Source organism: Leucopleurus acutus (assembly GCF_964270905.1).
Source record: "Leucopleurus acutus genome assembly, chromosome: 5".
NCBI classification, from domain to species: Eukaryota; Metazoa; Chordata; class Mammalia; order Artiodactyla; family Delphinidae; genus Leucopleurus; species Leucopleurus acutus.
In genome coordinates, this window is record NC_139147.1 from 43,553,261 (window position 1) to 43,625,349 (window position 72,089).

A 72,089-nucleotide genomic window follows, 5' to 3' on the forward strand; every position below is an offset into this window, starting at 1 on the left:
ATGAAGGTTGTGTTTATTTGGACAATCAGGATAACACTACAGATTTCCAATTTGTCGAATCAGATATCTTAAGTAATATTTTTTAAAGTAAATTCTCCATAATTGTTTTAGTTCCAGATTTCACCATGGGGAAACTCTCTACTCTGAGAGAGATATGACTAGTTCATATGATGTTTGGAACAGAATTGCAAATTATGTGGATTATGTTCTATTTCTTGCATTCCTTACATCCCTTTATGTAAGGAAGTGTGGTCAGCCTCTAAGAGCCACAGCTGATGGCCAGGACAAAAATGTGGACCTCAGTCCTATAATCACAAAGAGATGAATTCTGCCAATATCCTAAGGGATGTTGGAAGCAGATCATTCCTCAGTTGAGCCTATGATGAGACTGTAGCACAGGTAAATATCTGAATTACAGTTTAGTAAAACCTTGAGCAGGAGATAAAGGTAATCCATGCCTAGATGTCTGACTTTCAGAAACTGAGATAAAAAATTGGGTGTGGTTTCAAGCCACAATGTTGTGGGAATTTGTTATGCACTAATAAATATTAATACATGTCCTTATTTCTCTATTCTCCTCCTTTCAATTTCTTTGAATTTTAAATGCAGTAAGAGTATCTTAAGCAAATTTTATTACATCTGGAATTGGCATTTTATTCACTTGTTTTTCATTTTCCTTCAATTAATACAGTCAAAGGTGATGCAATAAGAAATTCTTGGTATATATACCAATATAAATTGGAAGAAAATGAATATTTTTTTCTAAAAGTTTATTCCATAGTTTTCAAGCTTGAAAAAGTTCTAGTCACTTTGTTTCACTTAAAATCTTTGGTTGGGGAGTGAGGTCAACGAACAAAACAGAAATTCTAGAGCTAAAGAATACAATTATTGAATTGAAAAATTCACTAGAGGAGGAACAATGAGGAAAAGTGAAGAAAGCCTAAGGGACATCAGGATGATCAAAAAACACATTATGGGAGTTCCAGAAGAAGAAGAGAGAAAGGGGCAGAAAGCTTGCTTGGAGAGATAATGGCCAAAACTTTGCAAATCCATGGATGGAAATTGCCATTCAAATTGAAGATACTCAAAAGTCCCAATGAGGATGAACCCAAAGAAGCCCAGACCAAGACACATTATAATCAAACTATCAGAAGTCAAAGACAGAGAGAAAACCTTGAAAGCAGCAAGAGAAAAGTGACATCATGCCCAAAGGATCTCCATTATTATGAGATTTCTCAGCAGAAACCTTAGAAACCTGAAGGGATTAGAATGATATATTCAAAGTGCTGAAAGAAAAAAAAAATTGCAAACCAAGAATACTGTATCTGTCAAAATTGTCCTTCAAAAATGAAGAAGGGCTTCCCTGGTGGCGCAGTGGTTGAGAGTCCGCCTGCCGATGCAGGGGACACGGGTTCGTGCCCCGGCCCGGGAAGATCCCACATGCCGCGGAGCAGCTGGGCCCGTGAGCCATGGCCGCTGAGCCTGCGCGTCCGGAGCCTGTGCTCCGCAACGGGTGAGGCCACAACAGTGAGAGGTCCACGTACCGAAAAAAAAAAAAAAAAAAAAATGAAGAAGAAGGGTTCTGTAAAGATAGCTGAGTAAGAAACACCAAAGTTCTGTCTCCCCACCTAGAAAGAAATTGAACTGGCAGAATCTGTCTGATGGTAACAATTTTGGAAATCTGGAGTGTATTGAAGGCTTGAAACTTCTAGGGGAAGACATGAATAGTAATTGGTGGTTAATTTTAGACAATTCAGCTCTTATCTCAGTAGTAGCTGTTTATCTCCCACCCCTCAGCCCCATGGCAAACAGCTTTGCATGTATTTCTGGAGCAACTTGCACACAGCTTACAGAAGACAGGGTGAGCAGACCAATTTACATATTGTGGGATTACCAGAAAAAGAAGGCAGAAGGGAAAAGGCAGCAAAAATATTTGAAGGAATAATGGCTGAAAATTTCACACATTTGATGAAGGACGTGAATATAAACACCCAAGATGCTCAACAAAGTCCAAGTAGAATGAACTCAGATACCCACACTGAGACACATTATAATCAAAAGGTTGAAAGCCAAAGATAAAAAGGGAATTTTTAAAGCTGCAAGAGAGAGGCTATTTATCACATACAAAGGATCCTTAATAAGATTATGAGCAGATTTCTCATAAGAAACACTGGAGGCTGGAAGGTAGTGGGCTCATATATTCAAAGTGCTAAAGTGGCATGAGCCCGTTGGGAGACAGAGGATGGGGATTAAAGGGGCTGCAGCAGAAGTCCAGACCAGCAAGGTTGATGCCTGGTTCAAGGATGCAGCTGTGGGGACGAAGCACAGAGTGCAGATTTGCGGGAAGACGGGTGAGCATCATTTAAACAGAGGATTAAATAAACTAACACATATGGGATGGTTTTGTAAGCTGTACACATTCCAGTATGATTTCAATTAGGACTGTTTTCATCAATTTTATTTCTGGGCCCATCACCTTTTATCTGGTAAAACTGCCTTCAAAAGTGAGGGGGAAATTAAGACATTCCCAGATAAACAAAAGCTAAGGGAGTTTGTCACCACTAGACATTTCCTGCAAGAAATGGTAAAGAGAGTCATGGTCATGCAGGTTGAAGTGAAAATACATTAGACAATAATTCAAAGCCATATGAAGAAATAAAGATCTCAGTAAAGGTAAATACATAGGCAATTATGAAGTCTAGTACTGATACAGCAATGGCATTTAACTCCACTTTTTGTTTTCTATAAGATTTTTAAAAACTAATACATAAAAATGCATTATGATTTTAGATACACAATGTACAAAGATGTAATTCTGTTACATCAACAACCAAAAGGGGTGAGACAGAGTTGTTAAAGGAGCAGCATTTTTATACGTTATTAATGTTAAGCTGGTATAAATTCAAATTAGAGTGTTATAGCTTTAAGATGTTATATATCATCCCTGTGGTAACTACAAAGAACATAGCTAAAGCATATACACACAAAATAAATAAATAAATAATGTAGATATTTTACTAAAAAAATCAACTAAATACAAAAGAAAGCAGTAATGTAGGAAATAAGGGACGAAAAACATATAAAGCATATAGAAAAGAAATAGAAAACTAACAGAAGTAACTCCCTCCTTAACAGTAATTACTTTAAATGGGTTATGGACTGAATGCTTATGTCCCCTCCAAATTCAAATGTTAAAGCCTTAACCCTCAATGTAATAGTATTTGGAGGTAGAACCTTTGGGAGGTACTTAGTTCTAGATGAGATGATGAGGGTTGGGGCCTCATGATAGTAGTGCTCTTATGAGTAGAGACCAGAGAGCTTGCTTTCTCTCTCTCCACCATGTGAGAACACAGCAAGAAGTCAGCCTTCTGCAAGGCAGGGAAAGGGACCAGGAATTGAATCAATCAGCACTTTGCCTGTGGATTTCTCAGCCTCCAGAACTGTGAGAAGTGAATTATTGTTTAGTTACCTTGTCTATGGTATTTTGTTATAGAAACCCAAATTGACTAATAAAAAATTTAAATGGATTAATATTTCCAATAAAATGACAGAGATTGGCAGAATGGCCAAAAACCATGACACAACTATATGCTGTCTACAAGGGTCATGTTAGATCCAAAGACACAAATAGATTGAAAATTAAAGGATGGAAATGGACATTCCATGCAAATGATAGCCAAAAAAAGAGCAGGTGTGGCTATATTAATGTCAGACAAAGCAGACTTAGAATCAAAAAAAGCTTACAAGAGATAAAGGAGGACATTATATATTAATGAAAAGTTCAATACAGCAATAAGATATATAAAAATTATAAACATTCACACAACTAATAACAGACCATCAAAATATATGAAGCAAAAATTGACAGAATTGAAAGGAGTTCAACAATAATAGTTGTAGACTTCAATACCATACTCTCAGTGATGGATAGAACAATCAAATGAAAGATAAGTAAGGGAATAAAGGACTTGCACAGTAAAATAAACTAAAAGATCTAACAGACATATACAAAACACTCTACCTAACAACAACAGAACACATTCATCTCAAATATATTTGGAACATTTCCCAGGATAGACCATATGTTAGGCCACAAATTGTCTCAATAGATTATAAAAATTTTATGCATCAAAACACACTTTTCTATCAGGAGAGTAAGAAGGCAATCCACAGAATGAGAGATAATATTTGAAAATCACTTCTGGTTAGAGATTAATATCCAGATATATAGAGAACTCCTAAAACTCAACAACAAATAAAAATAAAACTGATTCAAAAATGGGCAAAAGACTGCAATAGAATTTTTTTCAAAGAAGATATACAAATATCCAATAAGCAAATGAAAAGATGCTCAACATCACTAATCATTAGTGAAATGCAAATCAAAACTGCTATGAGATACCACTTCATACTCATTAGACTGGCTAATCAGAAAATAACAAGTATTGTTGAGGATGTGTAGAAATTGGAATCCTTGTGCACTCTTGGTGAGGATGTAAAAAAGTACAGCTACTGTGGAAACAATATGGTGATTCCTCAAAGAATTAAAAATAGAATTTCCATGAAATCCAGCAATTCTACTTCTGGGAATATACTCGAAAGAATTCAAAGCATGGTTTAGAAGAGATATTTGTACACCCATGTTCATAGTAGCATTATTCTCAGTAGCTAAAATGTGGAAGAAACCTAAGTGTCCATGACAGATGAATGGATAAGCAAAATATGGTATATAGATACTATGGAATATTACTGAACCTTAAAAAGGAAGGAAATTCTGACATATGCTACAACATGAACCTTGAGGACATTATGCTAAGTGAAATAAGCCAGTTACAAAAGAACAAATAATTATAATTCCCTTTATATGAGGTACTCAGAGCAGTCAAAATCATAGGGACAGAAAATAGAACGGTGGTTGCCAGGGGCTGGGGGTAAAAGAGTGTGGGGAGTTTTTATATATTGGCTGTAGAGTTTCCATTTTGCAGAATGAAAGAATTCTGGACATGGTTACACAACAATATTAATGTACTTAATGCCACTAAACTGTAAACTTAAAAATGGTAAAGATAATAGATTTAATGTTATTTGCATATTACTGCAATTAAAAATGGAAAAAAAAATAAGGAGAACTAACTACTTTCCCAGATAAACAAAAGCTGAGAAAGTTCATCACCACCAGGACTACCTTATAAAACATGCTAAAGGGAGTCCTGAAATGAAAGGATGCTAGACATTTACATGAAAGCATGTGCAAATATAAAGCTCGCCAGTTAAGGTAAATATATAGACAAATACAACATATTGTAAGATATTAAAAATGAAAAAAAAATCTCAAATCAACAACCTAACTTCACTTGTCAGGGAACTAAAGAAAAGAAAAAGAAAAAACTAAAAGCCCAAAGTTAGCACAAGGAAGGAAATAATAGAGATTAGAGCAGAAATAATGGAAATAGAGAATGCAAAAACAATAAGAAAAAAATCAACAAAACTAAGAGTTGGTTTTTATGAAAGATCAACAAAATTGGCAAGTTCTTAACTAGAAAACTGAGGAGAAAAGAGAGAAGACTCAAGTACCTAAACTCAGAAATGAAAGAGGAGACATTACAACTTCAGTCACATTTTTTTAATATATTTTCCCTGACCGTTCATGTCTTTTTTCAGTAGCCATATGGTGTTTGTTTAAAAACCTTTATTTCTATTCCAGATTGCTTGTGATTTTAATCCATGTCTAATTGCTTAGTTTAAGGGGCCCACCAGGAATACAGTAGGTCCCCTTTGATGTTAATCATCTTTCTCTTTCAAATCTGAACCCATTTCTGAACTTGCATATCTTAGTGAAAGATAAAATAATTGTTGCCTTTGTCTTTTCTTAACCCTCACATATAATGTCTCACTAGATACCATTAACCCTATTTTCTAAATACCCCTCTTTCATGTTTACTTTCAGGCCACTGTTATCAGACAATTATAATATCTCCCCTGAATTGAAGAAACCTCCACACTTTTCTTATTGCTTCCATAAATCCATTCTCTATGCTGCAGCCAGGATGATGATTCTTGAGATATAAGATATAAGCAGATATCTCACTTGCTTAACACTTCAATGGTTTTTCCATTGCTTTTAAGATAAAGTCCACTCTGACATGGCCTATATAGCCTGTGAGAGAGCCTCTTTAGCAGCATCCTCCTTCAGCCACTGCCCAACATCTTTTACTTCTTCCATCCAACTCCTTTCTATAATCCAACCAATAAAATTGTTGTATAAATCATTGACTTCCTCTCCTGTGGCCTTTTAATATATGGTTATGCCAGTCATGACCCTGCCTCACCCCAACTCTACCTACTCTTATTAGTCCACAAAAATTAGCAGAAATTTTAGAAGATAATAGAAATTAAATAATTAAATTTGAATGAATAAATAAGAATATATATTTAACTTTTAAAAAGCAAATGACTCAGAATGCTTCTGCAATTTTGTAAAAATAGGTTTTTTTTAACTTTCAAGTGTTATTGATAACATACAAAGCTATCAAAAACGTTCTGAGAATTTTAGATTCTACTCAAACAAATTCTGATGTCTTTAATTAAAAGTTTCTCTGAATCATATATCAGAATATGGGTGTCACAGTTAAATAAAATGTATGACACATTTTATGAAAATTGTTATTTACAAAATCTACAAATCTGCCTTATTTGCTTCCTTTTCCATATATATGCTTCTTCAAATAGTTCATAATTTGCTGACAGAATAAACATAGTTTTTCTAGGGGACTTTTAAGGAGGTTTCTTTAGGACTGTTCTTGTGTGGGAATAAGGAGAAGAGAAATGATCTTTGTTTCTTGAGTAAATATGAATATATTTTTAGAGTAATAAAAATAAAATTTGTATAGTAAAAATATATAATAATTATATTAAAATCGTTATATTATCTCATTTTAAAGAAAAAAATTGGAATGAACAAAATTGTAATCACCATAAAAATTAGTTGGTTAGATGCTATAACTTGTAAGTATCATTTAATATCTAAGTTTCACATAGCTAGTGAAATGGCTACATTTTTTTATTTCCTTGTATTCAGTAGAAAAGAATATTGCTTAACCTAGTATAGACTGTTTTAGCACTTGGGAAGCATTTCAACATTAGATATGTTATAAACATATGTTGATTATAAGTCCAAAATAAATGCAGTATTAATATAATTCTTATTGTATCAAACAAAAAATTAGCATAAAAAATTCACCCCAGACAAGCAAAGATAGAATGGTGAAAATGTTGAACAAACAGTGATTTTAAAAGAATGTGAAAGCAAGCTGGATCATATAGATAAGCATTCCCCTCCCTTCTCCCTCTCTCCATCTCTGTGTTATTTTTTAGAAACAAAAGTGATTTCTTCATTTTGTTTGACTCAACCATGTAATTATTGGAATCCTTCCATCTCAGTTAGCTTTCCTATTGAACTGTATTGATGAACTATCATAGGTAGTTTCAGTTGATACAAACACAATATGTAGGCTGCCCTTCTCAAATATTGCTGTTACTTGGAACAATGTTTATCAGCAGGGAATCAGCTCAGGCTGCATGGATCACAAGTTAATGTCAATTGACCCTGCTACTTGTTATCTAAAACTGAAAATTTTCATAATCTGGAAAAATATATAGGAGTGCATCCAAACTACTCATTTTATAAATATGACGCTATATCCTCCACATTATTTTATAAATTGGTTTCTCATTTTATCTGGTGAAAGGTCTTAAATGCCAAGTTAACATTTTTTGTTCATAGATGGCTTCATATGAAGTTGAGTAAGATTCAGAAAGCTTATATAATTATGACACAATCATAACATCAAAAGTATTGCTTTCATTTTAGAAACCCTCTAGAAAGGGTATAACACTCCAGGTTTTATTGTAAAAGAAAAAAATCTACAAAAAATGTTCCATTTCCAGGGAATTTTTTCCTAAAATAAAACTATTTTGTTTTCATTCTTCTATTTCTATTGTTTAGTAGTCCCACCATTGGTATATCAAAAGTTCATAGCACTTACATTATCCATAAATATATTATTTCAAGTGCTAGTAAAATGAATTTTATGTTGTCAGTTGTTTGTTCACATTTCACAACTTTGATTTCTCCTCAAAGAGAGATGGAGCTGTCTGTCACTGGAGCTAGAGATTTTCAAACCTGGAATAAGTTAAACTGCCAGTGACCAGGAAGTTTATAGAACTTCTGTGTATTATACTGACAGATCCTTTCTAGCACACCCAGCATTTCTCTTTAGGGCGATCTACAGTTTATAATTCTGTTATGAGGAAGAATATGAAGGTGTTCTTATCTGCCTTTCCGTTCAACCTGTAGTCATATATAACTTCATCATTACTTCTTTTCTCAGCCATCCCAAATACTGAGAACATAAGCAGGACAAGAAAGGGTTTGGTAGCAGAGCAGTCTCATCGTTCAAAATATTTAACTGATCAAAGTGAATTAATTTTAAAAAAAGAAAATTTGAATATTTTGCAAATAAGATGCAATAAAACTCTCTGCTGGTGATCAAAGTTATTCAGATAGAAAAGAGGAAAACAAAACATATCTTCAAAGTGAAGAAACTTCTGTGCTGTCATTGATTAGGTGAACAGGAGCTTTTTCTTTTCAATCAAATAGGTAATAGTATTTCCCATCATGTTATGGACGAAGAATGATATTTAAAAATAAGTTGTTTTTTTTGTTTGTTTGTTTTTTCGGTACGCGGGCCTCTTACTGTTGTGGCCTCTCCCGTTGCGGAGCACAGGCTCTGGACGCGCAGGCTCAGCAGCCATGGCTCACGGGCCCAGCCGCTCCGCGGCATGCGGGATCCTCCCGGGGCACGAATCAGTGTCCCCTGCATTGGCAGACGGACTCTCAACAACTGCGCCACCAGGGAATCCCAATAAGCTGTTTTTTATATCTTAAAAAGCAATGTATTTTTCTCTTACAGTGACCACACTGTCTTGAAAAGTAAGGCAAAAAAAATTGCCTCCACAAAATAAATAGTTAAATGAAGGCATTTTGTCTTTAAGTTTTCTGATGTCATATTTCTTGGGAAAGATTTATTTTCTTACCAGTTAGAAATAGGTATCATTTGCATCTTTTGCATATATACATCACACACATTCACAGTAACATGCAACCCATGATTTTGAAGCAATGGGCCACATTGGGTAGCCCTTTATACTCATGAGGGATGAGTCATGGCTTATACAGTTGACCCTTGAAAAACATGGGTTTTAAGTGCCCAGGTTCACTTATACACAATTTTTTTCACTAAATACGTGCTACAGTACTACACAATCAGCAGTTGGTTGACTCCTAGGATGTGGAACCACAGATACAGAGGGCAGACTGTAAAGTTATTTGCAAATGTTTGACTGCGGGAGGGTCAGTAGCTATAATCCCTGTATTGTTCAAAGGTCAGCTAATAGTCTCATTCTGTTAGGAATGTGTGGCTTAAACCAATGGGCTGGCTTCTTTTATCCCATCACTACCTTACATTTAAGGTAATTTGTAAACTAATGGGATTAATGTTTCTAATTTACTTAACCCTCCTTTGTTATTATGAGAGAAGAAAAAAGTGAAAGTGTACACATAATGAAAGTGGATACATTAAAAGTACAAGATGAAGTACAAATGCAGCTATGCTCATTTAAAAATAATTATTGATGCCTCATGAGTCAAATCCTATTTTCAGAAAATATAGCTAAGAAAATATAGTAAGAACCTGCTGCTCTAGCTTGATAGATTCTAAAATAGTAATTTTTCTGCCAAATCAATGTCACCCAACCAAGATGACCTTAACATTATCCTCAGTTTGCCTAAATTACACAGACGTTTTTCTAACTCTAGGCCCCTGAACTCCAAAAGAGCATTTACCTTTGAAAACATGTAAATTCTTTCTCTATCCCTTTGATATGTCAATCTTTGTTTTTTAAAAATTCTTTCCAGTTTTAGAATTCATGAATGTCTTTCTCAAGGACCTGAGAGCCATCTCTTTGAAATACTTGCTGTAATCACGTGAGATAACAGCCCTATATCTTGCTCCAAGTCATAAAACTACCCACTGTCATGAAGATAGAATGTATACTAACGTTACCACTAGTAAGCACAGATGGCCTATGATCTCCCCACCCCAGTTCTTAAAACTCTCTACCCTTTTGTTTCAGTGGAGTTGAGCTCAGACTCAGTTGTGGCCTTTACCTCTTATTTCAATAGCCTTGAATAAAGTCTTCTTTGCCTGTTTGACTTTTTCCAGTGCAACCTTTGCTTTGATTCACACCTCCAGTGCTTTATCAATGAGTGTTGCATGTCTAAGTTAATATGGTCTTTTGCATAGGTCTATATGGCTGACTCTAGCAGTGAAAACAAGGGTAGAATAACTAAAGTTCACTCATTGCCCTCTTTGATGAACATAAAAATCCAGATTGGTTATTTTAGTGTCTGGAAATTTTGGACTGTGTCAATGTATACATATCCATAACACTAGTTAGAAGCTTTATGGGTTTTCTTCCTTAACACATTAAATATTAAAATTTTAGTTATTATAAAAATGATTATTTTTTAAAAGCTCAGAGACTTCTTTTTACATTCCTATTTTAAAAGGCTTTTGGTTCACAGCAAGAAGAATTACGAATGAACTCATTAAGGTCTTTGTCATATGTAATTAGTTGTAATCAATATCTCCTTAGAATATTTTTATCCTTTTGGTAAAGACAATATTCTTAAATTCCACTTGCATGTCAAATATGCAAAGGTACTAATGATCAACCAATCAAGGCTCTTGTTTTGCAGAAAAAGAAACAAGCTTATAAGGATTAGATAAACTCTTCTAAGACTGCACAGTTACTTATATACAGAGCTGGACCTAGGGCTAAGGTGGGGTTTTTTTGGTTTTTTGTTCGGTTTTTTTGTTGCTTTTGTTTTGTTTTTCTTTTTCCAATTTCCAGGCCAATAACAATAACTCAGTGAAGTCAAATGTTATCAATTAATTAACATAGTGACATGGTTTGTTTGTAATCTTAGTGCAGAAAGTCACCAGTGTTTGTTTAAAAAGGTAAACTTTTCTGTGTATTTAATTTGCTCTCTTCACATCTATACTTGTAGCAACTACTTCTACTGCTAAGGGAATTTGTCTAGGCTCAAAAGTGTGAGACAGACTTATTGTGAAACTGTTTTTTTTAAACATCTTTATTGGAGTATAATTGCTTTACAATGGTGTGTTAGTTTCTGCTTTATCATTGTGAAACTGTTGATTACTCAAATTAAATTCTTAGACCATGTACCTTTTTTTTAAAATCAGCCTCATGATGGAAATGTATGCCTTGCTTAAATGTTTTTATTGTCTTTAACCCTAGTCACTCAAAGACCTGCTAAGGTGATAAGAGTTTATCTAATAAAATAATTCCCATTTCAGCAGAAATTATGTTGCTCAAAATAGATTAAGAAAGTTACTTTGGAATATATCTTGTGGGCCTTCAAATATCACTATACCCACTGCTATCTAATCTAAGAGAGTTGAGAGTGAGTACTAATATGTTCAGAACATTCTAAGACCAAGCAAGTGTTAAAGATGAACAGAAATAAGAATTTGCTTTTAAATTAAATGTAATCAGTGACATATTTCATTTCCTGAAACTGACTCATCCCAATGTCAACTATAGTTTTTCTACCAGATAATAATCTATAATTTGAAATTATGAATGTTGGATATAAATAGTCATTTGCTATGTCTTCTACAAAGGTTACATTTATTGAAGTTTATTCTCCATGTGATGGTGGTTCTGGGTGATAGTTGGAGGGGAGAGAAAGGAAATGTCCTTGTGAAAGGACATTGAGAGTAGTCATATTTCTTATTTTAAAATATCCAGGGCTTCCCTGGTGGCGCAGTGGTTGAGAATCCGCCTGCTGATGCAGGGGACACAGATTCGTGCCCCAGTCCGGGAAGATCCCACATGCCATGGAGCGGCTAGGCCCGTGAGCCATGGCCACTGAGCCTGCACATCCAGAGCCTGTGCTCCGCAACGGGAGAGGCCACAGCAGTGAGAGGCCCGCGTACCACAAACAAAAACAAAAACAAAAACAAAAAAACCCAAAATATCCAGTCTGCTTGGGAATAGTAATAATATTACACTTTTTTTTTTTTCAATTGTAAAATGTGTCTTTAAATTTCTGGTATAATTTTATGAGTAAAGTAACCATTTTATAATAAGCTCCAACATTTTAACAGAAACAAGTGACATTTAATATAAAATAAAATAGTAGTTGAGACCATGGCTATGATTTCAGTATGACCATCATTCCCTTTTATTTGCCCCAGCATGTCTTTTTTACACCTGATATTATTTGTCTCCTTCCTTAATTACGAAGCCAAGTGAGAGAACAAATACACCGGTATATTTGTACTGATCAAACAGTTCAGGTAAGGGGTTTTCAGCAGAAAGGTTTTGGTAACTAGCTCCTTACATCACTGCAATAAAATATGTGGATGCTGAATGAAAAAGATTTTTTTAAAGAGTTGGGAAAAAATCTGCAGGGATTTTGAAAGGAGCCCCAAAACCCAGCCATTAGGGTCTTAATTATAATGATGTCGCTTTACTAATTATTCTTACTACTCACCCTTCCCACCCACCCCTCTCCCATTTTGTTCACCTTAGTCTTTGCCTATGGATCATTTCATATTCAATCTCTGTTTTGAATTTTCCTCTTGACCCAAACTTTCTACTAATTGAATATATTCAGAGCGATTAGAAATACTCAGAGCAAACAGCTAACTTGCCTTGGTTAAAAACTTATCAGTTTTTCTAAATTGTTCCATTTACGAACACAGGGAAGTGTATTTCACCTGAGAGTACATTTAATAGCAAAAAGGAATCAATAAACTGCCCCCAAAGAAGTGTTAGAACCCCTTTATTTATGTTTTTTTTTTTTATTTTTTTTCCACTGAGAATATTTTGTAACTCACCTTTTAGCCTTGAGGTAATGTCAGACTCTTTGGATCTAAGGCCAACTCTGAGCTTTCAGTAAAAATGTAAATTGGTCCATGCTTTTAACATAATAGTCCATTCAACTCAGGTTGGGTACAGATCTGTAGCTTCACTCCATTCTGAGGCTGAATAAAGAGTAGTTTTGGGGATTTTGATTTCTTTGGTGACCTTAGACCTACGACATAAGCTTTTCCCAGAGGATTTAAGCCTTTCGTATTAGTTTTCTATTCCTGATCTAATAAATTAGCACAAATGTAGGGGCTTAACACAGCATGCATTTACTATTTCACAATTCTAGGGGGTCAGACGGTGTCAGCAGGGCTGCATTCCTTTCTGGATAGCAATGGCCAGTCCAGTCTCTCTTACATCCCACACTCTGACAAATACTCTTTGGCGTCCATCTTTCATACTTAAAGATTCCTTGTGATTACCTTGGGGCTACCTTGATAATCCAGGATAACCTATTTCAAGGTCATCTGATTAGCAACCATATGAAAACTAATTAATTCCTAATTAATTAGGTTACCATGTAACCTAATATGTGCTTATGTTCTGGGGCTTTGGAAGGGTGGTGATGGGGACTTTATTCTTCCTATTCTTCACAGATTCTTAGTCCTAACTCTAGGTGAACAGTTCCTGTTTTTAAAGGGATTGGAGAAAATATAACAGCTTCAGTTTTCCTCAAGGAACTAATCCTTTCTAATCAAACAACACTGGGAGCAGAGGTGGGAGGTATTCTTAATGTCCAAATTAGGAATAATTTTCCTCTTCCTAGAAAAATGAATTAGTTTATCTCCATTGATACAGGTGAAGCATGACTATCTCCAATCTAGATGGTCCAGGGGGACAGTGGTGGTGGATGTTGTGTGTGGTGGGCAGTTATTGTTCACTTTCCAAAATATTAGTCTTCATTTCCTGTGATTTTTTCTACTTTGAGATGTGACAAAGTCCCTAGGAACTTGGGTTATGATAGTGTTAAAATATTCATAAATCCTGATTTCCTTATCATTTAATTTTTACCCCTTCTACACTCTTCTTTCCTCACCTTAAAGATTCCATGTGTACCCCATACAGATACATTTCCGATATTTCTCCCATTCTCTACTTCTGTTTTGGGATAGTTGCTTAACAAAATGAAAACACACATAAATGTGTTTTTTTACCTCAAACAACAATAACAACAAAAAAGGCCAGGGGATTGCCACAGCTAAGAAAAACAAGAGATACCCTAATTAAAATACTATCTATTAAAAGATGCTATAAATACCTTTCTTTAATTTCCTTGATTCCTAAATGAGAAAATTGAGACCATGTTAAAGGTCATGTCCAAGTTCACACGGCAAAGTGAGAGCCAAATTAGACATGGAACTCAGTGTTCTTAATTACATGCAGCACTCATTTGACAAAACATCAGATTTGGTGAAGTATAAAATAATGGGCATGGGGAGAGATATTGCAAAAGCCTTTGTGGTTCAGTGCTGTTTCACAACAGTCAATGAAATTCCAGCAACAGTGTTCCAAATCTGATGAACACCATAAAACCTGTCTGCACTTGATAAATATTACCATTTTGAAATGATTCCTTTAATGGTATTTTCACAAGCTGTTAATGGTTGTGGTTGAAACAGCCTACCTCACATAGTCTGACATGTCATAATTCATGCCATAGTCACAGTTTTTTCTTCTAGGTTGATGGCCTCTTGTTGACTTTAAGTATATCCTGCCTGTTCTTTCTAACCTTACATTCAATATATCATACGGGATGATATGATTACACAATACTGAAAGCCTGCGGTCATAAATGCCACTTCTGTAATTATATCACCTGCTATTCTTCATACATAGAAAAGCTGCAGAAGCAGAAACATTTGAGCGTTTACAAGGCATGCAGCACATGTTCCTTTCTAGCATTATTTATGTGACATAAAGGTTGGAATTTATGAAACTGGAGTTGCAAAATAAAAAAAGGAAAGTGGAAGTTTACCGAACTTATAACTTTCACGAAAATGTTAATTTATTCCTAATAAGAAAGATAATAGATTAAAATAATTATATTCTGGCTTGACAAGGACTTAACTCCAAAGTGAATCAATACATGTATGATTTGTTATTTGGCATATAGATAATGAATTATTTATATAATATGATTTCCGCCCCTTATAATAGTAATATAGTTTTATCAGATTTCATTGTTACAACCATATAATAGTAAATAATTATTTGTGTGGAGATTAGCACTATTTAATCACCCTTACAAAATTACTCTTTTCATATTTATGTTAACATTCGCTCCCATGCACATATTGTTACAGTTATTTAGTTATATTAAACATAAGCTTATTATGTTTTTTAAGAGATTTCACATGTCTAAATTTCTCTCCGTGACTATTCCATAATTCACTAAACCATTTCCCACTGATAATATATTTAGTTAATCTCTAATTTTTGTTCTTATAAATAATTCTATATTGAATATCTGCATTATTAAAACTGATCCTTCCATATAAATAATTGATATCTTATGATGAATTTTCAGAAAGTACACTGCTAAATAAAAGAGCACAATACTTTTAGTGCTTTTTGATTCGGGTTTAGATATTGATTTTCTACTAATATTTAAGTTGTATCCCCCAACCTGTTATTCATGATGGAAAATTAGGGTAACATTAAATTTTACAAAGAAGAAATATTTGCAATTTTAAAACATAATATTTATGAATTATGGGATTAACTGTAGGAATAAAACATGGAGAGAAATATCATATAGTCCACATGTATCAGAGTTGATTTATTTTTGACTTTGAATATTAATGAGCAATACATATTTTTTTAATTTTTATGTTTTTACATCTTTATTGGAGTATAATTGCTTTACAATGGTGTGTTAGTTTCTGCTTTATAACAAAGTGAATCAGTTATACATATACATATGTTCCCATATCTCTTCCCTCTTGCGTCTCCCTCCCTCCAACTCTCCTTATCCCACCCCTCCAGGCGGCCACAAAGCACTGAGCTGATATCCCTGTGCTATGCGGCGGTTTCCAACTAGCTATCTACCTTACGTTTGGTAGTGTATATATGTCCATGCCACTCTCTCGCTTTGTCACAGCTCACCCTTCCCCCTCCCCATATCCTCAAGTCCTTTCTCCAGTATGTCTGTGTCTTTATTCCTGTCTTACCCCTAGGTTCTTCATGACTTTTTTTTTCTTAAATTCCATATATATGTGTTAGCATACGGTATTTGTCTTTCTCTTTCTGACTTACTTCACTCTGTATGACAGACTCTAGGTCTATCCATCTCATTACAAATAGCTCAATTTCGTTTCTTTTTATGGCTGAGTAATATTCCATTGTATATATGTGCCACATCTTTATCCATTCATCTGATGATGGGCACTTAGGTTGTTTCCATCTCCGGGCTATTGTAAATAGAGCTGCAATGAACATTTTGGTACATGACTCTTTTTGAATTACAGTTTTCTCAGGGTATATGCCCAGTAGTGGGATTGCTGGGTCATATGGTAGTTCTATTTGTAATTTTTTAAGGAACCTCCATACTGTTCTCCACAGTGGCTCTATCAATTTACATTCCCACCAACAGTGCAAGAGGGTTCCCTTTTCTCTACACCCACTCCAGCATTTATTGTTTCTAGATATTTTGATGATGGCCATTCTGACTGGTGTGAATTGATAACTCATTGTAGTTTTGATTTGCATTTCTCTAATGATTAATGATGTTGAGCATTCTTTCATGTGTTTGTTGGCAGACTGTATATCTTCTTTGGAGAAATGTCTATTTAGGTTTTCTGCCCATTTTTGGATTGGGTTGTTTGCTTTTTTGTTATTGAGCTGCATGAGCTGCTTATAAATTTTGGAGATTAATCCTTTGAAAGTTGCTTCATTTGCAAATATATTCTCCCATTCTGAGGGTTGTCTTTTGGTCTTGTTTATGGTTTCCTTTGCTGTGCAAAAGTTTTGAAGTTTCATTAGGTCTCATTTGTTTATTTTTGTTTTTATTTCCATTTCCCTAGGAGGTGGGTCAAAAAGGATCTTGCTGTGATTTATGTCATAGAGTGTTCTGCCTATGTTTTCCTCTAAGAGTTTGATAGTTTCTGGCCTTATATTTAGGTCTTTAATCCATTTTGTGCTTATTTTTGTGTATGGTGTTAGGGAGTGATCTAATCTCATACTTTTGCATGTAGCTGTCCAGTTTTCCCAGCACCACTTATTGAAGAGGCTGTCCTTTCTCCACTGTATATTCCTGCCTCCTTTATCAAAGATAAGGTGACCATATTTGCGTGGGTTTATCTATGGGCTTTCTACCCTGTCCATTGATCTATCTTTCTGTTTTTGTGCCAGTACCATACTGTCTTGATTACTGTAACTTTGTAGTATAGTCTGAAGTCAGGGAGCCTGATTCCTCCAGCTTCATTTATCATTCTCAAGATTTCTTTGGCTATTCGGGATCTTTTGCGTTTCCATACAAATTGTGAACTTTTTTGTTCTAGTTCTGTGAAAAATGCCAGTGGTAGTTTGATAGGGATTGCATTGAATCTGTAGATTGCTTTGGGTAGTAGAATCATTTTAACAATGTTGATTCTTCCAATCCAAGAACATGGTATATCTCTCCATCTATTTGTATCATCTTTAATTTCTTTCATCAGTGTCTTATAATTTTCTGCATACAGGTCTTTTGTCTCCTTAGGTAGGTTTATTCCTAGATAGTATATTCTTTTTGTTACAATGGTAAATGGGAGTGTTTTCTTGATTTCACTTTAAGATTTTTCATCATTAGTGTATAGGAATGCCAGAGACTTCTGTGCATTAATTTTGTATCCTGCTACTTTACCAAATTCATTGATTAGCTCTAGTAGTTATCTGGTAGCATCTTTAGGATTCTCTATGTATAGTATCATGTCATCTGCAAACACTGATAGCTTTACTTCTTCTTTTCTGATTTGGATTCCTTTTATTTCCTTTTCTTCTCTGATTGCTGTGGCTAAAACTTCCAAAACTATGTTGAATAAGAGTGGTGAGTGTGGGCAACCTTGTCTTGTTCCTGATCTTAGTGGAAATGGTTTCAGTTTTTCACCATTGAGGACGATGTTGGCTGTGGGTTTGTCATATATGGCCTTTATTATGTTGAGGAAAGTTCCCTCTATGCCTACTTTCTGCAGGGTTTTTATCATAAATGGGTATTGAATTTTGTCGAAAGCTTTCTCTGCATCTATTGAGATGATCATATGGTTTTTCTTTCAATTTGTTAATATGGTGTATCACATTGATTGATTTGCGTATATTGAAGAATCCTTGCATTCCTGGAATAAACCCCACTTGATCATGATGTATGGTCCGTTTAATGTGCTGTTGGATTCTGTTTGCTAGTATTTTGTTGAGGATTTTTGCATCTATGTTCATCAGTGATATTGGCCTGTAGTTTTATTTCTTTGTGACATCCTTGTCTAGTTTTGGAATCAGGGTGATGATGGCCTCGTAGAATGAGTTTGGGACTGTTCCCCCCTCTGCTATATTCTGGAAGAGTTTGAGAAGGATAGGTGTTAGCTCTTCTCTAAATGTTTGATAGAATTCCCCTGTGAAGCCATCTGGGCCTGGGCTTTTTTTTGTTGGAAGATTTTTAATCACACTTTCAATTTCAGTGCTTGTGATTGGTCTGTTCATATTTTCTATTTCTTCCTGATTCAGTCTTGGCAGATTGTACATTTTGAAGAATTTGTCCATTTCTTCCAGGTTGTCCATTTTATTGGCATAGAGTTTCTTGTAGTAATCTCTCATGATCTTTTTTATTTCTGCAGTGTCAGTTGTTACTTCTCCTTTTTCATTTGTAATTCTATTGATTTGAGTCTTCTCCCTTTTTTTCTTGATGAGTCTGGCTAATGGTTTATCAATTTTGTTTATCTTCTTAATGAACCAACTTTTAGTTTTATTGATCTTTGCTATCGTTTCCTTCATTTCTTTTGCAGTTATTTCTGATCTGATTTTTATGATTTCTTTCCTTCTGCTAACTTTGGGGTTTTTTGTTCTTCTTTCTCTAATTGCTTTAGGTGAAAGGTTAGGCTGTTTATTCGAGATGTTTCCTGTTTCTTAAGGTAGGATTGTATTGCTATAAACTTCCCTCTTAGAACTGCTTTTGCTGCATCCCATAGATTTTGGGTCGTCGTGTCTCCATTGTCATTTGTTTCTATATATTATGTTATTTCTTCTTTGATTTCTTCAGTGATCACTTCGTTATTAAGTAGTGTATTGTTTAGCCTCCATGTGTTTGTATTCTTTTACAGACCTTTTCCTGTAATTGATATCTAGTCTCATAGCGTTGTGGTCAGAAAAGATACTTGATACAATTTCAATTTTCATAAATTTACCAAGGCCTTGATTTATCCTGATCTATCCTGGAGAATGTTCCATTAGCACTTGAGAAAAATGTGTATTCTATTGTTTTTGGATGGAATGTCCTATAAATATCAATTAAGTCCATCTTGTTTAATGTATCATTTAAAGCTTGTGTTTCCTTATTTATTTTTATTTTGGATCATCTGTCCATTGGTGAAAGTGGAGTGTTAAAGTCCCCTACTATGATTGTGTTACTGTCGATTTCCCCTTTTATGGCTGTTAGTATTTGCCTTATGTATTGAGGTGCTCCTATGTTGGGTGCATAAATATTTACAATTGTTATATCTTCTTCTTGGATCGATCCCTTGATCATTATGTAGTGTCCTTCTTTGTCTCTTTTAATAATCTTTATTTTAAAGTCTATTTTGTCTGATATGAGAATTGCTACACCAGCTTTCTTTTGGTTTCCATTTGCATGAAATATCTTTTTCCATCCCCTTACTTTCAGTCTGTATGTGCCTCTAGGTCTGAAGTGGGTCTCTTGTAGACAGCATATATATGGGTCTTGTTTTTGTATCCATTCAGCCAATCTGTGTCTTTTGGTGGGAGCATTTAGTCCATTTACATTTAATGTAATTATCGATATGTATGTTCCTATTCCCATTTTCTTAATTGTTTTGGGTTTGTTATTGTAGGTGTTTTCCTTCTCTTGTGTTTCTTGCCTAGAGAAGATCCTTTAGCATTTGTTGTAAAACTGGTGTGGTGGTGCTGAACTCTCTCAGCTTTTGCTTGTCTGTAAAGGTTTTAATTTCTCCCTCAAATCTGATTGAGATCCTTTCTGGGTAGAGTAATCTTGATTGTCAGTTTTTCTCCTGCATCACTTTAAATATGTCCTGCCAGTCCCTTCTGGCTTGCAGAGTTTCTGCTGAAAGATCAGCTGTTAACCTTATGGGGATTCCCTTGTGTGTTATTTGTTGTTTTCCCCTTGCTGCTTTTAATATGTTTTCTTTGTATTTAATTTTTGACAGTTTGATTAGTATGTGTCTTGTCATATTTCTCCTTGGATTTATCCTTTATGGGACTCTCTGTGCTTCCTGGACTTGATTAACTATTTCCTTTCCCACATTAGGGTGGTTTTCAAATATAATCTCTTCAAATATTTTCTGTCCCTTTCTTTTTCTGTTCTTCTTCTGGAACCCCTATAATTCAAATGTTCATGCATTTAATGTTGTCCCAGAGGTCTCTGAGACTGTCCTCAGTTCCTTTCATTCTTTTTTCTTTATTTTGCTCTGCAGTAGTTATTTCCACTATTTTATCTTCCAGGTCACTTATCCGTTCTTCTGCCTCAGTTATTCTGCTATTGATCCCATCTAGAGTATTTTTAATGTCATTTATTGTGTTGTTCATTGTTGTTTGTTTCATCTTTAGTTCTTCTAGGTCCTTTTTAAATGTTTCTTGCATTTTCTCTATTTTATTTCCAAGATTCTGGATCATCTTTACTATCATTATTCTGAATTCTTTTTCAGGTAGACTGCCTATTTCCTCTTCATTTGTTACGTCTGGTGGGTTTTTATCTTGCTCCTTTATCTGCTGTGTGTTTTTCTGTGTTCTTATTTTGCTTATCTTACTGTGTTTCGCGTCTCCTATTTGCAGGCTGCAGGTTCGTAGTTCCTGTTGTTTTTGGTGTCTGTCCCCAGTGGCTAAGGTTGGTTCAGTGGGTTGTGTAGGCCTCCTGGTGGAGGGGACTAGTGCCTATGTTCTGGTGGATGAGGCTGGATCTTGTTTTTCTGGTGGGCAGGTCCACGTCTGGTGGTGTGTTTTGGGGTGTTTGTGGACTTATTATGATTTTAGGCAGCCTTTCTGCTAATGGGTGGGGCTGTGTTCCTGTCTTGCTAGTTGTTTGGCATAGGGTGTCCAGCACTGTAGCTTACTGGTCATTGAGTGTAGCTGGGTGCTGGTGTTGAGATGGAGATCTCTGGGAGATTTTCACCATTTGATATTATGTGGAGCTGGGAGGTCTCTTGTGGACCAGTGTCCTGAATTTGGCTCTCCCACCTCAGAGGCACAGCACTGACTCCTAGCTGCAGCACCAAGAGCCTTTCATCCACACGGCTCAGAATAAAAGGGAGATAAAGTAGAAAGAAAGAATTAGTAGAAAAAGAAAGAAAGAAAGAAAGAAAGAAAGAAAGAAAGGAAGAAAAAGAAAGAAAGAAAGAAAGAGAAAGGAAGAAAGAAAGAGAGAGAGAAAGAAAAAGAAAGAAGGGAGGGAAGGAGGGAGGAAGGAAGGAAGGAAGGAGAGAAGGAAAAAAAAGAAGATAAAGTGAAATAAATTAAGATTAAAATATAATAAAGTTATTAAAATAAAAAAATAATTTTTAAGAGAAAAAAAGAAAAAGAAAGTTAAAGAAAAAAAAGTATGGATAGAACCCTAGGACAAATGGTGGAAGCAAAGCTATACACACAAAATCTCATGCAGAAGTATATACATACACACTCACAAAAAGAGGAAAAGGGGAAAAAATCATAAATCTTGCTCTCAAAGTCCACCTCCTCAATTTGGGATGATTCATTGTCTAAAGGAGGGAAGGAGGGAAAAAAAGAAAGAAAGAAAAAAGGTAAAATAAAGTTATTAAAATAAAAAGTAATTATTAAGAAAAAAAAATTAAAATACAAAAAAAAGTGGACGGATACAACCCTAGGACAAATGGTGGAAGTAAAGCTATACAGACAAAATCTCACACAGAAGCATACACATACACACTCACAAAAAGAGGAAATGGGGAAAAAAATCATAAATCTTCCTCTCAGAGTCCACGTCCTTAATTTGGGATGATTCGTTGTCTATTCAGGTATTCCACAGATGCAGGGTACATCAAGTTGATTGTGGAGCTTTAATCCGCTGCTTCTGAGGCTGCTGGGAGAGATTTCCCTTTCTCTTTTTTGTTCTCACAGCTCCCAGGGGCTCAGCTTTGGATTGGGCCCCGCCTGTGCGTGTAGGTCGCTGGAGGGCGTCTGTTCTTCGCTCAGACACGACAGGGTTAAAGGAGCCGCTGATTCGGGGGCTCTGGCTCACTCAGGCCATAGGGAGGGAGGGGCACGGAGTTCAGGGTGGAGCCTGCGGCGGCAGAGGCCGGCGTGACGTTGCACCAGCCTGAGGCGCGCCGTGCATTCTTCCGGGGGAGTTGTCCCTGGATCCTGGGACCCTGGCAGTGGCGGGCTGCACAGGCTCCCCGGAAGGGGTGTGTGGATAGTGACCTGTGCTCTCATACAGGCTTCTTGGTGGCGGCAGCAGCAGCCTTAGCATCCCATGCCAGTCTCTGGGGTCTGCGCTTTTAGCCGCGACTCGCGCCTGTCTCTGGAGCTCCTTTAAGGAGCGCTCTTAATCCCCTCTCCTCGCGCACCAGGAAACAAAGAGGGAAGAAAAAGTCTCTTGCCTCTTCGGCAGGTCCAGACCTTTCTCCGGACTCCCTCCCGGCTAGCCGCGGCGCACCAACCCCCTGCAGGCTGTGTTCACGCCGCCAACCCCAGTCCTCTCCCTGCGCTCTGACCGAAGCCTGAGCCTCAAATCCCAGCCCCGCCCGCCCCGGCGGGTGAGCAGACAAGCCTCTCGGCCTGGTGAGTGCTGGTCGCCACCGATCCTCTGTGCGGGAATCTCTCCGCTTTGCCGTCTGCACCCCTGTTGCTGTGCTCTCCTCCACGGCTGTGTAGCTTCCCCCTCCGCCACCCGTAGTCTCCGCCCGCAAAGAGGCTTCCTAGTGTGTGGAGACCTTTCCTCCTTCACAGCTCCCTCCCACTGGTGCAGGTCCCGTCCCTATTCTTTTGTCTCTGTTTATTCTTTTTTCTTTTGCCCTACCCAGGTACGTGGGGGGTTTCTTGGCTTTTGGGAGGTCTGAGGTCTTCTACCAGCGTTCAGTAGGTGTTCTGTAGGAGTTGTTCCACGTGTAGATGTATTTCTGGTGTATCTATGAGGAGGAAGCTGATCTCCGCGTCTTACTCTTCCGCCATATTACCCAGCAATCCGCAATACATATTTTATATCACAAGAATTTTCTTTGTATAATATAATGAAAAGATCATTACAAATACGCTACAAAGAATGCTTAGAATAAAATGACTTTCAGGAATTACAGAGACTTGTTAAATATTAGACCAGTTTTCAAGATCTTAAAAGCAAATGCTGATTTTAGTAGATTTATGAAATAAAGCAGCGTGATACCTGATCACTCCACTGCTAGAAAAAACAGGAGAATTTGTCATCTTCTACATGTCCTAGGAAAACCAGGATATATTTTCATAGTGTTTTGCATGATTCTGGGATTAAAATATGGAGACATTTTTCATAGAGAGTGAAGACTGCAGGGTTTTTTTTTCTTTCTTATTCTTCTTTCCAGTTTTAAGGCCTGATCATCACAGTGGGTTAAATAGATCCACAGAAAACCTCCATGGGAGCTAGAAATAGTGTGTGACTATATTTGTCTTTAATTTTATTTAGCTAATTTCCCTATCACCTACTTCTTTCCACTGAATAAATTACAAGTCCCTTCTAGAGCCATTAGACAAGCCTTGGAACAAATGATGGATTTTTATATCTACCATCAATCAGATAGTCTATGTATTTTTTTAAATTTAAATAGAGGACTTCCCTGGTGGCGCAGTGGTTGAGAGTCCGCCTGCCGATGCAGGGGACACGAGTTCGTGCCCTGGTCCGGGAGGATCCCACATGCCGCAGAGCGGCTAGGCCCGTGAGCCATGGCCACTAAGCCTGCGCTTCCGGAGCCTGTGCTCCGCAATGGGAGAGGCCCCAACAGTGACAGGCCCGCGTACCGCAAAAAAACAAAAAAAATTTAAATAGAGATCTGCTGAGCTAATTACCCTTCTGTTTACATGTCTGTATTCTGCCTATTCCAAGAGGATTTGAAGTGACTCCCTGTTATTTATTGAAAATTCCAAGAAAAGTTTTCTAGCTTATTTGAAATATTCAAATTCTCCCAGAGGAAATAAAAATAAGTCTTAAGATCATGATGGTGAAAATGTAAGGATGCCCCTAAAATTCAATTCATTTGCTCTTTGCTTGTCCATTCCTCTTTCTTAGACATTTATCATTATCAAGTTTTGAATTAATTATACAAGAATACTTGATCATTTTAGCACTAATTATTTAGGCTAAGTCCAAATCCTATCAATCTGAAAATATATCAGTTTTATATAGTGCAGGGAAAGAGTGTTTTGAGTTTCTTTTTGAATGTTTTTGTGCATATATTAGGTTGAGTTGTCTAATCCTTTGGCAAAATCCCTAGGTCTTATAGATTACAACTTTTACCCTCTACCTTATATCTTTTAGCTTTTCTCTATCCTTCCATAATTCTCACAGCCTTTCCTACTCTCTCCTCTGCCTCCTCTGGAAAACTATTTTAAAGAATTTGAGCTGAGAAGGATTTAAAGTCTATATTCTGGAAACTTTGGAGATAAAGGGAAAAGCTCATGTATGACTGGCAATCTGGGATGGAAGGCAGAGAGTAGATGTTCTCAGTATTTACTACTGAAAAATTATATTCATTAAAAAGAGCATCTTTTGTATTTTGGGAGGAACTATTTATTATGCAGGTAGTTTGTTTTATTCATGCATTCATGAATGGTATTTGTGGCATTTACTGACCCATGTGCTTAGCTTTGTCTGTCTTCCAAGATAGAAAGCCGAAGATGTGCTAATTATATTTTATTAAAAATCCTAAAGAATGGTTTTCAAGAAGAATTCTCAGATTTTTTTTCCATTTTAAAAGCATGCCTTATTTATTTCCTATCAAAATTAAGTACAATTAGAAAAATGAAAGAATATGTAATAGAATATTATATGTAAAATAGTTTACATATAATTGTCTTCCTAGATATATATGCCAAAAACAATTTTTTTAAATTGTAAATTATTGTGAACATACTCTTTTTTTAAACTACATTCTGAGTAAGAATGAACCTTTGCCTTATCATTCTTTAATCTGTATTAATAGTATTTTTATTTTGTGCATTATGATTATTAATATTCTTTTCAAAATATTAAGTAATACCATTTAAAATATTCTTCAAGTAAATATGAATCTATATTGAAGTTACCATTAATGTAATTTTGCTCTTTGACATTTTATATCTAGGTGCCTTGTGGGTGTAGATTGTTACCCTCTAAAGCATATATATTCCTGTGTTTCTCTTAGAGTTCAAGAACAGTGTTGGTCATATAGCAGTCCACAAATTGAATTGATGGACTAATGGGTTTTTCACATAAGCTTATTTTATGAGTTTAGACAATGAATGTGTATACTGTTTATATAATTCTCATCTATTCAGTTGGACCTGTGGATTATAAATTCAAACACTTTTTTAGTAATGTTTGGAGTCTCTTGAGGTTTCAATTTGCAATTATGCACTGAGGAAACAGTTTGTTACCCAGGTATTCTATTCAATTATATGAGGCTAATGCATTGTCATAGATAGGAAAAAATTTAGTCTGAGACCAGTTAAATCTGGGTTCAAATCTCAACCCTTTCCCAACTCATTGTATAATTTCATACAAATTGTATTACATCTTTCTAGCCTTTTATTTCTTATCTATACACTAGTAATAAAAATACCCAGTTTACGGTCTGTTTAAAGGATTAAGTAAAATACTTCTCAGTGATTAGGTTTTTTCTCTCCCCATTTCAATATGGTGGTTATCATTTCCCAGACAACAAACCAGATTAAGTGAGATAGTATTTTATAAGTGGAGGTTTTCTAATCTAGAAGCTCTTCTATGTAGACCTGTGTAGCATCTGGCTTTTATTCTTCATGAGTTTCATCCTGTTTTTTCACAAGGGAACTATATTGCCTCAGTGAGTGAAAGAGTGACTTCACATAAAACACCCTTTGGTCACGGTTTGTGTTTTCTTAGAAATGCTGCCATCAATTGATCCTTCATCATTAGCTCTATAATGACCAGCATTGATTACAGCACTCAGTTTAGTTCTACAAGGATTCAGGTGGTATCAAGCTTCCTTCTTACTTAAAGGATTTGAATTTCGCACATCTTCACAAGGGATTTGGTTCAAAAGAAAATATACTATAACAGAACTGCAATTGATTTATAGAATTAAGCATTTGGAATAGCTCTGAGCACAATACTAGAGACATATTATTTGTGGAAAAAATAGAGAACTATGGTCATTACAAAGGATTGAAAGTCAAGGTGACTTTGCCTTTGTATAATTAAAATGAGTGATTCTAAGACTCTCACAAATAGGAAATAAAATATTTTCTAGACCCCTTCATAAAGTAAATTCAAATGCTTTCACAGAAGTAATTGAAACTCTGGTTGAAATAGAAAGAACTTGTTCTGTTTGTGAACTGTTTCCTGTGTTACTGAATCTGAACCAATTCATTGATCAAAATGGAGGCAAATAAATTCTGTATCTGAAAAGTGGTGGTGGAGGTGCCAGTGAAGAGATTTTCTGGACACCAACCAAAGACTTGATTCACATGGCAGAAGCAGGCCTCTGTATATTTGTAACTGAGTTTGAGGCCAGTCCTGAAAGCCTATTTCAAATAGAGACTGTATTATTAGATGGCTCATTGATAGAAATTCTACCTGAAGATTTGAGTCACATTGGACAGGTTTGTATCTTGACAGGTAACATACGATCCAACTAAATACATAGTCCTGACTCAGACAGACTAGAATATACTTTTGCTTTTTGTGCTGTCTGTAATAAAATTAATTTGATAAAGGAATCTGAGGAGACTGCATTGACAACATCATTTCAGTTTTTTTTAACAATCTCTTTTCATCTAATCTTTTGGAGATTTAGTGTCTCAATTTTTTTTTTCTGCCAGTTTTTCATAGTGACCCTCAATTAACATTCAGAGATTTTTTTCCCCTGCTGTATGCGTTAGGAAAACATATAGCTCTAAATTAGCATGTATATATCTTGGACTAAGCTAATCTTGGACTTAAACTGAATTATTAAATTTGTGATGGACTGTACTGTTTTCCAATACCAATTACTTAAGAGCATTTTAGAGCCAGACTTAATGACAGATAAGTTACTTGATGTGGATTAAAAAAGCAGTAGGACTGTCTATCTGGAATCCAATTTAGGTGATTTATCCATTGGCTGTTTTTTTGTAAAAAACCTATCATTATTTTCCCCAATTCCTTCCCTGGGAAATCATGATTCTGTTGTCTCCTGACCCTTTGGTTTTTATCCGACCTCTTTTGCCACTCTGGGCTGAGGATCTTTATTCTTCCTTTTATCAGTTACAGCTATCTGTAATATTTTGGATAACATTTTCCTTGTCCTTTAGGACTCAACAATGTATCAATAATAATTTAGACAACATCAGTCCTATATCACATTGACTGTATGACTGTACCCAAGGGAAATGATTACTGGCACAGCTTCAAATAGGAGAGTTCTGTTAAGTGGTGGCAAATATAAAAATTACTAATAATAACAGGATGATAATTACCCTTGCACATGATATTATTTTGGATGTAATTGCCAATGCCATAAAAGTCAAAAAAAATAATCCTCAGAGTTAAGAAATCAGTATAACAATCAACCAAAACTAGAATTCCATCAGTGTAAGAACAAGGCAACGCACTTGGCAACCAATAAAAACATGACATCTAAATGAGGAAATGCTGCCTAGGTATATAGTATATTATATAAAGAAACAAAAACTTTATCATTCTTTAGTTTCTGGTATATTGTTTCCACTATAAATTAATCAAATTATGCAGAAATCAAATTATTTAAAAAATTAAGAAAATTTAAAAACTTTACAGTATTCATTTAGCTTCATTTTAGCAATTTGCGTCTTCTTAAAGATATTTGTATTTTCCAGTATTTTAAGTCATCAGCTTTTATGTAATCTATGTTTAATTTGAAAAGATTGTGTTGGAAAATAAACTCATAAAGATTACTGCTATTAATTTCTTACTCAGAGCATATATTTAACATTCACTTCAAATAATCTTGAAATTGTCCTTTTTATCTTTTTATTATTTTTTTTTTGGCTGCATTGGGTCTTCGTTGCTGCACGCAGGCTTTTTCTAGCTGCGGTGAGTGAGGTCTATTCTTCGTTGCCGTACGCGTCCTTCTCACTGTGGTGGCTTCTCTTGTTGCAGAGCACGGGCTCTAGGGCATGCAGGCTTCAGTAGTTGTGGCACGCAGGCTCAGTAATTGTGGCACATGGGCTTAGTTGCTCCGCAGCACGTGGGATCCTCTCAGACCAGGGATCAAACCATGTCCCCTGCATTGGCAGGTGGATTCTTAACCATTGCACCACCAGGGAAGTCCCTGTCCCTTTAAAATTGAACATTTCTTCAGTAACTATTCTACATGTCCCCATATGGTTTGAAATAAAATTGTTTTGTTTTCCAAAAATTATAAAATTTAAGAGGAAGCATTCCTATTTTTATTATGGTCATACTTCATAATGATAAAAACTTATTTTGCAAAATCTCTTTCATAGTATGAATTATTACATAGGTCAGCTAAGGCTTTGTAAATAAATTTTGAACATAAGACTCCCTTTCATTGAGTCACATATTGAGAGTTGTCAGAAATAAAAACAACTTTTGGTGCCTCTGTGACATTAGACAAGTCACTTAACCTTCCTAAGCCTTGAGTTCATTTCCCTAAAATCATAAAGCAAAATCAAATAATGCCTAAGATCCCATTTAACTGTTGAATTGCCTGTTGCCCTCAAAAACTGAATCTCATCTTTCCTCATGACCTGTCCCATTTCTTTTTTACAATGTGTTTTAGAAATTTCCTTTCCATCCACACGTAAATATTACTAATTACCTAACATTTTACTATATACTACCTCAAACTAAGGATCCCTTGGCTCTCTGTGTGTATGTGTCTGAGAGAAAGAGAGAGAATTTTTCCTCTCCCTAAAGTTGAGCTCACCTTAGCATTAATTCTGAACAAGAGGTATAGACTGATTTTACTCTAATCCATGCTCTGCTTCCAAGGAAAATGAAAACAAATATGAAGTAGATTTAGAATGGTTTGGCAGTAACAACATGTTTTTTTTAATATTTAAAAAACCCCTTTTATTGTATAAAGACTGATAATAAATTCACTTTTTCCCAGATATGACATTTCTAAAATATACATTTTTGGAAATAATATTCACATTCTATTGAACAGTTCGTAGTACAGTTTTGTGTTTTTTCTTAATACTTAGGATTTTTTTTATTAATTAATTTTTATTGAAGTATAGCTGCTTTACAATGTTGTGTTGGCTTTTGCTGCACAGAAAAATGAATCAGCCATGCATATACATATATCCACTCCCTTTTGGATTTCCCTCTCATTTAGGACACCACAGTGTATTAAGTTGAGCTCCTGGTGCTATACAGTATGTTCCCATCAGTTGTCTATTTTATACATAGTGTCAATAGTGTATGTGTCAATCCCAATCTCCCAATTCCTCCCACCCCTTTCACCCTTGGTAACCGTATGTTTGTTCTCTACATCTGTGTCTCTATTTCTGCTTTGCAAATAAGGTCATCTATACCATTTTTCTAGATTCCACATATATGCATTAATATACAATATTTGTTTTTCTCTTTTTGACTTATTTCACACTGTATGACACTCTTTGGGTCCATCCACATCTCTACAAATGACCCAATTTCGTTCCTTTCTATGGCTGAGTAATATTCCATTGTGTTTATGTGCCACATCTTATTAATCCATTCCTCTGCTGATGGACATTTAGATTGCTTCCATGTCCTGGCTATTGTAAATAGTGCTGCTATGAACATTGGGGTGCATGTGTCTTTTTGAATTATGGTTTTCTCTGGGTATATGCCCAGCAGTGGGATTGCTGGGTCATATGTTAGTTCTATTCTTAGTTTTTTAAGGAACCACCATACTGTTCTCCATAGTGGCTGTATCAATTTACATTCCCACCAACAGTGTAAGAGTGTTCCCTTTTCTCCACACCCTCTCCAGCATTTCTTGTTTGTAGATTTTTTGAGGAGAGCCGTTCTGACCAGTGTGAATTGATAACTCATTGTAGTTTTGATTTGCATTTCTCTAATAATTAGTGATGTTGAGAGTTTTTCCTGTGCTTCTCGGCCATCTGTATGTCTTCTTTGGAGAAATGTCTATTTAGGTCTTCTGCCCATTTTTTGATTGGGTTGTTTGGTTTTTTTGATATTGAGCTGCATGAGCTGCTTGTATATTTTGGAGATTAATCCTTTGTCCGTTGCTTCATTTGCAAATATTTTCTCCCATCCTGAGGGTTATCTTTTTGTTTTGCTTATGGCTTCCTTTGCTGTACAAAAGCTTTTAAGTTTAATTAGGTCCCGTTTGTTTGTTTTTGTTTTTATTTTCATTACTCTAGGAGGTGGGTCAAAAAAGTTCTTGCTGTGGTTTATGTCAAAGGGTGTTTTTCCTATGTTTTCCTCTAAGAGTTTTATAGTGTTCGGTCTTACATTTAGGTCTTTAATCCGTTTTGAGTTTAGTTTTGTGTATTGTGTTAGAGAGTATTCTAATTGTATTCTTTTATATGTAGATGTCCAGTTTTCCCAGCACAACTTACTGAAGAGGTTATCTTTTCTCTATTGTATATTTTTGCCTCTTTTGTCATATATATTAGGTGACCATAGGTGTGTGGATTTATCTCTGAGTTTTCTATCCTGTTCCATTGATCTATATTTCTTTTTTTGTGCCAGTACCATACTCTCTTGATTACTGTAGCTTTGTAGTATAGTCTGATGTCAGGGAGCCTAATTCCTCCAGCTCTGTTTTTCTTTCTCAAGATTGCTTTGGCTATTCAGTGTCTTGTGTTTTCAGACAAACTTAAAATTTTTTTGTTCTAGTTCTGTGAAAAGCAATCTACAGATTCAGTGCAATCCCTATCAAATTACCAATGGTATTTTTTCACAGTAACAACATGTTTGAAGAGACCCTGAAAGCTGCTGCCAGATCACATGCAAGCTGGGCATTTTTTTTTTTTTTTTTTTTTTTTTTTTTTTTTTTGCTGTACAAGGGCCTCTCACTGCTGTGGCCTCTCCCACTGCAGAGCACATACTCCGGACATGCAGGCTCAGCGGCCATGGCTCACGGGCCCAGCCACTACACGGCATGTGGGATCCTCCCAGACCCGGGCACGAACCCGCGTCCCCCTCATCAGCAGGCGGAATCTCAACCACTGCGCCACCAGGGAAGCCCCAAGCTGGGCATTTTGACTAAAGCTGTGCTCTTGCTTCTACTTGTCTTCCAATCAGTTTAACATTTAGTGATCACTGAAGCTTAGGGCATGCCTTCAATGCTGGGACAGCCTGAATGTTTTGACCAACATAAAGAATTATGTTCCCTTTTTCCGTAGCATTCTCATTGTTTGTGGAGTCTCTTCTCACTCAACCTAAATTCATCTTTTACCTAATACTAGTCTTGTGTTCTTGTCTGCCACAGTCTTTGCTGTTTTTAAGCAAGAAATATTAAATTCCTTAAGTACTGAATGATAATAATCTAAAAAGGCAGGGCATAATATAAAATTGACTTTACATGGTTGAAAAGACTAGTCTTAGAACTCAAAACATTTTTAAAAAATTAACGTAAAAAAAGCATTACTTTTTACAACAGAAATTTAAGCCATTACTACTTAAAGTAGGAAGTGAGAAAAATGATTAGAAAGAATTTGGGGAAGTGAATGTGGACACAGATGGGGCCAGATTCTGTTACAATTATTGTTACACACATAAAACAAGACTTTCAATTTTATGCATTTATACATATAAATGTTTTGCTAAAACAAAAATGGACTTCTGACCGTTTAACCTTCTAACTTTTTCTCTTGCTTTGAAATAGCCCTTATTAGGTTTTCTATTTTTTGTTACTTTTGTTGATCAGTTTTCAGAAAATTCATGATTTGGCATATTAGGAATACCCTAATGTCCTTTCAAAGTACAGATATACATGTATTTTCTGATGGGTGAAACATGCTTTAATATTTGTATTTTTGAGGTTGTTTGTTCCAGGCCTACATTATGAGGCTTCATGAAGACATATGGATTATACTTTGAAGCCTAAGAAAAATAAATTCTTGTTGGCCTACTTCAGAGGCATTTGTGACAGGAAACTTTCTGCCACAGGCAGAAATTTAGTGATCTAGATGTTAGTCCTGTTGAATTATCTTTCTAAGAATTTTCTATAGATGTGAACTTTGGTACATACTATAGTTTAGGTACTAATCATTACTAATTAACAACTTCTTTCAAAATTGTTTTTTATATTATTGGATTGTCACAAGTATTTGATAAGCAATTTATTTAGAAATTGTATGATTTATTTCAGAAATTATAGATGCAATTTTTCGGTTTTCTTGTAATTATTCAAACATTGCATTATTTTAATGTAGATAAGGTGCATTTTCTTCAGTAAAGAGTACTAAAAAGGAACCTAAAATTAAATCTAAAACCTCTACTTCAGCAACAGATTTTGTGGAGCTTTTTTTTTCTTTGATTCTTTTCACAGAAATATTTCACATAATTATCTGGCTTGAATGCTATGTTTTAAAATAGATAATTTATTACCATTACTACTTCTACCCTGAGTAACATTGATTTATGGGTGCTTTTTATACTTAAAGTCAATTAAATCATCTCAGAAACAACTCTGTTTGTATATGGAAATGTTAAGGTGTTTTAGACAACTGTAATTGGGGGAATTTCTTGCAGCATATTGATGATATCATTGAAGACATAGCTCCATGAAGTACATCTCCAATGCAGCCATAGTTATGCGTTTTAAACACCACCAGAAGTCCTTTATTTTCTATCTCTTGTTTCTATCTCTACTTTTAACTTAGTAATCTTATTTCTTGACTCTTACAGACATACTTTTACACTGAGCTCTCTTCCAATTAGTTGTAATTACCATTGCAATTTCTTTTCTCCTGTTCTGACCTCATCACTCTTCCCTTACTAGGTGCTCTTCTGATACAAGGTAAACTATTCTCATAAACACTGAGTACCTCTGGGCAAGTTGAGGTAAGCAAAATTAGAGTAATTAATTCAAGCTGAAACAACTATTTTTGCCTGATGGTTCTGAAGAGTGTGTGAGTTTCAAAACCTGTCAGATTATATACAGCATACACATTACAGAAATGTCAACATCCTGAAGCATATGTTGCTTATCAGATTCAGAAGCAGAGGATAAGAGGGTATATAAATAAAAAAGTTTAAAAAATATGGTGACCACAGCTGAAATAAATGATACATATAAACCAGGTAACATATGAATCCAAAATTTAGGAAGTCAGTGATATTTTTAATTGTAAGGTTGATGAAGATTAGATCTGGGAAAGGAGGTGTTAGGTACTGAATGTACCCCAAAAATGGAGGCTTCATGATGGGATTAGTAACCTTATGAGAAAAAGAAGGGACATGAGAGAGCGTCCTCTTTCTACCAAGTGAGGATACAACCAGAAGGTACCTGTCTGCAAGCCAGGAAGAGGGCCCTTATAGAGAACTGAATTAGCACCTTGATCTTGGACTTCCAAGCTTCCAGAACTGTGAGAAGTATATTTCTGTTATTTAAACCACCCTCTGTGGCATTTGGTTAATAGCAGCTCAAGCTGACTAAGATAGTAGTAGTCATCTCTATCTTTGTAGATGTGGTTAATCTGAAAATGCAGTTACAGTCTTAAGAATGGCCTGTTGTTTCTTTTGTTACTTTACTAAGTTATGCTTTGAAAATATAATGAAGTATTTCTGAAATTCAGACCACTTCAGTAACTGCAAGACAATGGCTTGTGAAACTTGAGAATCTGGAGAATTTTACCTGTTGTATTTAAATTTGGAAGACAATCTGAAAAAGTTAATCACTAAGGTAGTGATCAAATGATTTTAATCACTGATTGTAACTATTTTTTACTCAAGTACTGCCATTGGGCCATGAGTGTATTTGTGAATTTCATTGGGGCCAGATGTAATACTTTAATTTTACTGGCAAATGAAGAAAATCAAAGTGGATTAAATACATAAATCATGTCTTCATAGTGAAGACCATAAATCATAGTGCCCTAAATCTGTAAAACTTTCATGGGAGCTTAGAATATAGAAATAAGATAGGAGAATTGAGTCATCCAATACAGTCAGTTCTGTAATGCAACATATATGTTCTTAAAAATCACTGCTCAGGACTTCCCCAGTGGCACAGTGGTTAAGAATCTGCCTGCCAACGCAGGGGATACAGGTTCGATCCCTGGTCTGGGAAGATCCCACATGCTGCAGAGCAACTAAGCCCGTGTGCCACAACTACTGAGCCTGCACTCTAGAGCCCACGAACCAGAACTACTGAGCCCACGGCCACAACTACTGAAGCCTGTGTGGCTAGAGCCCGTGCTCTGCAGCAAGAGAAGCCACAACAATGAGAAGCCTGTGCACTGCAATGAAGAGTAGCCCCTGCTCGCTGCAACTAGAGAAAAGACCACACACAGCAATGAAGACCCAATGCAGCCTAAAATAAATAAATAAATTTATTTTTTAAAAATCACTGCTCTATAGATAATCACAGCATAAAATATAAAAGGCTTATGGAAAATTGGGATTAGGGACAGAACACTAAAAAACTTTGTCAATGACATCTAAAAATATAGGAACCTAATAAAAGCACAGTTTTACCCAGAAAAAAATGGTTAAGAAGTACACAAATACTACAGTAAAGATGGTGTTTTACCTTGGAAAAAGACCTGAAGTTTTGTGTGTGGAGGTGAGCACCAAAGGATTTCAGCTTTGGAGTTATTTTGAAGTAGTGGAAAGAGGTTTATCTGAAATCAGATGGAAAATTGTAACACCGCAAGTGGATGGGTGTGGCTCATAACAAATAAGGTAGACTGAGGTGGCTGGGAGATGTTTGAAATGCATGCTTTTTATTTATTCTTACTGGGCTCAATTTACCCAGTTATGGTTTTCTGCATTCATGTAATGGATCTCATAGAGGTGTCTTATAAGCAAACACAAAATCTGTGTTATATTTCCATTGTTCCCTATTATATCATTCATCCTGAGACAAGTCTGCATTTTTAAAACCAGCATCGTAGAACGGACTGTACATAGATAGGCACACACACCGTAGTGGCTGTCTGTACCTTTCATGTTTTGAGGTGTAACTTGTTTTACCAAAACAACATCATCTATCTCATTATATATTAGCCATTCACCAATTTTGTTTAAAATTTCTATTTTTTTATTTTAAAATTTGTATTGAGTTTCTATTTAGTTGCACAAGACTTATGTGCATGGAGATTTTAGACCAAAGTTGTTTATTTGTATGTCACTAACACTTTAATTCAACATGATTTAGCACTAGAGTTCCAAGACAAAATTTTTTTTTTCCCTGTAAAATTCTTTTTTTTCCCTGTAAAAATTTTTTTTTTCCCTGTAAAATTCTTACATTTTCAAGTTTATGGTGTGATATATTAGAGAGATTTTATTATATGTTCTCATTCCTATTTCCCTATTGCTTTGTCTCAAATACCAAGACATACTACTATGTACCCCAAAAATACTTGTGCTAAAATAGATGTACCATAACCTGATAGATTTAAATAATATTCATTCATTGCAAAATACCTTACCCTCCATCTTCCATTTCCCTCTCTTTTGGTTTTCAATTAGCCCATTAGTGTTTAAAAGGAAAAATAAAGAAGAAGAAAATGTGAAGATGTTATACCTATGGCTGTATTCAAATTAAAAATTTCTAGAAGTTAGAGACTGTGTTTTTAATATTCTTTTTGCAAATGTTAGAATAAAATTAATCTATTCTGTAAGAACATATTTAGGATTTCAGGAAGGTATGTTAATTACTTAAGTCCAAAAAGGTACCAAGAAGGATATAGTGTATGCATCATATATTGGATCTCAAATAGTTAATGCAGGTACCAAATCCACAAGCATTTTTCCCTGGATATAATTATAGAGTCTTTTCTATTTTCAAAGAGAATTTGAGAATTAATAACTTCTGGACATTTTACCTTACCTTCATTTTTCAATATTTCAGTTTAAAAGTATTTCTTGGTTTTGAGTCATCTGTTATTATTGCTTTATTTCTTCACTCCATTATTCTCGGAAGAGTTGTGCATTTTGGATCAATATATATTAAATATTACACATTAAACGGGCCAAATTTTGTTGAGTTGAAGACAGTTTTCTAAGGAAAAATAATGTGTCATCTTATATGTGAATTTCTGCTAGGAGGTGGTTGTAGGCAGCTGTGTTTAGCCATCACTGCTGTGAGCCTGATTTAAACTGTTCTAACAAGTAAGCCTCATACTTCAACATGAACATAGAAGTTCTCTGGCATATAAAATTCTTATTTTTATCGCTCTTAGTTTCCTAAAAAGTAAAAACTGCAAAGCATTCTCCCTCCTCCCCTCCCTCCCTTGTTCCCTCTCTTCTTTCCCCACCTCTTTCATCAGCACCTCCATCACAGTGTAGAGCAAGATCTAAATATTTTTGTATATACTCTAATATAATAATTCTCACATACTTTTAATAGAAAAAAACAAACATGTTAAATTCTATATAAATGTACATATAAAACTACTTTATCTATTTAGACTACTTTAATTAAAACTCAGTATAAATTTTATAGGGTGTTTTAAGTTAAGGCAGACCTTAGAGGAAAGGCATTCATTAAACAAAAAATTACAAGTGCACTAAGCACTCCAGAGTAAAAATGGATATTAGAGACAGAAGAATCACAGTCTGGGAAGAAGGGTGGTTAGGGAAAGCTGAAACCTGAAACAAATACTAGTTTGTTAGCTTAAGCAGAAGTGAGGTAGAAGTCAAGAAAATACATTTTTTTGGCAGATAAAACAGTGTTTCTTGAAGGCCTTGGGATAGGGAAATGGTATAGGTAGAAAAATTGAAAGAAATTCATGTTAGCTGAAGTGTAGAGAGCTTTCATGTGAGTGACATCAAATAAAGCTAAAGAGAGGGAAGTAGTATCAAATAAGGCAGGGTTTTAAAGTCCAAGGAAGGAATTTGGTCTTTATTCTGAGAGCAATGGAAAACAATAAAAAAGATTTTAGTTGGTGGTTGACATGGCCAGATATATCTCATAAAATATCACAGTATCAAAAATGGATGGAGGAATAAAGTGAGGAGGTGGGAATAACATTTAACAAGCTATTGCATTAAGAGAATATAATTGATCTGACCATGACATACTCCTGTAGCATTCTATGACATTTAGAGAGCCCTGTGACTTGGACTCATGGAACAGCTGTTGAGATGGGGAGTACTAGACATGGAAAAAGATAATTTTCTTTTAAGTCAGGACTTAGGAGCTGTTCCTTGTGTTGTAGGAACAATGACACCCTTTCTCAGTGATACATTGGAGCAGATATGTGGAGATGCTAAGATGCAAAGGAAAATCCCCAAACATCTGGGAGAACAGATGTAAAAGAAAATTTCAAAATATCTGGGAGGATATTTCCTGGAAAATTACTTGGTCAAAACCTGACAATCTTACCAGCATCCTGGGGGTTGATGAATACTAATGGAGCTATAGATGCACTATAATGAAACAGTGACTAGCAGCTTCATTTTGAATTGGGGGTCGCTATCTGCCCATTTAAAAAGGTCAGTTTGCTGTGAAGTTACTAAGGTGTAACTACTTCTCACTAGCACCACTAGATTTACTTGTCTGTTGTATAAAAAACTAAGTGATCAGGAAAAACTCTTCATTTTACAGACATGTAAAGGAAACATACAATTTTTTTTTATCAAGACAAATCATATTGATTTTTAATTTTATAAACAGATCATGAACCAACATCAAATCTAGATTAATGTAGCCATAAGATTCAAGTCATTTCTATTTAATCATGTCACACACTGACCTAGAGAATCACAACCTGTTTACAAGTTTATTTCCCAGGTATATTACTATTTTAAATACAGGAATACAGATGAGACTAATTTTTTTAATAAAAAATCCTTTGTTTTCAGTTTACCTCATAATCAAATGATTCTGAAAGTGAGTGTTTCACTGTTGGTCACCTGTTTGAATTTAAAATATTTACGTAATTGTAATTAAAGCTGAGTGAAAGTATTGACAATTGACACTTGTGAAAAAAATCCTTAGTAAGGTTTTTATGGAGAGATGAGATGACTCAGTTTGAGAACTGAGGACAGGAATAAGGAGAGGTGTGGAATATGTTGTTTTTGTTCTGGGTACTGGTTATTACTGGATTCACAGAGGTCAGAGCAAAGTGGAGAGACAGGAATTACTGGGGAAAAAAATACCAGGCATTGAAATGATAAAGGTTATTACTAATCAAATCATGGAATATTTAGTCCTAATATAACTGTAATTTTGAAAGTCCCGATGCTCAAGTTGAGAAATGGGGAATAGTATACTGAAAATAATGGAAGAGAGCACAGTATAACAGAATAATTAAAAGGAGTTTTTGATTAACTGTGGTCATGAGGGAAGGTCACTGGTAAGACAATCTGGGTAAAAACTAGTCAAACATTGCACAGAATAGATACAGTATAAACAGTAATGGCATCTGATCTGACTTAGATGGTTGGGCCCTATGCATGATCATTTTCCTAAATAGCTGTATGAGTACATTGTTACCAAGACAATATTTAAATGTCATGGTCAAAATATCAATATTTTTGTCATAATGAATCCTATTATTTTTTTCCTAAAATGTTTGTTTCCCGGACTTAGTGAAGAGAATTCGATTTTGGATCTACAGAACACATGACGTAGCTCAGGAGAAACCAATAAGCATGTAGTTAGGTGGTCAGACACACTGTAAATTTGCCCAAGTATTAAGATAATGTACAAAAGGTTTGGGTCTCTGGGATTGTTTCTTGTGGCCATTTTAATATAAAAGTCTTCTTAATGTCACCACATACAGACAAAGCACACAGATAATATTTTGACTACCTATATCTTCAAAAAATGCAGGTGCTAGGAATTCCACTGTGACCTAAACATACATGGTCAAGCATAATTCTAGGAAAATAAGCTTCAATTCAAACAGGGTAATAGATCCTGCATGGAATGTTAATGGGAAGCTTGAGGTGTCCTTCAAACAGAAATAACAATTTGAGAAAACCAGCCATGCAAAAAAAAGCCAGGGGTGGGAGTACTTAATGCAGAGGTCTAAGACTTGCTGAAACCTAGCAATCTAGCAATGGAAAAAGGGCCATTTGGCATAATGGGTTACATGTATAATTGTGAGTATCTTGATATTACCTAATAGAATGAGGGAAGCTGTGGGACCTTGGGAAAGTAAAATCATTTAAAGATATAAAACACACCTTCATGTGAGGATTCAATGAGATAGTGTATGTAAATTGTGATGATGGGCAAAATTTTAGCCATTACAACTCCCATAGTTCATCTTTTTGCTACTAGATCAACAAAACACCTCAAAGTGAAGTAGCCTTTTGTGTTAGTTCTTAATTTCATTTCTTTTGTATTGTTCAAAACACAAATGTACTTGTATATGTCTATGTATTTTGATATGATATGAACAAACATTGACACTGAAAAAAATATTCTGGAGGTAGATTAAATGTATAACAAATGAGGAGAAAGGACAAGGACATTGTCCAGATGCCTAGACACATCTTCCATGGGGTGCGATTTTCTGATAGAAGAAATAAATGAAGACAAGCACTTTCTCGGGAAGAGTATGGCGAGTGAGATTTTTGGCTATGTGAGAGATTCAGATGAACAGATAGAAAAAAGAATCTGAGCTGGAGATGTCCCATTCCTCACATACCTGATAACTGAAGCCAGCAGAATAGAGGAGATGGCCTAAGGAGGCAGTGGTATATGTTACAGTAGAAATTTGAAAACAGAAATTTGAGATGAACCTTCCTAACAAGGTGAACCCCGAGGAACTGAAAGAAAGAGAGGCTGGTGTGAGGGGAAACGTGGACTGAACATGGAAGGGAGTGTATTTCTGGGAGGGAGTGGCCTGCAAAGTTTAGTAAAGCTGAAAGGTCAAGTAAACTAAGGAGAAACAAGTAGTTTATGGCTTCAGCTGGGCAAGTTATAAAAACTAATTTATTTTTGGTAGTATTGGCTACATTTTGATCTATAACTTTTTTTTTAACATCTTTATTGGAGTATAATCGCTTTACAATGGTGTGTTAGTTTCTGCTGTATAACAAAGTGAATCAGCTATACGTATACATATATCCCCATATCCCCTCTCTCTTGCATCTCCCTCCCACCCTCCCTATCCCACCCTTCTAGGTGGTCACAAAGCACCAAGCTAATCTTCCTGTGCTATACAGCTGCTTCCCACTAGCTATCTATTTCACATTTGGTAGTGTATATATGTCCATGCCACTCTCTCACTTCATCTCAGCTTACCCTTCCCCCTCCCCGTGTGCTCAAGTCCATTCTCTACGTCTGTGTCTTTATTCTTGTCCTGCCCCTAGGTTCTTCAGAACCTTTTTTTTTAGATTCCATAGATATGTGTTAGCATATGGTATTTGTTTTTCTCTTTCTGACTTACTTTACTCTGTATGACAGACCCTAGGTCCATCTACCTCACTACAAATAACTCAAATTTCAAAAAACTAATATTTTTAATCCTACTATATCTCAGTCACATTCAGATTTCTCTGTTCATAACGAAAGACCTTGAATTTGGAAATCTTGGGGAACTTTTCTCTACCTAATTTTCTTAGGCATATTTGCTACCTGATGGGTTTGCAAAAATTATATTATACTTAATGAAAATGAAGTAATTAGTTCAACAATTTAATAAAATTCTAGATTTGGAAGAACTACCATAGAGTATTTATACAAACAATTAAAGCATATGCTCTCCAGGCATCTTAATTTTTTTATCATTTTGAAAATAAATGACACTTGAGGATATTGTAAATAAACATGTAAAGTAGAATCATATGAATTATTGATATGTTAACTACGCCTTCTATACATATATTAGGTATATTGGTTTTTTTAAAAAGGTAACAAGTGGTGAGATACATGAGCCTTTGTGAATTTTACTTCTCTTTCTTAAAGTGCTCAAGCATTACCTCCTCTGTAAATCATTTCCTCTGTGCCATCTTCTTGATGGAATAAATCACTCTGCCCTTGTACCCACCCTGTAACTTGGGCATAGTCAGTATAAATTTTAACAACACTTTAGGTGATGGTGCCTATTAACTAGATCCTATGCCTTAAGTTTCATTCCTCTGTGCCACCAGTGCCTAGTTTATAGCTTGGTATGTAGTAACAGCTCAAAGAATGTTTATACACTACTGAAATAATTTTCTTGGAGAATATAGATTATAGAAATAGAGGTGATGTTAGACTCTTAGTTTAGAGAACATGAAGCATCCCTCCATTTTCTAGGTGACAATACTGACAGCCTGAGGTAAAGGCCTTGCTCAGAAAATTAGTTCTTATCAAAGAAGGATTTTAATCATCATATTTTAACCTGGAAATACATGCACAAAAATATTAACATTAATACAATTCCTATAATTTATTTAGAAAGCAAAAATAGGCCAACATAGCATTTTCAAATGAGAGGGGAAAAAAGAATGCTAGAATATATAAACTAGGGAAAAACATTGATGCCAATCTAGAAGCATTCTTTCAAAGTGAGGTATGTATGCACTCCAAAGAGGTTTGGATCTCAGATATGCCTGTTTTCTATAAAAATATTTTAAGAAGTTTAGAAAAATATTTTGCATTTCATATACACAGTTGTCCTTTGAACAACGTGGGTTTGAACTGCACAGGTCCACTTATAAGCGGATGTTTTTCAATAAATGCATTGTAAAAGTTTTTGGAGATTTGTGACAATTTGAAAAAACTTACAGGTGAACCATGTAGCCTAGAAATACCAATAAATAGAGTATGGTACTGTAAATGTTTTTTCTCTTCCTTTTATGATTTTTTAAATAACATTTTCTTTTTCCTGACTTACTTTCCTGTAAGAATACAGTATATAATACATAAACATACAAAACGTGTTGATCAACTGCTTATGTTATCAGTAAGGCTTCAAGTCAACAGTAAGCTATTAGCAGTTAAGTTTGGGGGGAAATCAAAAGTTATAGGTTGATTTTTAACTGTGCAGGGTCGGTGTCAAGGGTCAACTGTATATATACATATATGTATATATATATATACACATGTATATATATATTCTATTGCCATATGGACAGAGAGTATTTTTGTTTTGAAACAAAAATACTTTCATGTAATAATATGAAAAGAAGACATGCTTTATAATCATGTTATGTAAACAAAGTATTCATTTTCTGTAAATGCAGTGCATATAACTTAGAACACTGATTTCTCAGAAACCAAATTAAGCAACCTCCCTCTGAGTTATGAGTAGAGACAATTTGTCATCCATCTGCATATGAATGGAAAAGTTTCATCTACAGGGAGAATGTATAACATTCATCAATTCTTTTAGTATCAGAGGGAATCTACATCTCTCTAATATGAGCATTTATTTACATATAATCATAAAATCTAAAGATTGCAGAGGACCTTGGGATTATGCATTCTAACCTTCTATTAGACATTTGAATTTACAGAATAAGATTTTCAACAGTTTCTTCCTTTCCTTGAACTAATGCTAATGGAGTCCTTAATTGTTATAGAGTTTCATTACGTCTTTGAAAAGTTCAAATTATTGAAAAACATCTTCATTGTAAGCCAAACAAAGTCTGCCTATAATATTTCTGTTTTGTTTATACTTTTTAAAGCCATGCGTAGGAGAATCAAATGTCTCTTTCAAAATGGCACTTCAAATATTTGAAGATAGTTATCATGTAACCTCTAAATTTCCACTTCTATAAGCAAAATCTTATTTTCTTCAGATATTCCTGTTATTATATATCATTAATTTGTGTCAATATTTTTATCATATCCTCTGATACATTTCCATTTTGTTTATATCCCTATTGAAGTGTAAAATTCATAACTGAGTAAAGTACTCTTAATGTATTTTAAGCAGCTCAGAAATTACTGCAACTCATTTGAGATACCCATTTTTTTCACAACTATTTTTTGAGCACGTATATGTGAGAAGCAGTTTGCAGTTGTCAGAGTAGTCAGTGACCCTGCATCATAGAGCCTTCTGCCCATAGTAGACACTCTGAGGTACTCTGCTCACCATAAATCTTCTACGGTCTTTCTAAGGCACCTCATACAACCCAATTTTGCATCTCCCTTCCCAACGTCATTTTTAGTCATGTTCTATTAGTAGCTTGAAATTGATCATAAAGGGTGTATTTACACTATAGAAATCAATGAGCACTACAAATAAGTATCTTAGTTTGTTGTTTGTTTGTTTGTCTTGCTTGGTTTTGTTTTCTTTTGGAGAGCTGGTTGGTAAACCAGTATATCACTTTTCTTCTGTTTGGAGTGCTTCTCTCACACATGTGTAAGATCCTGGTTAAGTTTTTATTAAAAGACATGGTTTTATGACTATAGTTGATTAGACTAGTGGCAAACATAAACTGGGTCATTTACAGACAATTGAAAATAATGTTTATTCTATGCTATTAGAGTATAACATTTATTTAAATCTTATTAACTATATCATGCTGATCCTCTATACATTTATTTATTAATCAATAATTTAAAATTAAGTACCTTTACCTGATCACAATGAAACCAGTGTATAAGCCAAGTTGGAGGGCTTCATTGCCTTATTCTTCAAGCATAATTACCCCTGGATGGGCTGACTACTCTTCATATGGAGGATATCTGCCGCTCCCCTTTTTAATTGCTGCTTCCAATTTATATAATCTACATTTCAGTTTCTATCTATGGTTTAAAGCCAAGCACTGAAATTATGCAGATATCTTCAAGAGATCTCTCTTGCCTGGTTGAAGATAGTATTGCCATATGTACATATTATACGTACATACATATATATGTATTATGGGGACAACTGTGTTTTCCAGAATTCAGTAAAAGATTCACTGCTCTCTGAGAAGACTCAAAAATATTCAAGAGACTTTAATTGAGATTATATAACATTTTATATTTCTATATGGGAATAAATCAACTACTTCTACATTTAATAGAGATCTTTGTAATTAGAAAACATCACAAAAGAGGAAAATTAACCCATGGAAGATCCTGGTAGTAAAACTGGGTCTCAACAAGTACACAGATCACTTGCAGGATGCTCCATAAAGAGTATACTACTGAGCAGAATATCTGCAGAGTTAACTGGACTAATATCTGTGACACCTAATTATATCTACAAACAAAATAAAAGGGAAAAATAGCTGACTATAAGGAAAGCATTTTTTCATAAACACTTAAATACAGAAAATGCCTCTGAAATTATTCTGGAGTTGGTGTGGGCTTCTTTTGTTCTGTTTCACTTACTAAACTCTAAGGAAAATTATGATTCACAGGTATTGTTTGGCAGACCAAACCAGTAACTGAATTTCTTATGGTAGCGAATCAGTATTTGCAAAAATTTCCAAGAAAGGAAAAAGGAACTTATTAAATGTAAACTCATGGTTATAAATGAAAGGCTTTGAAATTTTGGCAAGTGAACAAAGAATTCATACAACTATACAGAACGGCAAATGGGCAAGTTTGTTTTTTTTTAATCTCTTATGGAATTAACTGTGAATTCTCCAGGAAGAAAGATCTATTAGAAAAAAAATGTTCAACCAACCCTGTATTCAAAAACTTCTCTGAAGTCTAAATCTAGACTGGTATAATAATGCCCAAAATGTACAACCAATGGCTTCTCCTTTAGGACAGCTTGGGAGAATTTTATTAACATTTATGCTTCATTATTACCCCTAGACCAGATTGGTACTTATGTATTTAGCATATTTAAATGGGATCTAAGGCTAATAGCTCACTATCACAGAGCTGGAGACTTTGGCCCACCAAAATTTTTCCAGGTTTTACCATATCTTGTCTTGTCCTTGTAGTTTCTTTTTTGGAAGATAGGCAATTCTATCATAGATTGATATGCATGTACAAAATTACTTCTCTATTTATTAATAGAATGAAATCTCTTTTTTTTTTAAGTCTAGGTATGTAATCTATTTTACCACAGATAGAGTCTATTTAGAGTTTTCTCCTTAATAGGAATGCTGGATGATTCTGACTTAATTGATGTACTTCTCAGGATCTATTCTCCAAGCAACCATATTAGTAGAGATGCTTCCTTATCTATTGTCTATTTTTGTTCTTAACACCTAATAAGTTCATATTTATTCAATATATCCATTCATTTGAGATATGCTAACTTCTTCTAAAACACTTCTCAAATTACCCTAATAGCCTTTCTATATAGAATGATGAAAAAGCATACATTTCATTAAAGAAACATTGATTTGCACACATATGTATATAGTAATTTTGATAAATTATTTTCAAAATTTATCAAAATTTTCCATTGAAAATTGAAACTAACTCACTTACATATTTTTTTCCCATTGAAAACTAACTCACTTACATATTTTTATAAAATCCATGCCCACTAAGCAGTAACATTGCATACTACCTTATTTGCTATATCAATCAATCAGTCAGTTAATCAGTTAACCAATCTTTGCAGTCTATTCTTAGGTTCTTTTGCATATCAAGTTCTCCAGTATCTTGGATTAGAATTCTCTAAGACTACACTGGAAGTTTCTCTTTATTTTCTCTTATTCTCGGAACATAGTATGAATCTGTTTCCTAGATATTTCATCTTTTGTTCAGTATTATCAGTGACCTTATACTAGCCTCCTCATCAATATTTGAATTAAAAAGGAGTTCATAATTTTATTTCATTCTTCACCCACAGGGACTATAAACCTTTTAAAGAGTTACAATTATGCTTATCCTGAATGCTTTTCTTAGGTCAGAATTGCTCTATAGGAGAGCAATGCCTGTCTTCTTCCGGAGTGAGGGTTATCCTCAAAATCACAAGATCAACTACAATTTTATGAATGTTTACCTTCCTGGGCATGACTGACTGTTGTCAACAATGGGTAGTGAGAAAGCCTTCAAGGGCTAGTCCCCTATTATATTAAATTCAGACTTACACTTGAATCCTTAGTCACAAACAGCTGTAGATACATTTTCAACCTCAAATAAACCATTCTCAAGCTTTGGGATTTGTGATCCTTGATTAAAATGCATTTTTACCTGATGTTCTTGTGAGAAAAGAGTTGCGTTAGGAATATTCATGTAAATAAATGAGAACAACCAATATCCAGTTAACCAGTAAAACTCACTTCATAGCAGAAGGCAAAGAGTTTGCCCAACTTCTCATATTCAGTGGTCAGCTGCTATGATGGTAGAGGCTTCTTCCGCTTCTCAGAATCCTCTCTCTGGGGCTACTTCCATATACTGTATAATGCTCCTCCTAAAGTCCAGAAAAAAAACCCTGCTTTATGGCAGAGATATCAACATATAGACTGAGCTTTGCTGGCCATAGTACGCGAACTCATCTCACGAAATTCATCTCATGAAGACTGACAACTTTCAAAACACACAGAAAATACCTCCTGACCATTTTTCAGTTATTGCCTCTTTGACAAAGTCTCATGGTTACTCAGTGACAACCCAGTGCATAATTCTGATCTTACTATTTGTTCTGTCTTACAGATGAGTTTTGACAGCAATTTTTTTTCGTGTTTTAGGAGAGCTGTTCTCTATTATTTTTTCCATATATGAAAAGGGAGAAATATTCCCTTTGCCTTCCAGCTGAACTTATTGCCCTCCTTATTGCTTTTTCTAAAATGTGTTGACATTTATGCTCATACTTACTGTACATTTGCTATGGTTCATGGATAAAGAAAACTGGAAGCAATGAATTTCTTATCTAAAGAGGTGTATGCTCTCAAATGGCCCTTATGTTCAAGTTCTTTAGGATGTCTTGTAACTACTTTCTACTACAAAAGATGCTATGGTGTTGCTACACATAGAAATGATCTGGTTGATCTAAGCAGAGGTTATATTTCATTCACAGCAACATTGATGGACTTTATTGGTACCATTTTTCCCTTGAAGAAGTTTTTATTCTTTTAACATTTATTTTGCTTTATAAACTCAAATTTAGCAAACTTTTGCTTTATGCTTAGCAAGACAACAAACTCCTCCAACTGGAGTTTGGACTGCCTAAGATTTGTTTATTTTGTGTGTGTGTTTGTTTTTCAGTAATTTTATGAATTACTTTTCATTTTAGATCCATCTGGATTTAATTTTCATATAAGATGTGAGATTGAAATTAGCTTCTATTTTTCCAGATTGCTAAAGACAATTTATCGAATAATTTATATTGAATAACTGAATTTCCTCCTTTTTTCAATGTTTAAAATACCTAATTTATCATGTTTTAAATTCACATAGATATTTGGGTCTATTTCTGCACTCTCTGTTCTGTTTATTATATCTTTTCTTCATTTGATTAATCAATACCAAATGTTTTAGTTAATGGATTTTCCTAACCATATTCATATGTGGAAGGCTAGAATTTTAAATTCCTTTATTGTAAACCATTTTTTCCTTCTATTTTCCCATGCCTAATTCTCCAGAAACTTTACAATCACACTGTTAAGTTAAAAAACTAAAGCTCTGGACATTTGGGGGAGATAAATTCCATTCTGTTTATGTATCAATTTAGAAATTATTGATATTTTAAAATATATTCTCCTCACCCAGAACAGGTTCTACACTAAAGACATCTTCTTTATATGCCTAAGAAAAATTGTACCAACTTCTTCCTAAATTTCCAACCCATTTCATATAAAGTTTACATTTAGGTATATTTATCATATTTATTTGTATTTTAAATGGAATTTATTTCTCTAATGTATTTTCTAACTTGAAACTATTTCTACATAGAGCAGCTCTTGATTAAATAGACTATTTTTTTGAAAAAGCATATTTTTTTTCCAATCATTATTCAGCTGATTTTGATGGCTTCTTAACTGTAAAAATCGTACTATATGGAGATAATGAAGATTTAGATTCTTTCTAATTTTTAAATTGAATACTTTTTCCTATTCTAATTGTACTGCCAATAGTTTCATATCAATAATAAGTAATACAATATTTTTCACTCATCTCTTGTTTCTAACCTTAAGGAAAAGTTATGTAGTATATATCACTGTTTGCAACATGAAAGCTTGTAGTTAAGCATTTACATTTATTTTGGACTTTTTTTGTCTTTTCAAGAGAGTTTCACATTATTCACATTTAAAAACTTTTTTCTTCCTTTTAAGAAAATGTTAAACTTTTTGAAAACTAACTTTGCAGCTTAAGTTGCATATTTTTTTCTTCTATGTTTTATTAATGTGGCCAATATTCTATTTTTGCTCTTTTTTTGCTAATTTTTAAGTGTGGGTATCACTAGTTGAAATAAATTTTAAGCTTTTTCTTTTCTATGATCTGGAATGGTTTAAATAATATCTAATTTATTTCATCCTTGAAGTAAAGTATTATAAAGTATTCATGGCTGAAGCCTCTGAGCCTGGTGTTTTGTGTGTGGGTATAGGGCAGGGGACAGATTATAGAAGCACTTTAATAATTTCACAAATTTTCCATGAATATATGTTTATTTTAATTTTTGCCTATATGATAACCCTATTAAAATTTACACCTAGAAAATAATAAATTATTGATCAATTTTCAAATATATTTTCATAAAGTTTGGAAAGTACTCTAACAATTCTATGGACTTCCTCAATGTTCACGTTAACATTTTATTTAACAGAGAATTTACCATATTTTTATTCTCACTGTGATTTGTGTTTATTTTTCCTTTTTCTCTTGTCTTCATTACCTTGACTCTGAATTTATCCTATATTGTGTACTAGAGTCCTATTGTGGCCTAACAAATTGCTACAAACTCAGTGGCCTTGAACAACAAAAGTGTATTATCTTCAAATTTTGTAGGTCAAAATTCTGACAGAAGTCTACTGGGCTAAAATAAACTGTACTCCTTTGAGGAGCCCCAAGAGGAGAGTCTATTTGCTGCTTTTCCAGTTTCTAGAGACTTTACACATTCGTTTCATTGCTCCATCCTCAAAGCCACAAACTCCCTGATGCTTCATTCATTGGCACATCTCTTTCTGACCTCAGTTAGGAAAGGTTTTCAATTTTAAGAAATCATGTAATGATGTTTGAGAAGTCTCTTTAGCCATATAATGTAATAGTTTCAGATTTCAGGGATTAGGAGAGATATCTTTGGGGGCCATTATTCTGCCTACCACAATTATCTTAGAGCTTTCCTTCTCCTCTTTTAATTTATAAAATTTACTTTTTTATTTCTATGCTCTTTTAGTATCAATAAGATTCCATTTCTTTATGAATTAATCTTAGTCTAATTTATTGAATTTAAGATATGAAAGATAAAAATATCATTTATTTAGTAATTCTACCAACATTTTTTGAGCACCTATCTGTACTCTATTCTAGATATTAGAATTATGCTGTTGAACAAAATGGGAAGAAAATTCTGCTATCTTGAAGCTTACTTTTCAGTGTGTGTTTAGAAAATAAGCAAGAAATGCATAGTATGTCAGATGATAAATGCTATCAGTAACAATAAAAAGGGGAGGGAATACAGGGTAAAGGGTAAAGTCTGCTATTTTATGGAGACGTTCTAATTAGTTAGGTGACATTTGGTCAAAATGTAAAGAATTGAAGGAGTGAGACAAAAAGATATTGAGAAGAGTATTCCAAGCAGTGGAAACTTCAAATTCCAAGACCCAACAGCTGAAACATGCTTGACGAGTTAAAAATATATAAAGAAGACAATTGTACTGGGAAAGGTGGACCAAGAGACAAAGGAGTGGGAGCTAGCTGCAGAGATATAGCTGGGGGCTAGATCACAGGCCACTGTTGGATTACTCTAGGTTTTTGTAAGGAGTTTGCTTTTACTGAGTAAAATTTTAATCCATAGGAGGGTTTTGAACAGAACGATACCATGACTTATTCTATGTTTTAAAAGAATTTCTGCTGACTGCTGTATTGAGAATAGTCTTTAGGTGAGCACTGAGGGGAAGCAAAGTTACGAGTAAGGAGGCTACTACAATAAACCACAGGATAGATATTAGTAATGTTGATGACAATGTTAGCTACAGAAGTGGGATAAAGTAGTCGGATTCAGAATATATTTAGAATTCAAGCCTATAGGATTTGCTAATGGAACCAATGTAAGGTATGAGAGAAAGAGAATTCAGTGAGAGCTTTAAGAAGACTGTGGCAAGATCAACTTTCAGAGATGAAATGGGAGGGAGAGACATGAGTTGGGTTTTCAAAATATGAGGCACCTATTAAATATCAAAGAAGATTATAAGAAAGGCAGCTGAATAGATGAGTCTGGAAATAAAAAATATTAAGTGCTGTAGATATTATGAAAACTAGAAGGATGGATAATATAGATATAAAAGAGGCTTAAGGAGTAAATTCTTGTAACTCCCATATTTAGAAGTTACACATTTGAGAAAGAATCACCTAAAAAGAAAAAAGAATAAGTCAGATTAGAGGACAATCAAGAAAATGAAGTGATAAATTGCACACCAAGAGAAATATTTCACATAAACACACACACACAAGCACACACACAAAGAATGGCTCTTGGGAAAAGATCTTTGAAAAAAGCTGTTTTTGGTAAAATAGTAATAGCAAAGGCCAGACGGAAATGCATTCAAGAAATAAAAGAATGGGAGGAATTGAAAACTTGAATATTGAATATGGAACTTAAATGAATTTCTGACAAACCAAACATGGTGTGTGGGAGAAAGAAGATTCAAAGATGACTGCAAGAATTTTCTTCTTTACAGTTGGAAGGATGAGAATGGTATTTAATAAGATAGGAGGGTCACATTAGTGGACTATTTTGAAGAGTTTCGTTTTTTTCTATAAAGAGAAGCAGAAAAAAAAGGGAAAGTTCCATTCTTCAGGATTTGACACATTTAATTACTGTTCGAAGTCTTGTTGCGAGACCAATAGGATGTTCTTCAACCCAGTGTATGGCCTCTATATTCCTCTTATTGAAAATTGGAACTGTATTTGACTATCAGAAAAACTTCTAATAGTTCCCCTTTTTTGTGTGTGTTTTTATTCAAGGACTACTGGCATTGATGAAAGTAACACATTTTCTTCTTTTTTAGATATGGTTAAAGGTGTTTGATTTGTATTTCTGAGAATACAGTAGACATACCATGAAATCATCTCCTACTTCTAAATTTTTAGAAGTTCTGGAGAAAATAAATTATTTTTTAAAATGCATTGCTCAAATTTCAAAATTAAGAGAAATTCCCTGAGGCTACTAATATATACAGAAGTAAAATATATGAGAGCCATGGCCAAAGGTCAAGAGGGAAAAATGGAACTATGCTATTGTAAGATTATTATGTAATGCATTAAGTATTATCAAGTTGAAGGTGGAATGTGACCTAATTGTCACTTGTACAATACTCCATCTAACAACAACTGTAGAATACACATTTCTTTCAAGCGTACATGGAATATTCTTCCAGATAGACCATATTTTGGAGGGCCATATAAAAAGTCTTAATAATTTTAATTTCTGTCACCAAAACAAGGAGGAGAGGGGGAGATAACATTGCCTTAGTTCCTCTCAGTATGGAAGTGATAATTACAGAAATGCAGATTCAGTTATTTGAATCCTAGTTTCTCCTCTTAGCACATGTACACCATCAAGAAAAATTTTTAATATACACAACCATGGCTTCTGGATCTATACAGCAGTAGTACTAATGTGATAATACTTGTCTTTCATTAGGTTGAAAGAAAAGGTAAATGAACTTGTTTTATTGAAGTTCCTATTAGGTAAATATTATTTACCTAATTTACCTCCTACCAAAACACAGCTATTTCAGGACACCAAAAATCTAAATCTTTCCCAGTGAGTCCATTTTCATTAACTTTCTACCGCTGCTATTTCCAATCATGCACTATTAACTATAATTTTCACAAGAGTGCTAAACTCTCTTTCATGGGAAAAATTAAGAGCATAAGATGCTTTGGTTTCAAACTTGAAAGCTCTCAACCAATATCCTTTTAATATAAAGTTATTTATTCAAGTTTTGCTATTAAAAGATTCCTACTAAAATCAATAGAGTTCAATGTCATCATCTATTCCTTTCTTCCTTTAGACAACACACTGAACTTTTACTGTTGGAAGAATTATACATATCACACACTTTAAAAAATGTAGATAGTTTTTATCTCAAAAGAAATTACTTACATATATACATAGAGGTGGGAGATTAAATCATTTTTTCATTCATAAATGACATAAAGACATCTTTCATAAAGACATCAAATCTGTTTTTAGAAAATTATTGACAGAAAGATAATTTAGATTACAGTAAAATTTTTAGATTATTTAAACAGTATGTAGAGTAACTCATGTATGTGTGAGAAGAAAGCTTGGAAGCATATAATTTAAAATGTTAACAGTGAGTATAAAATCACAGATGATTTTTATTTTCATGATTTTTTGCATATTTTGAAATAAATGTACATTACTTTTGAAATAACAAAAATGCAACAAAAATGTATTTTAAATTGTTGATTGAATAATAGAAGGGTTGCATTTACAACTATCAAGTTAGACAAAACATGCAATTAGTTCAGATGCCTTATTTTCCCCAGAATTGACTAATGTTTGGTTCACCTAAATTGATCAGCAATTTGTTCTGGTACATGTAGGCACTCTCTAAGAAGTACTTTGGAAGAAACTCTGTGCCTTGAATATAGTTTGCTTTATTTTTAACAGTAATTTTTCAGAATTCATGTATTGCTACAGGTGCTGCCTTATGAATATATAATTTGTCCATTGGGCATTCAAGTGGTTAATAGACTAAACCTCTCTAATTATAGAGGAAACCAAGATGTGTTGACAGATCTGCTATTTTGGGGGAGTGACAACCCTGGGTGCCTGCCACATTCTGACACTCAAGCTACACTTGTTAGTATCAAAAAATTCTCTGTAAAAATAATTATTCTGGAAGCAGCTCACAGAAGAAAATAATTGCATATATTTTATTATATTTGTCTAGTCAGCTGTGACATCAGTCTCCCCACATCCTTACAGATTTAAAATCCCAAGAGTAAGCAACAGAATATAGTGCATTAATTACCTCTAGGATCCTCTCCACTCTTGGTTGGTGTGGAGCTGCACAAAGGGCATAAAGCTGAGAAATAAGAGACTGGGTTCCGGCCTTGGTGCTGATTTGTGACCCTATCGATGAAACTTGAATGTAATTCACTTTTTAGTTAGAGAACTAGACTAAATTTTCTTCAAGTTCCATTTTGGATTTAAATTTCTGTGACTTATTTTTAATTTATTTCTGGATTTAGAAGGGAATTAGTTTGGTAAGCCTTTAGGACATTTCCATTTCTCTTAAACAGTAACTTTGATCCTTTTGCAAGGCTAGTTTTCATGGCACATTTTCTCTCTTAATTCCCAAGTTTCATTTTAGCCATCATCAGAAGAAATAGTTTCTCACACAAAAGAGTTTGGACACTTTTATAAATATTTGTTTATAAACAATTTCCCATCATTTAATAGTTGTGGCTACATTATTATATATTTATAATATCTACCTATCAACACACATATATATTTGTGAAAAAGCTGCATGAACTTTAATTTATGAAGCTTTCTTGACTCCTATATTTCACAACCCCTATGTGATGAATTAAAAACTGCATTTTCTTAATAGTGATTAATTTTCTTGCTTCATTAATCAAACAGGAAAATTTAGGAAATATATTCTTTTATACTTCACAGATTCCTAATTTGTTTAATGGAGTTTTGAATAATTAAGAACAGTGCAGCTAATTTAGCTAAAATAAAGTGAGCTGAAAGATTTATGTGGAGCTTTTTCTTATGGCATACACATGGTCCACTTATTAGGAATAAAAATTTTTGGAAATTTGTGAAAATTTTGGAATACAATTTGTATTTAAAGTTACATTTCAGGATTTTTTAAAAAGATCAACAATGTTTGTTTAAGCCTAAAATAAGTGTTTTGGTTTATTTCCATAAAAATTTCAAAATTGGTGAAAAGAATATTTACTCCATTATTTTCTAGGAGATCTTGAATGATTGACAACATATTTTAAGTCAAATCAATAATCAAAAAAAAATTAGAGGGCTTCCCTGGTGGCGCAGTGGTTGAGAGTCCGCCTGCCGATGCAGGGGACGCGGGTTCGTACCCCGGTCCGGGAGGATCCCGCATGCCACGGAGCGGCTGGGTCCGTGAGCCATGGCCGCTGAGCCTGCGCGTCCGGAGCCTGTGCTCTGCAACGGGAGAGACCACAACAGTGAGAGGCCCGCGTACCGCAAGAAAAAAAAAAAAAATTAGAAACTATTCAGTACATTTAAAAGCATCCAAGTAGAACTCACTTAATGACTTCAATTAAATGGTGACTAAAGTTATTTCTTAAAAGTCTTTTCCTGGTAATCACTGTTTATCATGTCTAAAATGTGAAAATTTGGGAAGTATGTTTCAGTCAGATGTTTTCGTATAAAGCTAACCAATTCAGGTCACTTTTATCTCAACTATAATTGATTTGCATTGTCCTGAATAGATATTATAGCTTGCAATTCATGTATTTTTCAAATAAGAAAATAATCTCATTTATTTCCCTCTACAGTATAAATATATTTTTACTAATCAGTTTTTTTTTTCTTTTCTTGTCGTACCTCAGCTTCTGTTACTTGAGCTATTTTACTCATTTCTTTTATTTCTACCTTTTGTGCATCACCATACTTCCTTTACTCACCATAAGAAAGAGGCACTTCCATTACTAATTGTCAGAATTATGGCCATCATGACAGTAATACCACCAGCTATCATAACTGTTTAGAGAATTTTGTACTTTTTCATGAACACAATACTTTTGTGTTTATGAATCTCTTTGTCACACGTTGATATTTTTTTTCAAGATGGAAACCTCCCCTTAGATATGTGGTAGATTTCAGCATTGGATTCAAATCTCCTCTAACTTCTCTATCCTTGACCTTTGCCTTTTAAATTTGTCTTGCTCTTCTTTTGTGGGTGTACATAATTCCCTGTCCCTCGGCTCATTATGTTTGGCCAATGGGACGTTAGCAGATCTGGTGCAAGGTGTGTTGAAAAGGGTTTGTGTGATTGGATTTTGTCTCATGCTCTTGTACCATCACAGTGAGAAGAACATGCTAAACTTGCCTGCTGGTCACACAAGAAGGATGAGAGACACATAGAGACGTCCTAGACTAGAGTGAATCAGCTGACCCACTGACACAAGACCAAGCCTGGCAGAGATCAGCCAAAACTGCCAGCTGATACCCAGACTGGTGAGAAATAAACACATATTGTAGGGCTTCCCTGGTGGCGCAGTGGTTGAGAGTCCACCTGCCAATGCAGGGGACGCGGGTTCGTGCCCCGGTCCTGGAGGATCCCACATGCCGCGGAGTGGCTGGGCCCGTGAGCCATGGCCGCTGGGCCTGCGCGTCCGGAGCCTGTGCTCCGCAACGGGAGAGGCCACAACAGTGAGAGGCCCGTGTACCACAAAAAAATATATATATATTGTAGTATGCCACTGAGGTTTCACGGTTGTTTGTTATGCATTAGTTTTGTGGTGATAACAAGCTGATAGAAGATCTTTCCAAAATCATCAGCCATATAAGTATAGAAAGACCGGCTATCTCAAAGATAGCTTTCACAATTGATATTGATTTATCTGATGAAAAATAAGGGCCTGGAGTGGCGATGGAGAAAAGAGAAGGATGAGACTGCTTTACATACAGACTGAATTGTTTCTTTTCTTCAGCCACACTTCTGACACTTACCTTATTTGGGGGTTCTTGCCCTCTCCAGGGTTCAGCAGGTCAGAATTATTTCCTAATTGTTGATTTCATTTTATTACTTTTTTTCCCCCTCTGGTTCATTAGGCATTACTCCCCTACCTGATTTATATCATCTAGAAAATTTCCTATTTATTGCAGCTAGTTGGGTTTTTTTGTTTGTTGGTTTTGTTTTGTTTTGCTTCTGTAATTGTATTATGACATCATAGGAGAGATAAATGAATGTGTTCAGCCTACAACCCTGAAGCACATTATCATTAGGTACCTACTATATTGTCATCACTTAAAAAATTGTATTTCTCTTAGTGCGCTTTAGTGAAGAAGAATAAACCAGGTATAAAATTCAGTTGTTTTAGTCCTTATGGCCAGGAAAATAATGTTGAAATTTAATAATTCATTCCCTATTACATTTGAGTTATTGTCCCCTTGTTCATGGTACATTTTTTTCAAAGTAATACTGCTTTTTAATCATATATTTAAAATAATAGCTAAGGTTGCCAACTTGAAGACATCTTCCAATAAAGAATATGCTTTCCATTCTATCAAGAAATAGTGTAGGGGCTTCCCTGGTGGCGCAGTGGTTGAGAGTCCGCCTGCCGATGCAGGGGACATGGGTTCGTGCCCCGGTCCGGGAAGATCCCACATGCTGCGGAGCGGCTGGGCCGGTGAGCCATGGCCGCTGAGCCTGCGCGTCCGGAGCCTGTGCTCCGCAACGGAAGAGGCCACAACAGTGAGAGGCCGGCGTACCACACACACAAAAAAAGAAATAGTGTAATACAACACCATACATGGCACAATACTGTAAAACACTTCAATATATTCCTTTTGAGTATAATAATTATTCTTTTAGTTAGTATTTAGTTAGTATTTAGTTAGGACAGTGTGTACATAGATTCGTTTGCATGGTTTTTCTCACCTACAGCACAGACCTCATTACATATAGATGACATCTGGTTCTCATCACATTGCTTTAGGGGATAGAATTAAGCCAAAGGGGAATCAGTGCAACTATTATTATGTAAATATAATAATTAATCTGTCTCTGCTCCAGAAATCTTCTGTATGAATCAGATTATTATTAATAAATAAATATGATAATTGCAGACATGCCTTTTGCACATGCCTTTTGATTTAAAAATGGTTTTTCTATTCCAAAGTTATAAGATTTTGCCCTTGGTTTCATAAGTTTTTAAATTTATGATTAATTTGTAGTTTTTCTTGATATACATTGTGAGGTAAATATATTTTATATATTTAGTTAGTATTTAGTTAGTAAATATAAAATTAGTAAATATAGTAAATAATAAAATTATTTATTAACTGTGTCTCTGAAAAATTAGATTCAAATGAAAGGACTTTAATAATCAAAGGATTAGTTACAAGGAATAACAAAATTCCCATCCTTTGCAACTTAGTGTATCAATTTAATGAAATCTGAAATCTGTTCAAATTTAACTCTTCTAAAATATCAAACAGTTTGTGCACAGAAAATTCAATCATATTATATAGAGAATTTGGGATTATGAAAAGTAAAGAATTCATTATTTATGGAGTATAGCAGTAGTTATAAAAGTTGGCTTTTCTATCATATTAAAATTCCACCAAAGGAAATAAAAACTAATAAACTTCCAAAGAGTGAAAATTTTTTTCTGTTAGATATACAGTAATTAAAGCAAAGTTAAATTAAATTTAAATGCATGTTATCATTGTTTGCTAAAACAATAAATTTACCTGATCATGCAGTTATTAGCAGCTTTGAGTAGTTTGCTCTGAATTAATTCCACTCTGTTAGGAGATAATTACAAAAGTTTCTAATTTCTAAGGTATGCTGAGACAGGAAATTATGTTTTGTAAGGCATACTACTCTAAACTGGATTATGGTCAGCATAAACTAATTTAACACAGAAGCTATACTTTCTTTCAAGTATCAGGCCACTATTGTCTTGACTTATAAACAGTTTAAACTTGTATACCAAATACCTGTCCCATACGTTGGGAATCAGTTTTGTTTCACTTCCAAAATTCATGCTGGTATTACTAATGAGTCTATTAATAAAATGATTTGAGGCTAAAGACACTGTGGTTCCAACTTCAGGTCCCTTGGTTCTTTCAATAACAGTAATTTTTGTAATTGTCTTCTATTAAAATATTGTTCTTAGCTATTTGTTTACATTGTCAAATATGTAGACATTTTCACTGTCATGAAAAATGAAAAAGTTTTTAGAAATTTTATACATTTTTATTTATGACATGGGTTATCTTTCTTATAGATACTTATGATATTTTTTTTTGATGAATAGGTATATAATTTTATATTTCTTCTTTTATTACTTCATTTGTTGCTTTATATTTTAAGTATAACTTCAGAATAATAGAGTGAGAGGCCTCATAGAACATCACTACAGGAGTAACAAAGACTGCTATCTGATAACCTATCACCTTAACAGACCTAAATTTTGTTGAAGGTGTCATTGTACCTGCTGAAATACTGTATTCTATAGCACCACCTAAAGGAATAGTGGCCAATAATACATAAATGAAAGTTGATATCTGACTCTTCCAGAAAGTTTCAGAAAACAGATTAATTTGGCTGTACTTTTTGTCTTTGACATTTCTTTTTTTTCCTGGCTAAAATGTGGACATCATTAACTGAAACTGTAGCTGCCATCTTAAAACTGACCATGAAGGAAAAAACACAGATTCACGGTGGCCTCAGCCCAGAGATCTTTAAGCTGCTACTTTAGACTGGGACTGCCTACTTCCATTCTTCTAGTTACTTGGGGAAAAATAAACCTCATTCTTGTTTAAGTCACTATCACTTGGAATTTCTGTTTCATACAGCTGGACTTAATCCTTAATTGCAATACCTGATGTTAGCAAGATTCTGAACCCTTGAGGGAATATTTAAATATACCATTACCCAGACTCCATCCACTCAGGTAACTTAACGAATAAACTCTGGGTGAGATAAATGGGCATTGATATTTTTAAAAATCTCTGCAGGAAGACTAATGTAATTCTCAGGTTGAGAAACCATCCTTCCAAGTGTTCCACTTGGTCTATCCACTATATAGATGGTATCTTGCATGAATTCATCAGTTCTGATTCAGAAATTAACTTTGAAAATATTTAATTTTTTTCTGTGACTTAAATTTTGAAAAGTCCACTACCATTGTGGACTTTTTAATAAGATATTTTTCAATAGTTAATTAAACAAGATTATAAGATCAAAAGTCAAAATAATAAGTAGTTTTATGAAATTATCTTTTAATACCTCCCCTCTAACTAAGATATGGTGAATCAAAATATTTCCATTCTAGCTGAAAGTGATATGTGTACATGTGAGCATTCATAAATAAAAAAAATTAAAAAGACAAATGTCATGTAATGTGGGAATAAATTAATTCAAGGGTATAAAATATCCCCTGAATCTTGAGTTATGTTTACTAATTTCAGATGAATCAAAGCATTGGCCTCATTTAGTTCCTCCTATATTAGAAATTATATGATAAATTCCCCTTAAAATTAGCATAAAGTTAGTATACTTTAAAACACTAATAAATTTTTATATTGAAAATTATATAATTTTATTTTCCTTGTCTATTCTTCTGATGGAAGAATTTTGATTTTTAGGTCTTCAATGTTATTAATTTTCATGATATGGTGTTGTAGAGAATGTATTTTTATGTTTCTCCATAGTTCATGCTTTCTGAGAAAAATCTTTGTGAAGCTTGGGATCTAGTATAAAAGAGCAAGTCTTAGAAGTTAATGTACAGCCATGAGAACCCAAGAGGAATTTATCTAACTCTGGAAGTGTGAATTTACTTTTCAAAGAGTGCTGAGACCTGGGACAGGGAGATATCTCTGGGTTGCAAACTTGAAGACAATATTCTTATCTTTCCCCTGGAGAGATTTATTTACATTCCAAAAAGTATAATATGAAATCAGAATCTTCCTAGGAATAAAAAGTTTTCTCCCTCCTTCAAGGAGGGGAGGACAGTGTGTACATAAGTACATAGATTCGTTTTCATGGTTTTTCTCACCTACAGCACAGACCCCATTACATATAGATGACATCTGGTTCTCATCACCTTGCTTTAGGGGATAGAATTAAGCCAAAGGGGAATCAGTGCAACTATTATTATGTAAATATAATAATTAATCTGTCTCTGCTCCAGAAATCTTCTGTATGAATCAGATTATTATTAATAAATAAATATGATAATTGCAGACATGCCTTTTGCACATGCCTTTTGATTTAAAACTGGTTTTTCTATTCCAAAGTTATAAGATTTTGCCCTTGGTTTCATAAGTTTTTAAATTTATGATTAATTTATAGTTTTTCTTGATATACATTGTGAGGTAAATAAGTAGCTAACATTTTTACACGTCTACCAGGTTGGCCAAACACAATTTGTTAAAGTATCTATACCCCTCTGTTTCGTTTTGGTTTTAAATGTTACAAGAATGGGGTGGTATCTGGCACCGAGTTACCTGAAGCACATCCTGTGACTATCTAGAGCTGGCACAGAATGGAATGGTATAGCTGTAGAGCTATAGTCCCCAAACCAAAAGCTCAGTCTCTTTGTTTTGACATCTATTTTAATTGGTGCTAAACTAGCTCTCTCAGCTTTATCTTATAAATAAATCTTATTCTTTTATTGGGCCTGTGTTTCTGGTCTGTAACTTTTACAAGTATTTCTCCAATGACATAGTATTTTATCCCATTAGATTGAAAGAGAGAAACAGTAAGACTACCAGTTGTTTGAATGTGAGGAATGCCCTTCCTCCAGGTGGAGTTAGGCTCTAATGAAGTCCTTCTCCTCCAGAGTAGGCCTTTGTTAATAGAAAATGCTCCATTCCTGTTCTACAATGACTACTCTTCTCCTGCTTCTGCCAATCATTAGGGATCTTTCTTGGATCCTGACCTTGAGAACCTGGTGTTTCCTTGAGGAAGTGTGAGTGTCCCCTAAGACTGCAGCCCCAGGACTTTCTCATTCTCAAGCTAATCCATACTCAGCTTTCAGCAATTAGTCCAATTTATCATGTAATTACCATATAGGTATCCATCAATGTTTATAGCTCCAGTGGCTACTGCTCCAGGTAAGCAGATCTAAGCTGTGACTTTTCAGGTTTGAGGACAGCAGTTTGCCCTGCAATCTCAGTTCTCTAATAGGTCAAAGAAAGTTATCACTTTTCAGTTTAAGCTTTGCTTGGTGTAAATGTTAGAGTAATGACTTCTAAGCTGTTTTCATTTTGGAGTTGAAGCTAGCATTCCTCAATTTCTTTTAGTAGAAACAGAACGTTGACTTGGGGGTCTTTTTACGTTGTTTTGTTGATTTTGGTTTGGTTTGGTTTGGTTTGGCTCCTTTAGGGTCTCCTCTTTTGGAATGCCTGTGATCTCTTTTTGAATGCCAGAAACTTTTTAATGAAAATTGACAAGGCTTTACCTTATGTTATCTTCCTCTCAAAAGGATTTAATTTTTTTCTGGAAAGCAGTTAGAGAACCTTTAGGTCACCTTGATCTAGGTAACAGTGTTTTTTAAACTGTGTTAGTGCTGGTTATTTTCAATTGCCCTTCCTCCTGAAGAATAATTCTTCTTGGTTTTAACTATTCTGTGATTTCAACTTAATTACTCTGACCCCCTGACCCCCCGCCCCTTTCTTGCTTGCTTCTTTTTCTTTTCCTCTTAACAAAAAAAACCCTTCATCTTGGTAGGACCTGAATTCCAACCTCTGTCTCCTCAGTATTGTAAGACTGTTGAAATGTTTGTGGAGTGCTTCAGTCACATAGCTACTGCTTTCTGCTTTGTGTGTGTTATTCTTTGCATATGCAACTTAAGAATCAGCAAATACCTTATTACGGGCTTGACTGTGTCTTCCAAATTCATATATCCAAGTCCCAGTGCCCAATATCTCAGAATGTAACCTTATTTGGAGATAAGGTCTTTAAAGAGGTGATTAATTAAAGTGAGGCCCTTGGGGTGGGCCCCTAATCCAGTATGACTGCCATAGGGTTATGGAGAGAGAGAGAGGGACCAGGGATGTGCGTTCCCAGAGGGGATGACCATATGAAGTGACAGCAAAAAGGCAGCCCTCTGAAAGCAAAAGAGAGGCCTCAGAAGAATCTCACCTTGCTGGCACCTTGATCTTGGACTTCTACCTTCTAGAGCTGTGAGAAAATAAATTTCTGTTGTTCAGTGTGGTATTTTATTAGAGCAGCTTTATTAGAGCAGTGTGGTATTTTATTAGAGCAGCTTTAGCAAACTGATATGAGCAAATCTGAAACAGAACTTTAGTCTCTTATCTATATAGTTCTCACTTTCCTCTTGTGTCTCAGTCTATTTGGCTGTATCATAGTATAACTTCACTATTGTTAACTCAGTAAGACCTGGGATGTCACTTTCCCTAAGCCTCTACTTTTCCTGTTATGGTTTGGAAAAGCATTCAAGGGATAAAGCCAAAGTGACTATAAGGGCTCAGCTCAGTATGACTTTCTTCTCTCAAGACTTTTCACTCCATGAATATTGTCTTCTTTGTGCGTTTTTCTAGGTTTTATAATTGATCCTTGTTGGGAGTGTTAGTCTTGTACAAGCTTCCCTAACATAAAGTCGAAATCTCTTTTCAGTTGTTTTAGGACTGAATTTTCTATTGACGGTTTAAAAAATGAAGGTATAATAGACTATTATGGTATAGTGTACTTTGCACAGTGTGTAAAGTGAGACTTGGGTGCTCAAATTTTTTCTGCAAATTACCCATTTTCCCCTTTCTCATTGAATGAGTATATAGCTGCTTCTAAGTTGCCACTGAATTTCCTAAGTGAATACTTTTTTAAAAATTCCATCTGCCTTCAGAATTTTTTCTTCCATATATAAGTTAAGCTCACACTTATCACAAGAGTGCTAAAGATTTGTCTCTATCTCTATAACAAGATATAAATAGATATATAGAGAGATAAATCCAAATTGGTTTATATATCTTTAATGAGAGTATACTAGTATCTGGTTTAGTGATTTAAATATTTAATAAAAAATTAAGCAAGATAACCTTTTGTGGTATCTTTAAAAGTCCACTACTTCATTATAAGTACTAAAACCATTGCTAGCCTTTATTCTCTTAGTTGATTTAGGTCGTACCCTTACCTGAAAATTATAAGCTGCAGTTATACATGATATAATTATATATGTTTGTACCATATCCTTCGTATCATCAGCTTTAATTGTGACAAATATTATTTCAAACCACAGCATTTATTGATATTTCGTTGAAATTACTATTTATTTTTTGCTACCCAAAGATAATTTAAAACTAAGAGAAGAAGCAATGAAGTATATTATTGAGAATTTCAAATTTAATATCTCACCTTTCTTTAAAGCACAGGCAATCTAGGTGGTTTCTATATTTGAAGTCACACTCTGACCAATGTGAATTTCAGATTTGTACACAGCTGTCCCAAAATAATGATATTGGTAACAGCAACTTCATGCTTTATGAGGCTATGGGAAAAAGAGAAAAGCACAATCAATTCTCTTTCATGAGATGTTGAGATCTGTAGGCTTTCTTCAGAGGAGCTCATTGTCCGCACATGGAAAAGGTTTAGGGAAAAGAAGGGAATAAAGCCTCACTCCCTTTTAACACAGAGTCTGTGAAAGTGGTTCAGTGAGGCAGAAAACTTCATTGCAGGTCTATGATACAGGTCCTGTAAGAGGCAACAAAGATAGAGTCAATTTCAAAGGTCTTTACAAAAAAGTAGATTAAAAAAAAAAAGAAACAAAAAAACACTGAAGGGCCAGTTCAAATCAAGTGTTGTACAATAGAAAATAACAAATATAGAGAAGTGCTAAATAATTGTATTAAATAGAATACCTTCTCATGTTGACTTCCTTTTGTAGTAACATATTCAAAAAACATTTTTTCCAAATATGTATATTTCCAAATATTTATATTCCAAAGCATGAAAGCCTAATGTTCAACTTAGACAAAAGCAATTTTTGTTTAGAAAACCCCCCTCAAAACTAGAGAAAATAACACTTATGTTTGGCCTATGGTATTTTGATCCATAGCATATTAATTTTAACATTAATTATCAACCTGTAATATGCATGGTAATTCACATAAAAATATTCGTAGTTTCAGCTTCTCTTGGAAGAAAAAATAATATGTGAAAATGCCAGGCCAGCAGTCTGATTTAAAAACAATTTTCTGAAACTTACCTTTCTTTAGACTGAGTGTGCGTTCCCCTCTGCCATGGTTTTTGCTTCTGTTATTGTCTCCCAAATGTAAGATGTCAGCTGCCATTTGTGACAGAGTTTGGATTACTTAATTGTAAATTTTAGAGAAAGTTTTAAAATTCATAACTCTATTAAAAGTGGAAAAATTAAAAGACCAGTGGGCCATGTGTTTCAGACAATGGTAGTAATCATTGTTCTAAGTAAAGGTGAGGAATATTTATACATTTTAATATTCAAGGTATGTTATTATGAAAAAAGTAAAGACACTGATAAAAACTAAGCAACACTAAGATAAAGGCCAGAATGCAGAAATATCAAATGACTAAAAGAAAAAGAAAAAAAGGAACTAAAAATATACAAATGACACTGCCATTTGGTTTATTTCTTTCGTGTGTGTGTGTGTGTGTGTGTGTGTGTGTGTGTATACATTTTTAAAAAAATTGAAGTATAGTTGATTTACAATGTTGTATTAGTTTCAGGTGTAGAACAAAGTGATTCAGTTATACATATATATGTATATATATATGTATACATAGAATGTCTTTTTTTCAGATTCTTTTCCATTATAGGTTCAAGATATTGAATATAGTTCCCCATGCTATACAGTAGGTCCTTTTTGTTTATCTATTTTATATCTAGTAGTATGCCTCTATTAATCCTAAACTCCTAATTCATCCCTCCCCTCACCTTTCCCCTTTGGTAACCATAGGTTTGTTTTCTATGTCTCTGAGTCTATTTCTGTTTTGTAAATAAGTTCATTTGTGTCATTTTTTTAGATACCACATATAAGCGATATCATATGTATTTGTCTTTCTCTGACTAACACAGTATGATAATCTCTAGGTCCATCCATGTTGCTGCAAAAGGCATTATTTCATTCTTTTTTATGGCTGAGTAATATTCCCCGTGTGTGTATGTATGTGTGTGTGTGTGTGTGTGTACCATATCTTCTTTATCCATTCATCTGTTGATGGGCATTTAGGTTGCATCCATGCCTTGGCTATTGTAAATAGTGCTGTTATGAACATTGGGCTGCATGTACCTTTTCAAATTAGAGTTTTTTTCTTTTCCAGATATATGCCCAGGAGTGGGATTGCTGGATCACATGGTAACTCTATTTTTAGTTTTTTTTTAAGAACACGTGGTTTATTTCTGATGCTGTGGTATACAGGAGCCTTCTCTTTGGGCACTAATTTCTGAACACCTTTTTCAAGTTTGGGGAACTTGAAATATTATAATTATATAGAATTGATACATGATAAATATTATCATATCAGTTGGTTTGATTCCATTGGAATGAGTGTTTTAGAAGTTACTGGTTAAAAACAAAAGAAGATTTTATTAGAATGGAATATTTTAATTTGAGATAATAATATGTTTCAAATTCTCCCCTTCTGACCTTTGTTCTATTGATGTCATACATTTTACCTGTACATATGTTATAAATCCCATATTATTATTATTTTTGTTTAAGTAGTCAATTATGTTTTAAAGAGATTTAAATAATAAGAAAAGCAGTCATATATTTACTCATGCAGTTACCATTTCTGCTACTCATCATTCCTTTGTGGGGATCCAATTGTCCATCTGGTATAAATATTTTTCTTCCTGAAGGACTTAAACAGTTTTTGTACTGTGGATCTGCTGTATTGCTTCAGCTTTTCTATATCTGAATTTATATTCATTGTTTCATCTTTTGCATATCTAAAAAATCTTAATTTTACCTTTGTATTTGAAAGATTTTTTTTTTTCTTTCAGTATTTGAAAGAATTTGCTTAACTGTCTTCTCACTTGAATTGTTTCTGATGAACATTCTGCTGTCATCTTTATCTATAGATAATGTATTATTTTTCTCTGGCTACATTTAAGACTTTTCTTTATTGGTTTTAAGCAATTTGACTGTAATTCTTTTTCATGTTGCTGGGTTTTACCTTAATTATCTTATATCTGTAAGTCCACTATTTTCAATTATTTTCTCTTAAAATTTTAAAGATATTGCTTTCATGAGTTATGAACATAAGCAAGTAATTTTAAAGTTCTTCAATTACTGTTTTTAAAACTTATTTTAAGATGGGGCTTTCTTCTGCTTTTCAAAAGCAATAGTTTCCTTAACTTATGCTTTTGAATTTTTCACATTTCCATGTTTGTTGGTTTGTTTAATTTAAAACTTAATTTAATTTTTAAATTAAAAAAAAAATTTTTTAGCATGTTATGCAGTCTTGCATGCTCAAATCATAGTTGCACCTCTCACTATCCACAAAGTAAATGTTAGATTTTTGTTTCCTACTTCAGTATCATTCACAGTCTGTAGCTAAGTTCTGTCGTTTGGCAGTTGTATATTTAAACAGGCTCTATTGTACTGAAGAGTTCTTTCATTGCATGCTTAGCTCAGGCTATATGGAAGATAATTTATTTTTGGAGAATTAGAAGTTCCCCACAGTCAGCATGAATGTATAAAACAATACTGAATCCATAGTTTATTGTTCCCCTGGCTCTTCCTATTTTTCTCTCTTTGTACTATCTCAGAATGTGGTAATAGCAATCATATTGTATAATACTATTTGTATAGCATTATTGGAAAATGTAATCTTAAAATGGATAAGGAAAGAGAAGTCCTAATGGGAATGCTGGTCATAGGAATATGATTCAGAAAGTAATGTTCCTTTAGCAAGAAATTTTCTTTTCTCTTTAGTCAGTTAAGAACCTATGCCCCTAAAATAAATCTTTAGATACAGTAACAAAGGGTTATAATAACCCCTGTATAGTTGCCAGCCTCCACTAATAGTCCTCAAGGTCTCTTCCCTGCTTTAATTAATAAACATTTCTTCTGTAACCTATGATATCTTTGATCAACACACCTAGTTTTCAGTGTTATTGAAAATTTACATCTCTTTGTTTGTATATTGTTTTGGTGTGAAATCAGACACTATCTTAACCCGAAATCTCATAGAATAAAACTTTTGTTCTTCAGCAGCTTTGCATATCTCACCTGACTCTGCTGAATGGTGAGATTCCTAAATTCTCTTGAAGAACTGGCAGCAAAAAGTATTAATGTTGCCTTAAAAAAATGTTGGCAATGAAAAAAAGGCAATGTTAATGTTGCCTTAAAATATTCTAGCAATGACAATTCATTCCTAGCAATAAAAAGTCCATAACTTGAAAGCCAGAAATACATTTGAGTTCAGTCCTTGAAAATTTAAATATTATTTCTTAAGATCATGTAAAACAGTAATGTAAAATATGATTTTTTAATTCTTTATAGTAATATCAGCAGTTTTGATAAAATATAAAATGACTAGGGAACTTAGTTCCACTGCAAAAGACAGGCAAGGGAAATACCTGCTGTTTCTCTTGATACAGTTAATAGCAAAGAGCCTACCAATAAAAGCTTGGCAGAATCTTTAAACAGCAGAATTCTACTGAAATTCATTTTCATATACTTTTTGTTTTGTTTTTGTTTAAACAAATTGATAGGAAATATCATTGTTTTATGAAGATAAAAGGTAATCAAATAACTATTTTTTTCTTTTTCTGGGGAAACAGTTTTAGTATAAGAAAAGAGTTGTCTAATATGTCTTAGTATTCCCAGTGTGGCTGATAAAAATTTGATCTGCATGCACAGTTTGGAGCAAACACAAATATATGCTACTCCCTTCTTTCCCAGAACAGGACAGCTCTCCTATTCTGATGCTCACACCTACCCCCAAACCAACACATATTCAGTTCATTATAAAGATATGGTTATGTTCCAATGGCAATCACATTTCGGTACGCGGGCCTCTCACTGTTGTGGCTTCTCCCGTTGCGGAGCACAGGCTCCGGACGCGCAGGCTCAGCAGCCATGGCTCACGGGCCTAGCCGCTCCGCGGCATGTGGGATCTTCCCGGACGGGGGCATGAAACCGTGTCTCCTGCATCAGCAGGCGGACTCTCAACCACTGCACCACCAGGGAAGCCCCCGGCAATCACACTTTTTAAACTATGCATTGTATCTTCAGTTCATCTCGTTAGTTATGGACAATGGTGTCCATGTGTGGGTTGTTACTAAGGATTTTGATGGTTTTATTCTACTTACTTATATGGTTCCTGCACTACTGACCAATTTATATTAAGTCATTTGGTCTATCCCGTATTCTCTTTTGAGAGAAAAATAATGCCTTAATATACACAAAGGAAAACAAAATGGTCCAGATATCTACCTTTCTAAAATATTTGTGAAATGTACCAAAAAGCTTAGTATTCATTTATTAAATCACAGTAGAGATATTGTCTATGAAGAACTTATCCTCAGTCTCTTGTTGAAATAGAAAAAGATTCTCTTATGTCTTTTCCTATATATTTTCCCTCTGATTACCTGGAATGCTTTCTCTGCCTCTCAACTCTCATTGGGAACAGCACACGTGTGTCCTATTTTCTTTTTCTTTAATTCTAGGTAAAATTCCTCTATTTTTGGTGAAGACTTCTCAAGTGATAGTAACAATAGCTCTTACTTCTTGAGGACCTATTGATAGAATGCAAACAGCACTGTGATATATTGTCTGTAATCTTGTAAACAATTCTTCCATTTTGGCATTATTATTTCCAAGTTTTAAAAAGAGAAATTGAGGCTTAAAACAATTAAATATCTTACCAAACTTTATATAACATAATTTATATTAATTTCTATTTTTGCATTAACCTCTTCTTGCTTCTACAACACTATTGATTACATGTTCTAATTTATTTAATAAGTTCTGAGCTCCCTTGAATATATAAAGTATATATTATTCATATTTCTATCATTATCATGCCACGTTTAGAACCTAAAATTCAGTAAATGTTTAACACATATGATGAATGTAAATAAAAGAACATAAGATATTTTTATAATTCTGAGCTTTTTAAAAGTCTGAGTGACTTTGTTACTGCAAAGACATGCTAAAATATTTCATGCACATCATGTTAATATAAATGATTAATTATAAACATTGTTCTCACTTAGCAATGTATGAATCTTAGTTTTCTGAATTTTAGAGTCAGCTAGAAAAAAAAAAGCAAACACTCATTATTGTATCAGACTGAATAAAAACCTCAAAGCATCAAGGGTGCATGAACCCAGCTGGAAAGTCAGTTAAAACTGGGCTCTTTGAAGAAACTTGAGAAAAATTTACAGCACAACCCTGCGATTATGATATTACAGTTGCCATAAAAACTGTTTGAAGAATTAAAACTTTAAGGGTTTCTTGAAAAACAAATTACTATGTTGGGTAATACATATTTCTTGTATCCTATTGAAAAATAAAACTACACCTTAGGGAAAAATTCCAATTAACACTCTCTCACTCTTTCAGATAGCTAGGGTCCATCTTTCCTATAAACCTAGAGTTCATGTTCAGTTCTGTTTAAAATAACTACAACATCCTCAAGCCACTGCAAATGTACTTTTCCAATTTCTGAACAATGGTGTAAGAAAATATAAGAATATAGAAACCATGTCACATATAAAATTGGTTTATTTCTAAACACACTATTCTAAGCTAATTAAATGAACAAATCCTAACTGGACACTTCATCATCTGTATATTATAATTTGCTATTTAATAGTAGAAATAACTTTACCCTTGAATTACTTTGGTACTGGCTGTGATGTTCTCTGATTCATTCATTTGCTATGGGCAATGGAAATTACAAAAGATATTTAATCCTTGATTTCAAGGAATGGCCAATCATGAGAAGAAAAGGCACAGGTATTATATGCAAAATAATTAAAAGCAATGTAAGTTTGTATATATTGTAATATTATAATGACTGACACTGTCAATAAATATAAAACAAATAAAGAAAAAACTTCAAGTGACCTTCTTATTTTGTAATAGTCAGGGTTTACCAAGTACTGAGAAATATGTTTAATTTCGAACACTTGTGATGCTTGCAGGAAAATATGTGTGTATGTGTGTGTGTGCGTGCCTGTGTGTTTCATTTTATAGCACAGATTACTTTTACTGTGACTGATGGAATTGCTGAAATGATAAGTCATATCTGTTATGACCTAGTTGCTCTGATACTGTGAAATTTAACCTAAAGTTTGTTTCCAGCTCACTGAAGTATATTTGGAATCTAATCTCTAGTAAATCAGAGATTCTCAAACTTCTTGTCTGTATAATAATCAGTCTCGGAAATTCTTAGAAAAGTACAGATTCCTAGGATCTATCCTCAGAGATTCTAATTTTTTGGCCTTGGGTTGCCCTAGAAGTCTTCACTTAAATTAGTTTCCTGCCCACCCAAAGGATCCTGACATAGATGGCTGGTAGAGAACTTCCTGAGAAACATTACACTATGCCTTCATGTGAAAGCAAGGTTCTAGCTATCTTATTTGCTGGTGCATGGCCAGTATCTTGCCGGATTTTTTTTTTTTTCCACGAAAAAATAGCGATTGTTTTAGAGAGCAGGTTTGTTTTGGGTTTTTTTTCCATTAAGCATGTGTTTATTTAGTAACTTAGAACTTCCTATTGTTTATTTATGAAATTGAAATGTTCATTGTGACAATATGGATTAGCTCTTAGGAATGCAGCAATACCAAGATGAGAAACCACATCATGAGAAAATGTTAGTAGAGTGTGGTAACTATTAATATCAATAAAGATAGGCATGGAGTGGCGTGAGCCTGGGAAATGTCATCATTTCTCATATTGGGGTCAGATAGAAGAATTTCTGAAGTAGGTGATGCCTGTGTTGAATCTTCACAGAAAAATTGGAATCAGTGGGTCAGAGAAAACTGAGTGAAGGTGTTCCTGTCAGAGACATGTAACTTGGTTGCTGAGGAGGAACTGCAAGGGGCAGAGGCAAGGTCATTTGGTATGGAGGTTGTAGAATGAGGAGGAACGTGGCAGGAAACACACCCAGAGAGAGAGACAGAGGAGAGATCACTGCAAGCTGGGAAAAATGACAGACCTGAGCTGGATGTTTTCTTTATATATCATAGGGTCACACAAATTTGTTCTGGCAAATCTATGGTATTCAAATCAAAATTATAGTTCTAGTAAAAGAGCTGTAGACAGCAGCTGGCCTGATGTACATTCACTGGGGGACCTTGGGAAGGAAGAAAAAAGATACGTAGCTAGATCTAATCACTGTCACCTGATGTCTAGGTTAAAAGACAAGTGGTATTCGCCAGGAGGAAGAGACATTATCTGAAATGCCATTAGCAGAATGTCTCCGGTTGAGGATTGCCTATAGTAAAGAGAACCCAGTATCTGTGGATTCATGGGCCAAGGCTCCCTGGAGAAGCTAATAGAAACTGTGTAACTCTCTGGGGTACCAACTAGAGGTGTTTGAAAACTCATACACTCCTCCTGCTATAACCTCAGCTGGAGACCTCATCTGTTATCCTGGTATATAGAGTACATTTCTGTATGACCTGGGGAGCTGCTCTTGATGTCCTAGATTTCTGTCTACATCATTTGAGCCTATTGATTGCCTCTATACCACAAGTTATTAATAAAACTTGACACAAAACAAGATGTTTGGTTTGTATTAGTCTGATTTGACAGTTCAATTATTTGTGTTGTCTCCAGTGATAGGTAGCAAATGTAGAATAATACCATAATTGTTTCTGGAGAGAAAAGTAGGGACGTATACTTAGAAAAAA